A 70,973-nucleotide genomic window follows, 5' to 3' on the forward strand; every position below is an offset into this window, starting at 1 on the left:
GACAGAAGTCCAATTTTAACAGCATGGAAGGAGTTTCAGTGTATTCACTTCCCCTTGACAAAGTCATATTATCACAGTCTATCCCTTTTGGATTACATGGAAAGTGAGTCCACCAGCCTCCTTTCTTTTTAGATTCTTTAAAAGCTTAGAAAACCTGCAGATAATCCTATATTTACTCAAACAGCTTCTTTTGTCCTTTGATCTGAAGCAGAAGGAAAGAATCAAGGTGAAATTAATACAGCTATTTACAACAATGGAGTTGTAGCCAGCGAAAATGGATGTGGGGATGGGATTAAATCTAGAAAGCAGACTTCAGTATCATGAGGGTGAAAAGCTGTCAAAGATGATGATTTTCTTTATTGAGAAAAGGCCCCTGTTTTCCTTATGTTTATCATTCAACGTGCCAAGGGCAATGGACATATTGACTTTACTATGATAAAAACTAGAATGCTATAGGAGTTTCTCTTGCAGATATTTATAGATATAAGATTTACAGAAGATGAGTCCTTCCTGAGATTGTTTTGTGTCATTATACAAAATTACTTGCCCAGCATATAAAATCTGATAGGATCCTATATGATATAAAAAAATAAAGTCCACACCTCTATAAACAGGCTAATGGGGAACAAATATGCTAAAATATTATGTCCTTTCCCCCAGAGTAAAAAGTTTCTGGACTCTAAAAGCTTTTTATTTTCCAACTGGGTTGTTGTGCAGGTCTTAAGTCCCCTTTAATGGACTGCCTCAGGAAGCAACCAGGAGCCTAGGACAAGAAATAATCAGGAGACCAAAGTGAAGTTGAGGAATGAGGTGAAGCTCCATGCCAGCTGGTTGGTTTCAGAGTTAGTTTCATTCCACCCTGCAATCATCTCCACATCAAAAAGCTAACTGAAGGTGCTATTTATAATTCCAGCATTGTATCCCTAACTTAAAGCTTTTGGCTCTAAAGATCCTGCCACGCTCAGTTATCTTCTAGACAAGTCCAGAAAAAGTGAGAATGGGAAGGTCGACATCCACCTAGTGTGTACGCTTGGCTTTACCTGCATAAGTGCAAAGATAGGAGACAGTCTGGTTTTGCAAATCGGTATGTAAAGATATAAGACTGTCTGGTTCTACAAATTTGTATGTAAAGCTGGGGAAAGACCAGATGGCTCAATAGCATATGGCCTCTAGCCTAGTCACTGCTGAAAATCAGGTCTCCTAACATCTGTGTCATGTTTTATTGTGTTTTTGGTCTACAGTTGCTCTCAGCATTCATTTTAGTTTTCATGTGTTGATTTAATTAAGATTTCAAGTTTAAAAAAACAAGTGGGAAGCCAAACTGGGAATAGAGTCGACAGTGAGTTGGGAAAATGTTACTACAATCAATGCCCTCTTTTCACCTACAAGAGAGCACGGTGTCTGTTTCAAATAGCTTTTCTTGATGTCAACATTGAAACCACTCAGGATGAACATTGATTGTTAATGCAGTGACCAGTGGCAACTATTTCATTTCTGCACAGGAGAGCAACACTACAGCACCAAGATTAAGCTACAACAGCAAGAAATAAGGGCAATCTTACCGTGTTTAGATTGTGAAGGCAACTGTAATCTGTCAAGAAGATGACCATAAAAATAACTGCAGATTTGAAACAGACATAAAAGCTTTAAAATTTCTATTAAACCCCCCCCCGAAATTAAAAGATTAACTCACACATTCAGCTGTCAGTGTCAAAAAAAAGAAATTTAAAAACACACTATCAAAGTGATTAGAGATATGTCTGCTTACTGCATGTTAATAATGATAATGATTTTTTTCAATGTTGGTGACGTATTTCCACACTTAAGCATAATCAATCCAGGAGTGGGAAAGAATAGCTAGAAAATAGGAATGAATTACAAATTACAGAGAGGTATGTATTTGTCATGCAGAGACTACTATATTTTGAGCTGTGATTCAATTACTAAAAATATTATAATCCTAATTTCCACAACCTAGTTGGAGTCATCATGAGCATCTCTACTAGAAATCAAATTTCTCTGGGTCAAATTTTATGTTTATCGTACATATGCTGTTGTGCTAGTAATGCTCAAAGAGAAATTGAATCCTGCTTTTTTTTTTTTCTTTTTTCTTCCTGAGGTCAGTAATAGAAGTAATAAAAAATGTAACTTCATACCACCAAGATAAATAAATATCTTCAAATGTGCCCAGGAAAAATGTGCTCTCAAAAAGGAGTGGTAAGTGTAGAACTGCACTTTTTGGATTTATAAGTATATAATGTGCTATAATATCTATTAGAAAGTAACTAACTGTTGTGACCCTGACTTGTATCACTTAAGGCAGTTTTATGAATAGGAACATGAATCAGATTATAATATGGCTAGGTTTGCATTTGTTTCCACTTGCCTATCCAAAATGTCACATCTTGACGTAAGTGAAGCCCTGTTTTGCTTAGATTTTTTTTTGCAATAGGTCTCTCAGTCTTTCATGGCTTCACTGTCAACCAAAAATGTTAACTCGGAAAGAAACAAAATCCCAGCCGTCACCAGACAAAACTGATTGCATCACCCTTAATCTACATGTGGTCCTGATGGGTGGGGTGGGCTGCTCTCTGCTCCTGCTACAGCACTTTGAGGCAGCCAGGACCTCTCAGGCTCCACACTCACGGGACCACCTCAGGGAGCAGAACTGGGATATAAAGGCAAGAGAATTTTCTCAGGTAGTTTCTGGGGAAAAGAAAGACCCTCCTCCTTTGGTACAATATGGGTGGTACAATAATTTAATTTACTCCTGTTTTGCAGGCCCCATAAGAGTATGGCAGACAGTGTGCAGGATAGCTTATCAAGAGACAAAAGCCAGAAAGCCTGCAGTTCGGCCAACAGTGGAAATATGCTCCTGTGCCTAATTAGGTGTCCAGCCAGGGCATCAGTAGGTAGAGAAAAACCTATGAGTACATTGCTGATGAACAAGTAAGCGGAGTTTTATGCAGGGATATTTGACTTCTAGTCCATGTCCATGTCCTTTCCCACTGGTATGCCATCTCTGTTAGGTGAGGAATACAGATGGGAAGCTGCCCTCCTGTTTTGTCTGGAGCCCAAGTAAGGAGCTGCCTACATTCCTGATGTCAAGAAGACATGATTATTCATCTACCAGTGATGAACAGAATCAGAAAAAGATTAAGGTGGGAAGGGACTACTGGAGGTCTTTAGCCCCAATACATACTTACAGCAGGGTTAAAGCCAAAGCTGTATCGGGTTGTTCAAGGCCTCATTCAGGCAAATCCTGAACATCTCCAAGGGTGTTTCTCTCTGGATATGTGAGGAAGAGTGAAGGAGTGTCCCCAGCTTCTACTGGGAATGAAAACTCAGATCTACACCCTGTCTCTATCAGCTTAATTTGTTACCTTGCCCTTGTTTTTCTTCTCAGGGAAGAAAGATAACCAGCTTGACTACTTGTGCAGTCAAGTCCTCAAGTCCTTAAGCTAGGAGTGACCACTTGGTGATCAAAAGGAGTCACTTGTGCTCCTTTGTAGGAGTTTAAAATATCTGTTTAAAATGAAGTCTGAGTTTCTGAATGAAAAAAGTCCATGTACAAAACTAATTTAACAGCTTAAACCACCAGACAGTAGGAGTCTATTTTCTGCAGAAAGTCAGGCTGAAGTCACTTGTTTGAAATATTGTAAGATAATTGCTGGTGGAGAAGAGCCAGAAAACTTTCCAAGGTAAAAGTGAAAACACTAGAATATTAAACTGTGGTCATGGAGGTGAGAATAAAAGAGAGAGAGCACAAATCCTCTACAAGGAATGAAACATTGAAACATAGAGCATCCCCTATGCTCTACAGAGCTGTCATGGATTTTTCTTGGAGTTATAGAAAGAGTTGATAAAAGGAGTCAGTTAGAGGCTACAGAACAAGGGCAAGTTCCTCCTTTAGACTGAAGTGGGGCTTGTTGCAGAATGTGATTGGTGCCCCTGGGAGCCTTACGGAAAGCCAGTTCAAGTTATCAATACCAAAGGGATGCTTTGATAGCTCGGGAAGTAATATCAAGTGAGGAACTCCAGAGATTGTTTCTAGGTTCGGTTTCATTCATCATCTAGAAGGACATTTAACAATGGTGAAACTCAGCTCTTTCTAAAACGTGAGAAGCAGTGAACACAGTAAATAATTTATAAGAAACCTATGAAAGAGTTCTGTCTGAACTGCAGTTCAAAAGAAGCAGGTCCCAACTCAGTCTTGGGAGTGCCCTTTGACTGTCCCAACAGTACATCAAGACAAGACCTGGTGCATACCATTCCTCCTCACTTCCCTCACCACAAGCCCACATATCTGTAGGAGGAAAGCCCAGGTGTGTTGTATAGTGATATTTTCCAGCTAGATACCTAATCTCAGCAATACATGAAACAGGATACTGGGAAATTGAAGGAAAAAATATGCCCTGGAATTCAAAAATACTCAGAGGGACTAGAAACACAGGATGAGATTCAACCCAAAGACATGCTGAGAGTGAGTTTAAAAGACACAGTTATCTTCTTACCATCAAAAAGCATGCCAGAAATGGGAAGCTCATTGGGAAGCCACAACAGTGAAAAGGTTGTGGAGGTGTAAATCACAGAATCATAGAATACGATTGTAAAGGTAAAGATTTTTTGAAATTAAGTTGTCTCAGATTTTTTTTTTTTTTTGCACTAGACACTCAGGGGATTAGTTTTGTCCAACAGTTTACAGAGACAAAATCTGATCTTGTGATGCACAGAGAAAGGATCTTGTCAATGAAATACTCAACAGAGTTGTACAGATAATTCACATGTGGTATTCCACTGTACTGGGTACACCCTCTTTTTTCCTTTGGATCTGCATTTTGATGCAGAGGACACAAGGTGAAGCAATGCAGCAGAACTTTTACAGATATCGCTAAAGTTCCAGGCATTTGAGGATTCTACTTTTTTATGCTTCCACTTGTTTCTAGATTTGCTGCAAATCTTGATCTTGCTGTAACATTAGATCGTATTTTATTTGACTACCATTGTACCCATGCTGATTGGGTGCTACAGTAGGTGAACTCAAATCTACAAAATAACCAACAGGTACATACAATTTCTGACCACCATCATCTGGAATACCCCAATTTCTGACTTCCATCAGTGAACACAAAGAAAGGGGAGAAAAAGAAAGTAAATCCTTTTTCAGGCCATCTTCTCCAAAAAGCCCTAGTAAATCTGTTCCTGCCTGTTCCAAATAGCTTAGATCAAATGTCCTGAATATCTGCTCACTAATGAAACAGAGGCAGAGCATCCCCAAGTTCTTCACCTGAGAGCTTTGGCACTTCTGAGATTCTACAGATGCAAACTTGGGTAGCCCTGAGGAACTGAATGTAAGGCTGCAACACTGATGTTTGGGTTTTTTTTCCTCAGGAAGGATATAAGATCCTGAGCTGCCCTAGAGCCTTACCCACCAGTTGCAAATGGTTCTTTCCCATTTCATGTCTATGTAGGCCTCACCTCTGTTGTCCCGTCGCAAAGGAGAAGTTAGCTGTGGGTCTATCTGCCCCACTGCTACATCATAGACTGAAGAAGGCACAGCATTGTACAAATGAAGACTGAAATGGATACATTTCACTAGTGCAAACTCAAGGTATGGGATGTAAACAAGGAAACCTTATGGTGCTGCAATGGGCATCATTCAAACGTAGGTGAAAGGGGGACACAAAAATCTGAAACAGCACTGTAGACTAAGAAAGAGTACTCTAGATAGGATTAAACTGGAATTAATTTAAGATAAAACTACTTTGAATGACATTAACATTTGCATTATTTGTATTGGTAGTTTACTTCATGTGCTATGTAAAATCTAAACTTATTTTTTTAACCATATGTTCTCAAATTTCTCTTGCCTGTGTTCAAACTTCTTGGGATAGATTTTGGTTTTCCAAGATGTGTCGTTAGAGAATCAAAGAACTTCCTGAAAAATTTAGATGCAAGGAACCTCAGGAGGTCCGTAGTCCCAACCTCTGCCCACAGCAGGGCTGACTCAGAGGTAGGTAAGTTGCTCGCGGCTGGGTCCTGGTGAGCCTGGAACATCTCCAAGGATGGAGGACCCCCAGCTTCTCTATGTAACCTGACAAAGTTCTTTCTTTAGCCTTCCTTGGAGAGGAGGAGGAAAAGAGCAGGAAGAATACAGCCTTACAGCAAATGGAGGAATAATGCCATCTGTATTTTACAGGGAGGGGTGTAATAGCTGTGCATGGGTGGCAGTAAGAGCCTTCATGAATGGCAGAAGAGATATAATAAAAGCAAGTTCCCTCAGGAAGGAAACTAAAAGTCTCATGAGGTTTTCCTACATAGAGAGAATGCTTCTGGCTCAGTTCCTGTCCCATGATTTTTTTATTGAAAAGCAGGCACGTTCCATTGATGCTGAGGAGCTTACTAAAAGAAAAACAGTCATTCTGGCAGATAAATTGGCACAGCTATTGCTCTGTGACATGCTGTCACACAGCTTGGGGAACAAAATGGGCCACTGCCACTGCGTACAGATGGAATTCCTAAATACCTACTGCAAGGATGGCTCAGTGGTTTTAGCCCCATTATCACAGAGAGAAATTGACTGAGCGGTCTCTACTGCAGTGTCTGGGCTGTTCTCATCTCTAAAAGTTACCAGGGTGCCTCGGGGCGGGGGCGCGGGGGCCAGCCCTGGCCAGGCGCCCCGCCGAGCGCCCCCGAGGCATCCCCCAGAGAGCCGCCCGGGACCGGCGGCGGCGGAGCAATCGTGGCGAGGGCTGCCCAGGAGGTGGCAATCGGGAGCCTCTTACGGGACTGGAGCAAAGGTGGAGGGAGGCTCCCAGGAAAAAGGTGGCTGCCTTTAAGGTGGGTTTATTTGCCTGCCAGATGGGAAGTCTGTGACCAGCCCCTTTAAAACAGGTAAAGGCAGTAAGGCTTCTCCACCCACTTGCCTTGATCTTTCATCATAACTGTGGGCCAGGCAGGGAGGTTGTGCAATGTGTGCGCTCCAGTCAGGAGGCTGCGGGAGAGGTTCATGCACTATGAGCAGGAACCAAGGCTCGGAGGCCTGAGCTGGGAGAGCAGGCAGAGGCTGGGAGCCAGCCCTCCTCTCCAGCCAGCATGAAGGTGACGACCTGGAGCAGCGGGATCAAGCTGTCCCTCGGGCTCCTCTTTTGGGCTCTCATTCCCCGTGAGGTGCCTGGGAAAGAAGGTAAGCGTGGGACTCACTGGTCCCTCTGCCTGGAGGGTTGGGCTTGGGCCGGCAAGCTGAGAGGGACCTCTTTAAGGGGCAGAGAATAGGGCCTGGCCAACACGCGAGGGGCCCCAGGGACACCATAGCCTGGTCAAGGGAGCTGGAGAGGGACTAGGGTGTCTGGGGAGGGCAGGTGGGCGTGAGGGGGATGAAGGCCAGGAGCAAACCCCATCCAAATCTTGGTGCCACACTGAACGGAGCCCAGGTATGTTCTCCCCCGCTCCCCCCACCCCTTCCCAGTTAAAGCACAAATGCCTCAGCATATCGATCGATCCAGGAGAATTCTGCCTCTGTTTGCCTTAAACATAAGTGTTGCAGATAACAAGTTTAAACACAAACTCAGAAAGTTGTTGTGTGTCCCCCACCCCCCGGCCAACACCCCCGCAGTTTCCTCAAGAAGCTCTCTTGGGAGTTAACCCTTGTGAGCAAGAGAACAGTCATTTTTTCAGAAGCTTGGAAGGTGAGACAGTCACTTTCAGCTATCGTAGTTGTTGGAAGGTAGAGCTGGGCTTTACAATTTCCTCTTCTACCTCCTCTCTTAAGACTCCCTTGCTTCCCCTCTGTGTTCCACTTAGTCCCTTTTATTAAATGTAGCGATCTTTTTTTTCTTCTATCTTGGCACTTGCAACAGTGGTTATGAAACATCTAGGGAACGGGACTTTTTAATAGAGAGGTGAGGAAGAGTAAATCTCTGTTCTGTTCCCTACCTCCTGCTGCAGTTAATTCCTGTCAGAGACTTCGACTCTGTTTTGCGCAGCAAGAAGTGTTGGGGCTTTTCCATCCCAAGGACAGCCCTCTCCTTTGCTGCTCGAGGCTCTCGATCGAGAGGACTTAGCCATAACTGGCAGTTCAGCCATGGGCTCATCTCGGATTCTGTGAGTGCTAAGTGCTCTTTTAAAGTGTTCTTGACAAGAGTGTTTATATTAGGGATCCAGCTACATGGATGCAGATAGCAGACATTGTGGAGAAGGCCAGTCTAGGTGAGAAGTAATATAAGATGACCAGTAGTTGGCAGTAACACTCAGGGACTTCTTGCTAGCTTCTGCCCTATCTCAACCATCTAATTCGGGCTCTGTCTGTGATCCACTCTTCCTTAATGTGTCTATCTGGGAACAGCTCATTTCCCGGGCATCCTCTCTTATCTGGATTCTTCTTTTGGGGAGACCTCCTCCCATGCGGCTGGACAGCCATGTGAGATTCCTAGCAGTGAGGCTGTGGGCCAAAGAGGTAGTAGCAGCCCCTGAGTACTCATATTCCCTGTGCTCTTGTAGTCTTGCTGACTCATTTTTCCTTTCCTTGGAGAAGCCCTGTTGTGGGTTTTACTTTGAGAGGTACTTCTTGAGAATGGACTTCGCCCCCTCCAGTGGGCACTTGGCAGCTGAAGGAGCTGCTGCTGGCAGCACAGTGGCGTGGCACACGGGCTCTGCAAGATTCCGGTCCCAGCTGCTTCCAAGTTTCTTTTCCCTTGCTCTGCTAGAACTTGCCATGCAGCCCCTCTCACTTCCACATCACTGCTTCAGGCCTGAAGTGCATGGTATAGATATTATCTGTGTGACGGTTCTGGAAGGACAGGCTACCTCACCCTGGGAGTTTTCGGAGCAAACAAGACAAGAATAGTATCTCAAATAGAGAGACTGAGAGCAGAAGGGAAGTGAGTGAGGAGCCTTGTCTGGACAGGGAGTCTGTGGCTAAGAAGGTTTTGCCATATGACCATGTTGTGAATGCCGTGAACTTGCAGAACCTGGATTCCTGCTTTCCTTCTCCCAATCCTGAAAGTGTGTTTCAGCGGTGAGAACAGCAGTACAATCTCTCTTATCTCTGATTCTGGGCCCACAGCCTGCTTCCTCATTCCACAGGACTGTTGCTGATCTGCACTTTACACTCTATTTCTTATAGTTGGCAGGCAGTATTTGTAAAGCAGTCAGATGAGGGGGATGAAATCTGGTTATTTAAATGCCATTTAAATACACCCCACCTCCCCCCCGCCTTTCACCCCCAAATTCTTTTCTGAGATATTTAGAAATGACTCTTCTGAATACACCCACAGGGATCTAAAAGGGAATCCAAGGAATTTTTCCCGTTTCCTATGTTCCCAAGCTAGGGCTGCGATAGGTGCAACAAAAATAATAGTCTGTACTAGCAGACCCAAAAGCTGGCATGAAGCTGCACATCCAGCAGTACGACTTATTCCAGCTCCTCTCTCTTCTCCCTGTTTGCCTACGAAGTGATACATTTTTAACTTCAAATCAGATCAAGACTTGAGGGCAAAGTCTGATCACATTGTCAAATTTCCCTGAGGGCTAAAAATGAACATACCGCTGAATTTCTCCTTTGTCACATGACTCCAGGAGCCAAGGCTTAACACAGCCATGCAGGGCAGTTCCGCAAGAGGTGGAAATGCTATGCCTGGGAGCCGCTATTCTTTTGCTGTCATGGCTAAAACAGTTGCAGGGGGCGAGAAAGTGAAACGATTTCTAGGCCACCATCAGATGGATGGTGGACAGCCTGGGTCAGAGGTAGAGGGCTTAGCAGGTTGATGCATCTCATGGCTTTTGGGTACTGTGACAGTGGAAAGTCCCTTGTACAACTTCACACTGCCTCTGTACTGTCCCACTGTGTTTCAAGCACTGAATAGCACCTCTAGGCGACACTAATTGATCTTTTGTGTTAGTAATTTATCTGATTGCCTACCTCTTCATCCATTTTGTCTGCTGCCTTCCTGTTTCAAGGAAAGATGTGTTCAGCTGCTAATGCTGGGTTCCTGTTTCAAGAGGCTTCAGCCTCTGCTGCCATTTTGGGGCAGCTTTAGGAAGCGGAAAAATTTCTAAAAGGTTGCATTTTTTGGATGTGTGTGCGTGAGTATTACTTGAGAGGAGGGCGGAAGGGCAGTGGGTCTCATATATGAGGAAAACCTTTTAACTTCCAACTAGCTGCACTGTCTTGTACCTGTCTTGTATCTTCCTGTTCTTCTGCTAGCCCTACTTTTTGAGGGTAAAAGGTCACAAAGGATGCTGGGTTGAAAGAGGAAGTGCAGGCTTTGTCTTCTGTGACAAAATGTGGTTGAAGCCATTCCATGGGCCATATGACTTGGATCACTGATCTTTTTTTTCCTCTTCTTCTGGTTTTCAGTGGATCTACTTGACACAAGCACTGCCCAGGGTGAACTGGGCTGGCTTCCAGACCCTCCAGAAGTAGGGGTGAGTACACACATTCAAGGAAGGGGAGCCACTGGGAGTACTAGATGATGGGAAAGCATAGTCTGAGTTGAATTTTCACTCTACCTCCCAAAACCAGGCTTCTGCAGCTTCACCCTCTCCTGGACTTTGATTGTATGCTTCGTAAGCCTCTCTCCTTTATAGGCCCTTTACCTCTGCAGCCTCACCCACTAGCCAGCTGTTTGAGGACTGATGCTTCACTGACTTCCAGTAGCTCTCAGTGATGAAACATGTCCTTGAAATATATTGTTTCCATGAAGTAATAAAACTTAACGGAGAAAAAAGAAAAAAATAAAATCATCACCCAGTTTTTCATTCTAACATGTTGCAAATACATTTTATGTCTCTTTTTCTGCGCAAATACCCATGGCAGAAGTATTCCTGTCTCCAAGTCTCTCAAGAATTTAGAAACTTTGTCTGTTTAAGTTCTGACTTTGTTCTGTCTTTTTTCTTCTTGAGTACTAAACTGAATGATTCAGTTGCACATTTTTTGACTTAGCAACTGACTGAAGAAGTAACTGTTAACTCATGGGGCAGCAATCTGGCCTCCTGGGTGGCAAGGTTCTAGGACTTTACACCCAGCCCTAATGCTGTGTTTGGCCCATAGAGCTCATAACGAGAGAGGCATTTCCCTTTGTTTCATGACTGTAAAATTGAGTTGATGGAAGTGCTTCAAAATCTACTCCTAAAACCACTGCAAAATTGGACCCAAAAAGACAGCTGAACTCTCAGCTATTTTTATACAAGTACAGCTATTTTGTATGAAGTACAGTTGAGCAGTCCCTCTAGCGTCACAGCCTACGTTATCAAAGATGGTTTCCTTTGTAACAGCAGGACTGTGGAAGCAGTGGAAGGAAGGCACAAAGAATAAGGAATTCAGGGACTACATGGCAGTAGTTAGAAAGACATATGTGAATGAGAAGTTCCAGTTCCTCATCCATGCTCTTATCTTTTTAGCAAGGCCCAAGCTCTGCTATGGAGAAAGAGTCTTTACCCTTGCTGCTTATAAAGTAGACCTGGGTTCAACCTGTTCCTAACTCATTTTCATAACTTTCCTCTGTAATGCACTATGGCTCGCTTAAATTCACCTCAGCCTCCTCCTCCTCCTCCTGGTAGTCTTGCTAGGTGAACCAGAGCCAGACAATGAGGTTCTCCTGTAATGGCACAACTGCATTTGTTTCATTAGTACAGCTGTTTTGGTCATTATTATTATTATTATACCCTACTCAAAAAAGGTGCCCTAGTGAGACATACATGTAGATAATGTTTTGCCCATCGTTCCCTTTGTCGTCCCCATCAACTGTCTGTGTGTTGATTTTAACCCAATACTGGGCTCCAGGTATGTTCAGGATGAAGTCTGCCTCTTGAAGAGCTCGGAAAAAAACACCGAAAAGTGCATTCTAAAAATAATCTGATAGAAGACAAAACCTTTGTTACAGATTTTTGCACAGTAGGTTCACAGCAGTGCTAGGAGTTGGCATACCCTTCTGCTTGTGCTACATCTACTTTTAAAACATGTATATTTAAAATATAGTGGTTGTAACTGAGAACTGTAGAAGATGCTGGAAACCATGTTCTGAGAGCAGTCTAAACTAATGGATCAGGATATTGACGACTGATAATATAACAGAGGATGAAGAATAGATTCATTGACTTCTGATGAGCAGCTCTTTTGCAGGGATTTGTCTAATTACATCATTTCCCAATAACTCTCAGGTTGGAAGGCTGACAAATTGCCACAAGCAAAAAGGGAACAATGGGCAATTCTCTTGGAATCAGAACTTTGAACAACTGTTTCTGAAACCAGTCTTCCAAAATGAAGAAGTAAATATGTTCGAAAAAGAACTGAGATTAATTCAGAACATTTTTTGACACAAAAGAGCTAAGATTAATACTGAATAGTCTGACTAGCTTGATTAGTAACAGGCTGGAAACATTTGAGCTGTATTGCATACAGAGTCGAAAGGTATATTTCATGTAACACTGCTACTTGTACCTAACCTCAGATGCCAGAGATCTCCCATCTGTAAGCTGAATTTATGTCAATATGCTTATCACACAGAGGAGGAATTTGCTGTGAGGAATCTTCATCTTTTGTATGGACAAGGTCTCTGAAGCATAGCTCAGAAGAGGTTGGATAATTCTGTGGAGGCAGAATTACACCTTTGTTTTCTCCTCACTTTTAGCCAATGACAATGGATGAAATGGCTTGCCATGTGTGATTGTCTCATGGTCAGACTTGGTCTGTCTCCAGTATAGATAATGCTTCTGTTAACACATGCTCAGCCTAAGAACACTGAACTGTATACCAGTCAGTTTTGGATAGCATGGATCATTTTTCTGGACTTCTAGAGTACCTTAACTGGCAGCGAAATCTTGCCTAAAGCCTAAAGGCAGTGAAAGTGTCTTTAAGTGAAAGCATCTGCACTTTAAGCAAAGTGTTTGTAGAAGTTTGTTTGCTAAAACATTTGTGCTGGCTTGCTTTGTAGTAGCTGTTTAAAAGGGTTTCATTCATTTTAGGCTACTATTGGAAACTAAGCCCTTAAAAAGGCAGACTGTAGTTCCTGTAATCACTTTCTTATCTACCTTACCACACCCATACCCCCATCATCTAACAAATTTCTTGATAAATTTTTTGTCTTTGAAGTTTTGAGACAGCAATACCAGTTGGGCCTGGGGAGATGTATTACAGTACTAGTGGTAGATTCCCATCTTCTAACATACTTGAGAGCTAATGATGATCACTTTGAAGGTGTCAGGAGTCCAGAATTTACTTGCTCTGACATTTCTTTAAGGCTCCTCATGCTGCATAAACAGCCTGGCAGCTTGAACAGATTTCAAAAATCACCGAAACTGTCCAAAAAGGACTTCTCAAATCCTAGCATGGACAAATTAAGTTACTGGGCATAGTAGCGTTGCTTCTTGGCAGCTTGTAAAGTAACAATAAAAAGTTATTTATCTCTATTTTGCTTTCAGGTATAATTGCATCAGCTTTGAACAGATGTTGCTGAGGAGTCATGTTATCCTCTTGCAATTTGCTTTAATAGACAAGGCCCTGAGCAACCCAACCTGGCTTTAAAGTTAGCTGTGAGCAGGGGATTGGAGTAGAGATACAAAAGTCCCTTCCCACCTAAATCCTTCTGTGTTTACATGATAGTTTTGCATTGTTTGTTTGTTAGGATTCTGAGCTTGAATTTTTAGCCCAGGCACGAAAGGTCCTTCCAGTTTTACCTGATTTAATGTTTTGAACTCTATAATATCTATTCCTAGGGTTTTTCTGTATCAGTAGGCCTAGATACAATGTATTGGGCAATCCAGTATTTATCTTCAGTTGCTATGATTATTTCATGCCCAGCTTGTGGGCTGATCTTGAAATTTTCCTTCTGTCCACTACTTCCAATTTCCTTTTCATGTATGTGAATAGTATTTGCATAATCCAGTCATACTTTCATGAGTATGTGTCACTACTGAAGTTCCTAGCCATTTGTACTGTAGGATGCTGCACATTGGGCCTCCCAATATGACTTTCTGTCTCTATGCTGTTGAATGGATTGTAAATTAAACACTTTTTTTTTTTTTTAGCTGGTATGTTTTCTTGGGAGGCAGGTTTTCACTAGTCCTACAGATGTCTTTATTTATAAGAGAGTCCTTTTTCACAGTAACTTTGTTTTTAAATTGGATATCTGTTATTTCAGAAGCCACACGAGCTCTGCTGCTGCCACCAATTGTCAAATTGCGTCATATTTATTACATATTAAAGGTTAATGCTCAGTTCTCAACAGGTAGCTGGTTTATGGAGCTTAATTTTTCCCAAATCATATTCCTGTATGGATTATATTATTATTAAAGCTTCCAGGTGATTTTCTTAGTCTCCTTTCTAGGCTGCCATTGTTTTTAATCTCAATCTCCTATGCACAGTGAGATGGAGGGCATAATTTTTTTTTCTGCCTATTCAATGCTCTTGCTTGCTTCCACACATACCTCAAAGTGTTGCTATCAGTTTCAAACTTTCTATCAGGTCTCCCAGTGTGCATGGCACCTCATCTGCTCAACTTTTCCAAAGTCTACCTTCACACAGTTCTAAGGATGTGCATTTAATCCCAGTGACCTAATGTATTCCAGAGGCTATTCATAAATAGCCACTAACTGCAAATATTGTGGCTCCAAAAACACTAGAAAAACTTTGGAAATGATGTAATTATTGTGTAGTTCTGCACCCTGTGTTTCACAGGAGGTCTGATTATGAACATAGCAGCTGCCAAAGCTATGTGAATGCAATTTGAGTGAGCCAGTGCTCAGATTATTTTTTTTATGCTGTTATTGTCCTATTGAATCCCAGGCATAGTACAAATTCTACACTGCTCAATTATTTTCTTTAGGTAAGAGACTAGATCAAGTAGCTGTGACCTGTAAGCAACTTTTATATCACTGACCACACAATAATGTTTACATACCTTCAGGTTCTAGCAAGGCAAGTTCCACCAGACTAAGAGGTCCTAGGTATTAATAACAGCTGATGGCTGGTTTCTGTTTCTGCCAATTCTGCTCAGATAGATAGGCCTGGTCATGAAGGAAACAGTGTTGTGGGCCACACAGCCCTCAACCTGCAACTGATACCAGCAGAGCATTTCTATTTCATTAAATCTGGGCAGTTCACTTAATCAGACTTCTTGGTGTCTTACTCAGATAGTCTTACCTGGAATGAGTCTCAGCCAGTCAGCTTTTTGTAGCATCCAAAGGTGGTGTGAAAAAATAACTACTGGAAACGCTACTCTATGTGTCTCTTCCCACAACTGTTGACAATGCATGCCCTTTAAGGTCTAACTCAAAGGGATGTCATCACTTCTGAACCTGAAATAGAGTAGCAGTGAATACCTCAGGCTGCTCTCAGCTTAAGTATCAGGCGTAGGGGATTAGCTTTTCCAAGTGTACAGGATCTATACAGAAATAAGGGCCAAATGCTTGGCAAAGTCAACAACTAACTGGAAATGGGAACAGCTCTGGCTTCAGGGTCACATCCTGACATGCCCTGCTGCTGTTGATATGCAGACTGGTCGAGATACTTGTTAATGATGTTCTGTTAAGTGAAAATTAGTTATTTTGTGTGGCTTTGGGAGAGAAGGAAAAAAAATCTTATGCATATCCAGATATACTTTACTCAGAGGTGTGAGAGGGGGGAGTAAGAAAAGTGAGATGAGAGAAAGTAAGGTGTAAATTAATAGCTGTACCATAGGCCAGACTGCATGAGCCACCAACCAGGTAGCCTAGGATAAAGTCACTGCCACAGACCCAAGTAGCTATCTCAGCTAATGTATTGAGTGTTGTGACCTGAAGGACAGAAAAGACCATGTTCTAAGCCAAAATGAAGATGCTGTACAACTACGACATTCATCACCATGGCTTCTCAGGCCCTTCAGGAAGCTGATTCATCCTTTTATAGCTGTTGAATAAGTGTGGGTAAGGTTCACTGAACCTCCTCACACCAACACAAAAGCACCACAGGTCAGCTGGAGCTTTGAGATGAGTCTGCATGGTCGTCCAAGAAGACAAACAGGCTATCTAAACTAAAAAACAAAACAACTTTTATTATAATACCAATCAAAATACTGATGAGTTTGCAGGCAGGCAGGTTAGAAAGGAAAGGTTTTATATATTCTGCTGCCTGCTGTGTCCTTGCTGGATGGATCTATGCTTTAAAGTGTGATTCTTACCATCTCAGAGGCAGAGTTGCAGAAAAATCTGCCCATTCCCTCTGATTTCTTGGAAGGTTATTTCCGTTGCTTCTACAGCCTTGTTCCTGGCTTCTCTATGCTTGACCTGGAGCCTGACAGCTCCTCCCTGTGACTTTCATGCTGCCATCTCCTGCAGTTTCTTTTCTCCAGGCAGGTTTGATCATCTTAAAGAAAAGGCACAATTACCCAGTCACTGTGTGGGATGCCACACGATCCATCTTTAAAAAGAACCTATACAAACAGAGCAAGTATTGCCCATTGCCATCAGAGTAATTTCCCAGGTTCTATGTAAATACTTGAATTATACTTGACACACCATACAAAGCCGTAAGTCACACCATACAAAGCCCTTTGCCTTGGAAAGGAAAAAACCACTTCCATTTACAATGGATCCTATGCAATGTACAATGTAGTGCAAAAATAACATTAGAGCTAACATTTGCTTTGTCAGTAATATGACTTTAGCCATGAATTCTGAACTCTTAAGATGCAGCATCTGATTCTCCACTCCTGTCCTTTTTGTAGTTATTGATATTGTTAGTGGGAGTTGGCAAAACAGGTATATAGTGTTCCAAAATAGCTAGGTGAAATATTGGACTAGAGTACCATTATCCCTTGCCTGGTAGCATCTGTTGTGACCAGAACTGTTTTCATGCAAGACCTTAATGTGGCCAGACAGTTCAGAGAATGAGCAGACAGCAGAACCTGAGTTTGATAAACAGGTTCTGTAATCAATGTGCTGAAGCTCTGCTCATATTAGCACCTTATCTTCCCATAAGAACCTGAGTACAAGTTAAATTGGAAGGAGATGGGTGGGAGGGAGACCTATGTGCTAGTGCCCTAAAGGACAAGTAATTACATAATGTGGTTGCTCCTCCCTGCAAACAATCAATGGATCATTGTGGGGAAAAAATGTATGATCCCAGCCAGAAAGATACTGTAGACAAGTAAACATCATTTCTGTGTTCAGTGTGTCAAAGACTCCGTGATGATGTGATGAAATCAAACTCCCCCAATCATTGCCAAATGATCAAAGAAATAAAAGTAGCCTCTTTGCCATTCCCAGATCTAAAGTTATAGGACTCCTGAAGTTAAGTGTCTAGATGTCACACTTCTTTCATCATTGTCATCTAAACTGTCTTTCACACCAGCAAAAGAACATGCAAGAGAATTAAGAAACTTTCAGTGAATGGTCACAGAAACTTCATTCCAGAATACTGCCAAAACACCACTGTGGTGCTGCTATTTTTGACTGGCTGGTCTAGCTTTACCCACTGACAGATTTTTGTCAGATGTAGCTGAAAAGAAGCTGTTCATCATATCACGGCAGGTACCAGCAAGATGTCTCTATTGTCACAGTCTTTCCTCTGAGGCACTACACTAAGAATGTAGTACAGACAAACCTGTAATGTACAACAGCCTTCAACTCTGAATCAATTCCAAGAAGGCTTTTTTGGTCATGGTAGTATGCAAATGCTACTACACAAAAGTCAAAGAGACTTCACAGGCAAAAGTGCTGCCAGGGGAAGGAGACAGAAACTGTTCAGTGGTGTGTGTTCTGCTAGGTGGTTTCAGGCTTGGCACACCAATGATGTATTGTTGCTGAAAAAGATTGCTATTTTGGGGCCCTCAGATTTTTCTTCGGGAAGAGATTTCATGGACTAAAATGGAATTCTGTTCCAAGAGATGCACTTGCTAAGCACAGGTATGCTGTACTAATTCAGCTGCTCTTTTCATCTTAGTGAATGTTCTGTGCAATTAGTGCAATTCTAATCCAAAGTTAAACAAGTTATTGGTTTTCAGTATATGAACTCTTAACTTTTCCAGTGGAAACATGCATCTTAGTTTAGTAACTTTAAGGCTATTGGCAAGAGGCTTGCTTTGTTGTTGCCTTCTGTAAATCTCTTAAAAGTATCGCCAGGGGTCTGCAGGCTACAGACTGGAAGCCACTGTGCTAAGCTAATGTGAAAGCAAATTAAATATATGTCAGAGCAGGCAGGCTCTTTTCTGAAAGGTGACGGGACAAGTCCCTGGTGAGCTGGAGATGGAGACAGCATTACTGTTGCAAGCCACAAGCTCTTAAACTCAGCCTAAGGATTTGCAATACTGTCACAGTCTGCTGCCTCTGTCACTGGTAGCCTACCTTTTTATTAGCAACGATGAAATACGTATTTGTCATCATAAAAAAGTTTGTCGGGTTTTTTCCACATAAAAAAAGACTAAACCCAAAAGAGACACTTTATTGATGCCTGCAGAGCCTGAGACAGTAGCTCCAAGAAGACATACAAACTGTCCCAGTTTGTTTCCATCTTATACCTTATGGCAGATCCTAGGAAGAATAGCTCACAGATGGATGGAGGAATCATAGGCTGTCCCAGATAGGGTCCTTGACACAGACCTGACCTAGAGAAGGCTCATTTATAGAAAAAGCAGAGTAAGTCTTCCTTAGGATTCATAGCTTCAAACTGTGTAATCAATTCAGAGTCAATTGAGGCAGATACTAAAAGGCATGTACCTTATCTTTGGATTTTTACTCACCTGGCAGACCAAACCAATACTGTTTTCTACAAATATCTACTGGTGCCCTTCCAGATTGTCATTCAAGTCATTCTGAACTGCCTTCATAAAGACAGGTTGTCTGCATCACTGCATTCTTCATATTGAATCCAACCTAACAATAGGAGGAAAGTTCCCTTACTTTTTCCTAAACTTGCAGTGTTCTGAGGTTATTGAGATAGTACCTTTGCTTTGAGATTGTCATTCACTTAACACTAATTGCTGTGCTGGAATTATATTTCTCTGTATTATACCACCATACCAAGGCTTTCAAGAACAAATCTTTGGAACTAAGTGCCTGTGTTAGTGTATGGGTTCCTGAGAAGTGCACAACACACTTTTGTTCTCAAATCCAATGGCTACATCCTTAGACTTTTTAGAAAGTCAAACCACTAATTTATGGCACTCTTCTGAATGCATTGGCTGTTGTTTTCTTAGTACCTTTTAAGAATTCTAAAATGTTTTAGAGGTTTAAAGTCTAGTTGAAAGACAGTTTAAACTTAAACTTAAAAAATAATTTAAATTTGAAAGAGTTTAAAAGGAGTTGTTAAGAATAAAATTTCAAGAGTTTAATAACTCTTTAGCTTGCTTGGAGCACAGAATTGGACTAGATGATCTCCAAGGCTCCTTTCCAACCTAAGTTTTTCTATAATTCTGAATCTCATGAGAAAGTTTTCTGTAGCATCATAACACCACAGTTCACTCACTGCTAAAATGAGGAAGTCTGACTCACACTGTCCCCCACTTGTCCTAGAAAAATGTTTCCCATCCTATGGCCAAACTGATGACTGGAGCAAGGATACAGTGTCTGGAATGAAATGGGTAGAAAGTTATATTATCAAAGGAGGTTGATTCAGTGCCATTGGCAGACAAACTGGAAAGCCAAGTAATTAATATTGATTGAGCCAGACTACCACACATGTTTATTAAGAACATTACATTAAAAATCAGAGGCATACATTTTGATTTTGCAGCAGATTCTTTGAGCATGTGAGACAGTTGCCTAGTAACTTCTGGACTCGTCACCCTTTCATTAAGTGTTGTATGTAACAGTTTTCCTCTACTACTTTGAATTTAAAAGCTTCACTGAATAATGAAAAGTCACAAGCATATTTAACAATAGTTCTGTATTGTTAGCATAAATAATATTCCCATTTTACTTCCTTTACCCATCGGCAGTAGAGTCTACAATAACCATCTGACTCCCTTGTTAATTCTTTGCACCACACTGCATATGAAACTGTGCCATAGTCAGTGCTAAGCATCTTTGCCCAGAAGAGTTCAGTCTGAAAGAAGCTAGGCTGAGATGAGCTAAGAAATATAGGAGTTACCAGTTGGATTTTTTTCCAGCAGTAGAGTTTAAAGGAAATTTTTCTGTCAGAGTTGTCACTATTGAAGATAAAAACATTGGTCCTGTATCACTTAAGTTTTGGAAATGGTATATTCAGGACATGCATTGCAACAGCTCATGTCTTTTGGTGAGACATGCAAAAATTGCTTTCTGGTGACACTTGTCTCTGTTACTGCCTTAGGATAAACTGCTAATGGAAACTTGTCTAACTCTCAGCCTTAAAATGCCATTATGCCTTTCCCATCAGCTTGGTGGAGGCGGACACCCATGGAAAAATGCTTCTAAAAGCTAGTCCTAACATTGGCAGTATCTTATGAAAGGTACTTTGCTCTTACTCTCCTTTCTGACTTCTTGTCTTCTACTGCAATATACTTCAGGATGTGTTGTAAATTCACTTCTGTAGCATTTTCCAGAAGATTTTCAAGGAAATATTGCAAGAGGTGATTAAGTGATTGCCTCTTCTTGTTGATCAATTTGGATTGATCAGTTTGTTTCTCTCTCTTGCTATCCTAAGTCCTTTGACGTCCAATAAGTGAAATAAGTGTAAATCCTGTGTGGTGCAGGTATATGCCAGCTGGATCAGATTAAAAGGGTGGGGTAACACTGGAGATTAATTACATGGAGAAAAAGGAAACAAGAAGGAACACATAGATAGCATCTGCAGAACTTCCTGGGAGGAGACTGCTAGTATGCACTTAGGTAAGTGGCTGAAATCAGCCAGACACAAGCTTCTGCTATCAGCAGGTCTTGCCAGCTTGGAGAAAGCACTCTGATAGTTTTCAGAGTGGGGCTGCATAGGAGGTATGCTCTAAGTCACGGCATAAAAGCAGAGCCTCCTTTGGTACTCTGTGGGTCCATCTTTTGTGTTCCACTACCAGAGTGACCTGGTCTGTAGGATCGGAAGGTAGGAGAGAGGCAGCAGGGTTGTGGTGTGAGTACAGGAGGTGATGATGCTGGAGAAATGTGTGAATCTCATGCTCAGCCCAAGAGACTTGATGAGCCTAGAGTAATATAGACTGAGTCCTTGTTTGGACTGAGGTCTGTATCAGAAATAGTGTGACCAGCAGGAGCAGGGAAGTGATTCTGCCCCTGTACTCAGCACTGGTGAGACCACACATTGAGCACTGTGTCCAGTTTTGGGCGCCACAGTATAGGAAAGACTGCAGTGGGTCCGGAGAAGGGCAACGAAGCTGGTGAGGGGTCTGGAAAACATGTCTTAGGAGGAGCGCCTGAGGGAACTGGGGTTGTTCAGCACAATGAAGAGGAGGCTGAGAGGAGACCTTATTGCTCTCTACAACTGCCTAAAAGGAAGATGTTGTGAGGCCGATGTTGGTCTCTTCTCCCAAGTAACTAATGACAAGACAAGAGGTAATGGCACCAGGGAAGATTTAGATTGGATTTTAGGAAAAATTTCTTTACTGAAAGAGTGGTTAGACATTGGAACAGGCTGCCCAGGGAGGTGGTGGAGTCACCATCCCTGGAGGTGTTCAAAAGAGGTATAGATGTGGTGCTCAGGGACATGGTTTAGTGGTGGGCTTGGCAATGTTAGGATAATGGTTGGACCTGATGATCTCAAAGGTCTTTTCCAACCAAAATAATTCTATGATTCTATGATTGTTTAAATTGCATCTTAAGCTGGGGTGTGATTTAAAACCAACTGTGCGAATACCTATGTGGGCACTTGTTTCAATTTAATTTGATTAAACATTTAAAGCATAATGAGAAAGGCAGTCTTAGCATGGGGGGAAAAGGATCTAAGTTATTTTCCCTGTGGACAAAACTTTGCTTTCCAAGTTTTCAGTTCTCATGTGTGACTTACAAAATGCAAATATTAACTTTTGAGTATCTGATCTGTGGTAAGGAAACAAAACTAGAGCCACACAAAATTCAGCAACAGTGTATGTTAAAATACATATCAAACCCTATTGGATTCGCACAAATAGTATCAGTGAGGTCATATAACCAGCTGAGCCCATGTCCTCCTCTCAGCTATTATTTGCTTGGAGAAGAAGCAGAACCTAGCATGAAGTCAGGAAAATCAACTGAGTTTTAATAGTTAAATTAGGGTTTGCAAAATATTACACTTAAAGAAGTGTGAACTCCAAATTAATGAGTGCTTGCTCTAGTGTAGCCCTTCTGCAATTGACCTTCCCATTATGTTGGGCTGTCTTTTCTCTTACTCCAAAGTGCTGTGCGTTATTTTTCGGGGGCAGATAATAGTCCTGATTTGGTATGTCCTACTGTACACTTCAAACGTAAATGGTGGCAGAAAGAAGTGGCCAATACATGGGAGTAGCGGGTATTTTTCTCAAGCTAAGATAAGGCAGTGTATGAAAGAAATTAATTGGAACCAAGGTAGGATGAAGGGGATGTGCAAGGGTCCATGCATGTCATTCCCTTCAATTTGGAATAAGTCAGTATCCTCTTTGCTCCCTATGTGAAGAGTTTAGGCAGATATGAGGCTCTAGACCACATGCAGCTTTTGCTCAGTGTAAGAGACCTTTTAGCTAGCCAGGCTTTGAGCCCTGAGTGCTATATGGGAATTGATCTTCTGGGCAAGATTTTGTCATATTTTAAGCAAAACTTATTTCTCACATCTGTCTAACAACATGTATTTTCTTCTACCCTGGGAGCAGTGGAGTGAAGTGCAGCAGATGATAAATGGTACCCCAGTCTATATGTACCAGGACTGCAGTGTGCTTTCTGAGGGTGACACTGATCACTGGCTTCGCACCAACTGGATTTATCGGGGTGAGACAGCATCCCGCATTTATGTGGAGCTAAAGTTTACTGTGAGGGACTGCAAGAGCTTCAAAGGTGAAGTGGTGACCTGCAAAGAGACCTTCAATCTCTATTACATGGAGTCTGAACAAGATGTTGGGATCCAGTTCCGCCGCCCGCTGTTCACCAAGGTCTGTAGCGCTGGGGGTGAAGACTGAGTCATATCTTTCAGCTTAAACTAGTCATCTTTCAGCTTAAACTAGGTGTGACTTGCTGCCTGGGGGAGGTCAAGAGAACTAGCATCTGGGGAGGGTATGGATAGTAAGCTTTGTCCTTAGAATAAACTTTGCCTCCAGTGCCCCAGTGATGCTCAGAGCAATCTTTGCCACAGGAGGCACAGGAGTTTTCAAATCAGATCAGACCTCCATTCTTACCATGTAGGTAAGGATTCTAAAGGATTGTAACAGTGCTGGATGGTTACACCAATTTTTAGAAACAGGAAAGCAGATACCAAAGGAATTTGACTTGCCTTAAGTAATAAAGCAAGATTAGACCAAGTGAAAAACAGAATCCAGTTCAGGTCTCTCTGCTTCTGATCATTTACTCTCATCATTACAAGATATAGGGTCTTATTTTCTAAAACTGGAGGTGATGGCTTGTATAATGAAATTCTCCCTTGTGTAAAAGTATTTATCACCACTGTATTTTAACTGCCATTTTCCCCAGTGTAGTGCCCTCTTGCCAGGGAAACATTTGAATTGCAGAACAAGGAACCTCAGCTCTTTTGTAGAGGAAATTCTATAACCCATTTCTGTCCTAAAAGAAGCCACAGACCTAAATTACTTGACTGCCCTTTTTTCTGCAGTTTAAATGGCATGCGATGAAAACAAAGAACAGTAAAGGCCACCACAGGCAGAGCAAGACTCTGCTGATTCCTCTCCTTCCCCGGTGCTCCTCTACCTCCCCTGCAGCCTACCACGTGAATTTGTGCAATACCTCCACAACTCCTAAACCTCCTTTATGCTCCCACTGCCAGATGCAGCTGCTGTGCACATCCTTTCATCTGCCATCCAGCTACACAAAGCAGGTGGTGTCATGCAATGGGGAGGAGCCTGCGGTAGAGAGGATCAGTTATCAGGCTCTACCTCTGAGAAGAAAGGCCACCCCACCTGCAGTCCAGCTCTTCCATATCACATGATGTAAGAGGGGCCTTTCCCGTTTGCCCAAGCATTGAGCATCTCTCGCTCTCATCCTTTGTTTGCTGAGGCAGTAGGAATGTAACAGTGTGGGAGCATTTTTCACCCAAGTGTCTACAGTGCTGAAATATGTTGAGAGCTGCATGAGAAGCACCTTGCAGCAGATGATCTGATCTGCATCAAGTACAGCCTAGAAACAGGTGGCTGTAATTCACTGGCCAATTTAAAAACACAACTCTAAGCAGCGTTGTGATTTTACTGCACATGATTTGCAACCAAAGAAAAAATATCACAGAAGAGAGATTTTCTCCTTTATGGGTAGTTCCTAAAGACCTCTGAGATCAGAGACCCAAAATATAAGGTACTGTATAAGACCAGTGAATGACTACAAAGGAGTTGAAAGGAGGTGATGGAAAGTACGGAGGCAAGAAAGGACATGGACCCCATTGTTAACACGTCTTCCAAGTGCAAAGAAAGCATGCGGTACACTGGCATTAGAAGCAGTTGACCATACAGCTTCTAAAAGGCCTTAGTGTAAAAGAAGTTTGAGAGGCATGGGTATCTCCACTGCTGCTGCCTGCTCAGATGTTAAAGCTGTTGTCTTTTTCTCTTTCACTTAGCTGAACACTGTGGCAGCAGATCGAAGTTTCACAAGCAGAGACATCGAATCAGGCGCCATGCAGCTGAACACAGAAGTATGCCCCATTGGGAAGCTGTCTCGACGGGGCTTCTACTTGGCTTTCCAGAACTCTGGGGCTTGTGTAGCCATGGTGTCTGTCCGAGTGTATTACAAGACTTGCCCAGAGGCAGTGCGGGGCCTGGCCCATTTTCCAGAGACACTAGCAGGTTCAGAGGGGCTGACAGAAGTGCCCGGAGTCTGTGTGGAGTATGCAGCTGAAGAAGTGGGCTCTCCCCCCAGGATGCACTGCAGCACTGACGGGGAGTGGCTGGTACCAATGGGCCGATGCCTTTGTGCTGTGGGGTTTGAGGAAGTCAATGGGAGCTGCGTAGGTGAGTATGCAGACAGATACTGGCCGTAGGCCATGGGAAAGGTTCCAGGGAGTTAAGAGATCAGAGCATCTATAAGCACAAAGTGGGATCAGGGGAGTTAGTGTGGTCTACGTCTCTCTTGCCTGCCCTCTGTGCCTTCCAGGTGCATCTTATACCTTTCCTACCCTCCTCAGCTTCTCTTTTTCAATTGTGATTTTTCTCCTCATGTGTCAGGTGTAAGACCTGCACATACCTTTCCACTCCCTCTTGGGCTTCATCCAGAAGCCGTCAGCTCTGGAGCTAGTTTCTGCGAGCTGTTAACTGTGTGATTGACACTGACTCACTCAACAACTGGTTCCCAACCCTTAAATGGCAGCCTTGTTCTCTCAGGGCAGACGGGTCAGGCGCTCGGAACAGTCCATTTGTCCGGTGACTAGAAAGCTGAGAGCTGGAGGGGGGCAAGTTTCTCCTCTATGTTCCCTTCTGCTTGGACTGGGATGGCTCTTCTGCCATGGGAAACCATGTAAAGCCCATTGCATGATACTGTCAGCGACTGGCTCATTTCTAAGGAAGAGCAGTTAGCAAGCATAAGAGTCACTGAGGTACTGGAGCACAGAGTGAGCCAGGATTGTTGGAGCAAGCAGTTCAGGACTCTCCCTTTGCTACAGAGGGGACAAGATTCAGCTTCTTAGGGCAACTTTCTGTATTTGTCAGGGGAGGGATATGTGTGGTGTTTTGGGGGATATATATTACTGCAGAGGGAGGTAAAAGCACATTTCTGCTCTTGTCAGAGTTATGTGGCACAAGGCCAAGGCATATAGAAAAAGGAATCTATTCACTGCTCTCAGGGTCAGCGGGTGCCCTGTCTCTGTGCCTTATTCTACCTTTGCTCCACTACAAGGATCTGGTGCCTCTGTGAATCCCCACTGCTTGCTGCTCATTTTGCTTGGGGAGCTGGTGAAAGTTGAAGCACAAGATCCTTGCCCTCCTCCAGCAATCCCCTCTCCTCGCACAGCCCAGCCAGTTTTTCCACTTAGGTGCTACAGAGCTCTCCCCGCCCTCCTGAGAGCACTCCCCTGCGAAGGGGCAAGGAAGCTGTCATGTCTGGACAAGCCCTGACTGCTATCACAGCATAGGTTTATTCTACATCTGTGCTTTCATCCCACTCCGCCCAAGCACAGCTGCAGCCTGAAGTGTCTTTTGTAGGATCGGTAGGGACTGGGGAGGTCTCCCAGGAGAGGAAGGGAAGAGGGGGAGAACCTAGCAGGGGGAGGGAGAGGTACTTCATGCCCAGAGCAGTGTCTTACTGGAGGATCAGAAGATAAGGTGAATGTTGGTTTCCTGCTGGGGGATATCTTGGCGTTGTCTCCCTCAACAGAAAAGATCACGACTGGGAACAATCCAGGTCAGGATAAAGACTGAGGTCCCAGCTTCTGCTTTGTCCTCAGAAGCTGGAAGAACTACTCCTTCAGACATGTAAAGGGGGACAGGGCGGAGGAAGACCTTCTGGCATTGTCTTCTAGTTCTGAGTTTTGCCTTAAGTAAGAACTGAAAAAAATGAAAGCTGAACCCTTGTCTCATAACAGGGAGGAGAACCTGACCTCTGTTACAGGACAGTAGGCAACAGAAAGCCAGAGGTTGCAGTTCTTAACTTAGTTCACTCAACTTCTCAGTGAATTCCCAGCCATAGAGAGCTCTGCTGGGTACATACTGGCTCAGTCATCCCATGATCCCAGAAAAACTGTGCCTGCCAGAGCATTACATCTCAGCCTCTCATAGCGTTGCAGACTTTGCTGCAACCCAGAAGCTTCCTCATGTATGTAATTTAGCATGAACACGAAGGCTGGCTGTGCCCGGCCTGTGTTCAGGTTCCTTAATAGGCTCTGCAGGGTGGCAGGTGAGCCGAGTTCCCCGTCAGCTCGGGTCTGGTGTCTGCAAGCTGCCTAGTATTTTGCTGGCAGTCTCACGATGAATACCTGTAGGAATAAGGAATGAAGGGCCCCAGCCATCTTCTCTGCCTTCTGATGCCTGCTGAGGAGTGCTGAGTGGGCCCTTTCCCAGCTCCCTTTTTTCCATCACGTCGCCTGGAGCAGGTGCCCAAGGGCCGAGGAAACCAGGTGCCAGGGGCCAGACGGCAGCCGGGACTGCTGGCTGTGCACCTCCCCCGCCGGACGCGCTTCTGGCGGAGCCAAGGGCACCCTCCCATTTGCTGCCGCCCAGGGAGCCCAAGGCCTCCAGGGAAGGGAGGCAGGAAGCGACGGGAGCCGGGCTCCCCCGCCTACCACCCGCCGGGTAGCGCCTCCTCATCCCCTCATGCAGCAGGCCCGGGCCGCGGCCCGCCGGCGCCTGCTGCCCCCGCCCCCGGACCCACCGAGCGCTCCGGGTGAGGCTTCGCACCGCCTCCGGGGCGGGGCTGGGCACCGCGGCCCCGGCGGGCGCTGCCGCCTGCCCGCCCGGCCAGGGCCCGCAGCTGCGGTGCGAGTCGCCGGTGCTGTGCAGCCACCTGCCGGCCGCTGCAGGCACGGCGGGTGCGTGGGTCCTGGCTGCCGCGGCGGCGGAGCCGAGGCGCCGGCCGCCACCACCGCAACGCCTCGTGCGGTCAGGCGGCGGCCGCGACCGGGTGGCGGCGGGGCGGGGCGGGGCGGCCGGGGCCGGGGGCTCCGCCCTGAGGCGCCAGGGCCGCTCCCTCTCGGGCCCTGGGGGCTCTCCCTGGCTGCGGGGCTGGTCGGGGCTGGCCTGGGCCTGTGTGGGCCGCCGGGCCGAGACTGGACGGCCTCGTGCCTGCTGCCCGCGGGAGGGGACCCCGCGCTGCCCCCTGTCCCTCCCAGCGTGCCCGGACCCGGGGCTGGGGCCGTACTGGCAGTGCCTCCGCACCTGCCTGCATCTCCTGCCACCCCCTTTAGTTTACTGATCTAGACAGCCTCAGGTGATGTGACCCGATCCGGCCGTCTGGTGCCTGCCCGGTTATCTCCTGGGTTTGTCCGTTCGCCGCGGTGTCCCCCGGGCAGTTCCCTCTCTGCAGTCGCCTGCGAGGCGTTCTGTCTCCCTGTAAGGCAGCTCTCCTGCTGCCAGGGTCTCAGCACCAACGGTACGTAAAACAGATGTGGACTGTGGGCTGGAGAGGCACCAGAGCTTAGGCCTGGAGGAATAGAGGCCGAACAGAAGCTCTCTTGGGGTCAGCTCTAACTGTTCTTACAAAGGTCCCCAGCCCCAAATTTCCCTAATTTACTTGCTGACTGTCTCAGCCTGATAATAAGAGGGTGTGTATGTTGTCACATATTTATGGATTTTATTTATCCATATTATGGATAGTACTATCCAGGAAACATCAGAACCTGTGTGTTGTACAAGTCTGTGGCCCCATGCTTTGTTTGTCTTTCACATTGCTGTCAAAGCTGTCCTGACCCAAACTGATTCAGTGTCAGGAATTTTGAAATCTTAAACTGAGCAAAGTGGCAGGAAGCCACAAAGTTTTCATCTTCACTCCGGCATATAGAAGCATTCTCAGTTGCGAGCAGCCTAGACGTCAAAGTAACTTTTCTTCTTGCCTATCTCTCAATGAGGTTATTTGATCTGGAACATAAACGGAACCTCTTTGGGCTGGTTCAGTGCTTGAACCTTTTAATTCTTTCAGCAGTCTTTGCTATGATTGACCACATAGTTGCATGATTGTAGCTCAGAATGATAGACTTTCCTGAGTGTTTCTGTTATTTCCCAGAATCAGAAGGTGCTGGTTGTGCCTGCTTCTTGTGGTTATTTCTTCTTTCTGTGCTCTTTTTAGCCTTCACTGCTGCAAATCCTTTTGGCTACTGTCAGAGTATCCTCAAATGGTTGTGTGATGGTATTACTATGCAACTGGTAGGCCAGTTGTCAGTGTTAATGGGACAGTCTGCTTGCCATCCCAGGGCAAGAAGGAGGACCAATAGGAATGAGATGAAGACACTTCTCTGATGACAATCTAGAGAGAGATCTCAACATACAGTGAGAATAATGACTCTTCCTGAGACTGATAGTGAGTAGTCTTTTTTGGCCTTTGTCAGTGGAAATTTTTTTAGGTCCCTCGGGTGTTTCTCTGTGCCACATAGTAGGAATGGCTAGATTGTTTTTTGTCTTCTGGACAAAGGATCATTTACTATACTATGCTCCACCGCACTAAGCCATTTGTGATAGGCTCCTGAGCAGATGGCTTTCCCCGTTGGGATCTCCCGAGGGATTACACAGGACATCATTGCATTTATAGTGCAATATGAAAAGGGTCATTCCCTCAATAATCATGTTAAATGCAAAGTGATAGCCGTGGCAGAAAATTAGTGCATGCATTCCTCAACCATATGATAGGTTGTTTGTTTCTTTAGTTTAAGAATATCTAATAGATTCATTTAGCATAGGCTGGTAAACCATTAAATTCACAGGTTACTTCAACCTATCTCCCTCATTTTCTCCTTGCTACACACCTATAGAGGTGAAACATTGACCTTGAGATAACTGATAGACAATCAAGTACTTCTGTAGATCAAGCTAATAGCAATGCAGCAAAACCAGTGTCAGATGTTATACTTAGAGAAAGATATGGCTCCTTGTTTTTGTAGGACTAGAAATAGACAGCATGTGGCACCTGTTCTCTTGCAGTCTGTGTTGGCTTCATAGCCAGTTACACTCAATGCTGTTTGTTAGGGCAACTGATAGTTATTTAGATATTTCCCAGGGCCCTGCTAGGTGATGCTCTGGTACAACAGTTCAGAAAAGATGCTTCTGCTAAAAAGCCCGCTGGCTAACCTGTATGAAGTCAGCAACCAGAGGACTCCAAGGAGTACAAGGACTTGGAGCTAGTATTTACAGCTCTTATTTATGGTGTGGAAAGCTTGAAGGGCAAGGTGGGGATCAGTCTGGGTTTATGTTGAAAGAAGTCTCTGAGGCTGACCAGCTTCTGTTTTCATACAGCATCCATGAGGAATGAGATCCCCCTTCTTCAGTCTACAAGTCCTATCGTAACATTGATCCTACCCTGAGTTTGCATCTTCTCTCTATCTGCTCTGAGGTGACCTCCAGGGGTCCCTTCCAACCTAAATGTTTCTGTGAGCTAAGAAGATGGGAGAAAAGCAAGCAGATAAAGGAGTGTTCAAGAAGCTGAACAGCACTTGCAGGTGGTTTCTTGTTGATCTTGGTTTATTGTTCATCTTATGTTGACTTGTTTGTCTCTTCACAGCCTGCCAGCGAGGATTCTACCGTCACTCCCTGGAGACTAAACGCTGCCTGAAGTGCCCCCCCCACAGCTTGTCCAATGAGTCAGGGGCTACATCTTGTTCCTGCAATGCAGGCTTCTACCGAGCGCCTTTGGAGGGCCAGAACATTGCTTGCACCCGTGAGTCACAGATAGAAAGAATAATATCTGTACAGACTGGGGGACAAACTTACTGAGAGCAGCCCTGCAGAGAAGAACTTAGGGATACTGGTTGGCAGGAAATTGGACATGAGCTGGCCATGTGCACTTGCAGCCCTGGGCTGCATAAAAAGAAGTATGGCGAGCACATCAAGGGAGGGGATCCTCTGCCTCTACTCTGCTCTCATGAGACCCTGCTTGGAGTGCTGCATCCAGTTCTGGGGTCCCAGTACAAAAGAGACATGGACCTGTTAAATTGAGTCCAGAAGAGGGCCACAAAAATGATCAAAGGGCTGGAACACTTCTCCTCGTGAAGAAAGGTTGAGAGAGATGGAGTTGTTCAGCCTGGAGAAGAGAAGGCTCTGGGGCTTATAGCAGCCTTCCAGTACTTAAAGGGGCCTACAGGAAAAATAGAGGTTTTACCAGGGTCTGTAGTGGCAGGACAAGGGACAATGGTTTTAAACTGAAAGAGGATAGGTGGGACATATGGAAGAAATTTTTTATAGCGGGGTTTGTGAGACAGCGGAGCAGGTTGCCCAGAGAAGTTGTGAATGTCCCATCATTGGAAGTGTTCAAGGTCAGGTTGGATGGGGCTTTGAGCAACCCGATGTAGTGAAATATGTCTCTGCTTATGGCAGGGGTGTTGGACCAGACGATTTTTAAAGGTCCTTTCCAACCCAAATCATTCTGTGATTCTATGGACAAGGAGACGAGAAGAAACAAAACATTGGGAAATGGGGATGAGAGATCAGATCGGGAGAGGCTGGGGAGACAGAGGGCTCCATTTGAAATGCATCAGCAGATGGGAATCTGCCACAGTACTTTGGGTATTAACAGCTGGATCTAATACTTTCTTTCATGCTTCTTATAGGCCCTCCCTCAGCTCCTCGCAATGTCAGCTTCTCCCTTATTGGCACGCAGTTGAGTCTGTGGTGGCAGCCACCCAGCGACCATGGTGGGCGAAAGGACCTGACTTACTCAGTCTTCTGTCAGCGCTGCCATCTCCTGTCATGTGAGCCATGTGAGGCTGGCGTGGTATTCTCCCCCAGTGCTTCTGGTCTCACTAAACCTGCTGTGAACGTGGACGGCCTAGAAGCTTACACCAACTACACATTTGCTGTGGAAGCCCATAATGGTGTCTCAGGAATGGGACCTGCTCCACAGAGAACTGCTCCAGCTGTCTGGGTCGCAGTTGGACATGCAGGTTAGCAGAAATAGAGAGAAGTTCTTCCTGCTCATCAGGAAAAGGAAGAGGAATCTCTGCGAATGTTTAAGCTTTCTCCATCTTCTCCTTCTGTCTGCCACATGTGTTGGTATGATATGATAAGGACTCTAAGGTACCTCTGCCTCTGTCATGTAAAGTCCATCAGTCCTATTCCTTGCAAGTCAAAGCAGCAGTAATCATTACCCACCAAGTGCTATGAAACCACCAAGGACTTAACAGAGGTGAGGAGGATAAAGCCCTCCCTGTCATACACTAGTGTAGTCCAGCCTAAGTACTGAAGTATTGTTAGCTGTGTGACAGGAAGAATAGGGACTGTGGCGTGAAATATTTCCCATGACTCAGATATTGCAAAAAGTCCAACTGAATCCAACAGAAACCCTGCTGTAACTGGGGAAAAAAAAAAAAAAAAAAAAAAAAAGCTTTGAAAGGATGGAGAAATGAGGATGTTAAAACCATGCAAGTTCCTGACACATTTCTGAAGTTCAGCTTCAAGCTGGCTGGTTTGGCTGTCCTGTGAATACTTTCCAAAGTGCTGTGAAACGTGGTTATAGAAAAGTGACATCGCAGCGCTCAACAGCCCTTGGTGCTTTACGCAAGTTGTGATTTAGTGACAAAATACAATTTTTCTTCCTGACACTATGCAGGGGCAGCACAACTCTGAGCTAGAAAAGCAGAGCTACTTTTGGCTTGCCTCATCACTTCCTGGTGATGACGAAGGACAAGAGAAGCAGGCTTGACTCTTCAGTGCTTGCAGACTGTTGAGAATTATCTTTCTATTCATGAACAGCATGCATTTGCAGTCAGCTGAGAGATTTTGAGCATGGAATTTCACCATTCACTTATGAAATGGAGCTGCATGCATAAATCACATAGGATAGTGGTGTTACTGCTGCTGTAAGAGCATAAAATCCTAACACTTTTATTCAAATAGAACACTTTCAGTGCAGCGCTGGATTAAATGTAGTTTCTTGGAACACTGATTTTGGTTTGAGGGCCAAACAAAGTTATGCTTCCGCTGTTGGAGTAGAAATATACTATTCATGGAAAGCAATTAATTACAATCAGAGACCTCATTTCCCTTCTACCACAGAAAAGAAAGATGAGGGAGTGGCAGAGGCAATGAGAGTCAGTTCCAGTTGCATGGTATGACCAGAGGAGGAAAGAGAAAGCTTCTGGTGGAGAGAGGGCCTAGTTTGCATTGTTTATGTTTCTTCCTGATGTTCTCTGTTCTCTTCCCTGCAGCTCCAGTGACAGTATCCCAGTTTATCCTGACACAAAGAGATGACAGTAGTCTTTCTGTTTCTTGGCTTGCCCCACGGCAGCGCAGCCGGACCTCAGTGGAGTATGAGGTCATGTTCTTTGAGAAGGTGAAGCCTGCCTTATTTGTTCTTCCACCTTTCACCCGAAGGGGTGGAAGTGTCCTCTTTGTTCAATATGTGTTTGTTCCTTGACCCTGTTTGATTTCTGCAGGGAGAGGAGGCACGTTACACAGTGAAGCACCTTCTTGAGCCAAATGTCACTCTGAGAGATCTACAGCCAGACACAGCCTACCTGCTTCGTGTGAGATCCATCACGCCACTTGGACCTGGGCCCTACTCCCCTGAGCAGGAATTCCGCACCCTTCCTCCAGGTAAAGGATAACCACTGGTATCTCATTTGGGAGAAACTCACTTCTCCGTCAGATTATATATTCACATGGTACACAGATGTCTTTTGTGTTCTGCTAGCTGTAAGGCACAGACACCGCACTTCTGAGTTCCTTGTCACCAGGGCCAAGCCTGTTGCTCTGTAAAAATGTAAAACAAGGAGACATTTATTATGTTTCCTTGCTCTCATATAAAATCCACTTGTACTTTCCCACTCAGAACTGATCAGTCTCAGGTTTGTGTGTTGTACTGGCAAGTTACTTGACTGGCTTTTCATCTAGTTCTCCTGAAAGGCATTTTGATTCTGAAGAATATTTCTAAGTTTGAATGTTAGCAAAATGTTTACCATATCCTGTAGCGGTAGGGACCGACACCGACAAAAAAATATATATAAGAAGGCAGACTCTATTAAGTTACAAAAGCCAAGATGGCCGAGATGGAGCAGCAGAAAAAGCATACCCTTTTATAACCTTTCTTATCTCTCCATCGATTCATGCGCTAAGGCTGCTAAAATGATTCGCTCAATAGCTCTGTCCATTCACCTCTATTCACATACTGATTGGCTGGAGCTCCTACTGTACTTCCCACTTCATCTACTGTTCTCTTGCCAAATTTCTGCTCTGTGGTATTCACTTGTTTAGTCTCTCCTTGCTCAGTCTCTTATCACCTCCTCAAACCTGTTTACAACATTCTTCATCCACTTCTTTCATCTTCTCACGGGTATACTGGGATGCTGTCGAGGCCAATTTCTTCTTCCTCAGTCAGGCTATCCCTGACAATATGCCTCCTTTTGTTTGAAAGTTAACAGTGAAAAGGAGAACTCAAAGGACCTCACCACTACTTTTTTCCAGCTTTATAATTTCCACTGTATTCTCCTGAATGTAACTCTGCCCAAAAGATGGTATATGCCATTGAACACTGTTCTCCACCAAAGCATGAAGTGTAGAAGGTCAAGTTGTTGAGGCCACAGGACCGCCTTTCTCCTATGTCAAATATTATCTCATACAGGCCTCACATCCAACCGCCTCTTTCTCTGGGTTACCCAGAGACTTCCCCTTTATCTAAAGTTTTCTGTAATGGAGTTTGCGCTCTCTTCATTCTACATATTCACAGGTCCTCCTATGGATAATTTTAGAAATACATTCATTGAAATGATGCCTTTGAAAGGCTAGTTTTATTGTAATGAAATAAGGACATGGAAGAAAGCAAAGGCATACCTTAATGTAACTGAATAGTTACATTAACTGTGTAAAAGCTGGTAAGGAGTTGTGATACCATGATTGAAATATAATTTAAAGATTGGGCTTTCGTGTCACCACGAGCTTTTGGTAAAATTTTAATGAAGCCCAAGTGCCAAATGATGATGACATGAATGATCTTTAACCAACAGAATAATGTACCACAAAAGTTCTGTGAAAAATATGTGAGTTAACATGTACATTAGATGGTTTTCATTATAAAAGAACATGTTAGAAAATACTTTCATCAAGATTATGCTTTTCTTTAAAATAAAAGTTGATCACCTCATCATGCCAAGACAAAGGTATTTTGAATATGAAGGGATGAAAAAGAAGTGCCAGTAAGGTTTCATTTGGTGGGAGTTCTTTGATAATACTAGAAGCAATGTTTGTCTGTAATGGTCTAGAGATATTAGTGGAACAAGATTTGCAGGGAGAGGCAATTTTTTTAATCTGAATTTGAGAATTTAGATCCCTTAATTTCCTGCAGGAGTGCTATGTACCTAGAAGCTTGTCCGTTTTATTAATAAAGGTACTATTTCACCTTCTAAATCTTGCCTTTTTGATTTTAACAAAGAAGAACATTAGCTCTGCCTCTTGATTTCTGCTTAACTAAGCTGGTGTTTTTTAATAATTTCAGTAGGATAAGTCAGCATCAAATTGAGCAAGAATAACAAGTGTTAATTAGGCTTTACGGATGCTGACCATTGGACTGGATGTTAGGAAACACTTCCAGACACAGTTGTCTGTGTCACACAAGCTGTTCCTTGTTTTAAAATCTGCTCATTTATTGAAACAATTTCTTTAGGAATTTTCTTTCCTCCGGATGTTTTCCTAAATCTCTTTAAGGAAAATATTAAAAAATGTAGATTCTCATTAGATATGGACATGAACACTTTTCATTAATATATTTATAAGTTTTTAAAATAGTTTTTTAAGTTAGAGAAATAAGGTTTAAAAACGCATACTTCACCAACAGGTCATTTAGCATTTCCTCTGATGAATTCAAATATACTGAATGGAAATGGATGGCTTTAGCTTGTGAATCTAAATGGAAGAAGACAACCTATATTATGTGAACACTATCTGAATGCTATCCAGTCACAAAATGAAACGACCAGGCACTTAGTTTTGAGAAAGCAGGAATATGATGTTAGACTGCAAGTTTGTAAGTCAGTACTTGCTTGTTTCAAAAGTCCTAAGCAAACAGTGGCTTCTGTCAAGGTAATTAGGCAAAGGACCAACCCCAGATATTGATGGAAGGGGAGGGGGAAATTAATTTAATAAACAAGAAGAGAGTCAAGTTAGACTGCTAGGGAAAATCCTGTCTTTGCTGTGCCATAGTCTAAATCAGCTATTGAGCAGCAAGAAAGGTCTGATCTGAAAGAGTAGCTGGAGAGGAGTGGGACGGAAGGAATGGCTGTTTTTTGTTTTTGAAAGTGTCGTGGAATTTATGTGGAAAATCAGGCATAGGGATAAATTACTGTAGTAGAAGACCAAGGCTATAGATAAGAGTCAACCAGATACCCACCAGAAGGTGCTCCATGTACATGAAAAACAGTACAGTAGGACTCAAATCTGGTGGCTCTGCTGCCTGGAAGACAAATGGCCATAGCTTACCTAATACCATTGGCTGGTAGAAGCTGGTTTTGCAGCTACATTGCAGACAAATAGTTCTTGATCTTCTAAATGATATGGCCTTTCTTTTTGTTTCTGCAGACACGGGAGCTCTGTCTGGTGGAGTCATAGTCTCTATTATCTTCGGAGTTCTGCTATTTATTGGGTTGCTTCTGGGACTTCTCATCTTTCGGCGAAAGTGAGTGTTGATTTTTGGTATTGAAAAAGGTATAGATGTAGTAATAGCTGAGCCATGGGAGCTTGAGAAAGGGAGGGAAGCCTGATTTCTCACAGGATATTGGATAGGTAGAGGTTAGTTAGAGAAGAAAGAGTAAGACCAGTGTGCTGTGGCAAGATGCAATGAGTCTCAGTAATTTCGATTAGCAGGATTGGAGGGATTGATATGTCTGTAAGATAATGCTTGCTGCTGAGGACGAGCAGAATGTGGTGATTTCTCAGTTTTGCTATAATCCAGCACTATCATACTGTTATTATGACAGATGAATAAAAATATTGTTATGGTACAATCCTTTCTGTAGCTCCTGGTGAATTAAGTGGGCAATACATGTATCCAGCAATTTCAAACCATTTTCCATATACCATTACTTTAGTCGTCCTCTACCCAGATAAAAAATTCTGTTTCCTTTCTAAATGTCTGTAAGGCTGATACTGTTTGGTTTTAAGAAGATCAGGTATTGTACAGAAAGTGTACAGAAAACGTAAAATAAATAGAAATTAATCTGTAATTCAGCAAGCAGAAAGACAAACAAAACTACCTGCATGGAAACAAAGCTCCATTTCTAAATGTAAATGAAGCATCACGTTTTCTTGCTAGCTATACTTTACCAAGTAGGTGCAGTGTCTGGTTCCACTTTGCACCACCCTGAATTCTGTCCCTGACCAACTAGGGCAGACACCCTGGAAGTCTTGCTTTTCTCTTTGCTATCTGCTGACCCATTTTATTTTCATGACTGCTTCTTGTGTTCCAGGCAGGCTCATCGGAGACAAGCACGGCCAGATTATAATACTTCAGGCTTTGATCGAGGTGAGCTTCAAAGGGGTAGCAGAACCAGGGAGAAGCCTGGAATGGGTTGGAAGGAATGAAAAGAAACAGTAGTTTCAAACCAGACACTGGCATGGATTTTCTGATGTAATTTGGCTCTTCCCATAACAGCTCTAGTCTTCAATGTATGTTTGGTAGATTTGTTTACTGCCGTTGTCCAAATCCCATGGATTCACCTCTGCTTCTGTAGCTTTGCCCTACAAAGCTTGTCCAAAGGCAGGTTAATTTGCTCTTTTGTTTCCCTTTACCATAGAGAAGGTCTGGTTGAAGCCCTATGTAGACCTGCAACCATATGATGACCCCAGCAGAGGGGTACTGGAATTCACTAAGGAACTGGACGTCTCTTGTGTCACTATGGAGAATGTGATTGGAGAGGGTGAGTTACTTGTTGCTTTCCCCATCTTTCAGTTTCCCCATGCTGTTATTTTGCTGACTGGTCCTGAGTTCATCTGTGACCTTTTGCCTTTGGTTGTACTCAGGGGAGTTTGGGGAGGTCTATCGTGGGTCCCTGCGGCTCCCAGGGAAAGAATGTATTGTGGTTGCCATCAAGACCCTGAAGTCAACATATTCAGACTCACAGTGGTGGAACTTCCTGCGTGAGGCAACAATTATGGGGCAATTCAATCACCCAAACATTGTCCGTCTGGAAGGAGTTGTCACCAAAAGTAAGAGTGTGTGGGAGAAAGTCCTGTAATGAGAGCAGAAACTGGCACATTTCTCGGGCCTTTCTTAGAGAGGATGCTCTCAGAGCAGCTGTACTGGGAGAAGACAGGCATTGTCATGTTAGCCTAACAGCAGAGAATGAAGAAGGGAGGAGAGGTATGGATTTCCAACAGAATCACGAGGCAGTGTTAGGAGAGGTTTTCTGGGGTTCGTGAGTGGATGAGAAGTTGGGATAGTGTAAGGGATGCTGTAAGGTTATATGTGTGACACAAGGAGGAATACAAAATCATTGGGGGAGAAGGGTCAGCCAGCTGTGCTAGTGGTGTGCGGATGTTGGCTGGGGTTGGATGTGGCTCTCTGTGTTGGCAATGTGGAGAGCATTGAAAGGCAAGAGTAGGAGAATTGCAAAAAGGCTGACAGCTTCTTGTCTTCCTCAAGGGAGGCCAATGATGATCATCACTGAGTATATGGAGAATGGAGCGCTGGATACCTTCCTCCGGGTGAGAGACTCCATCTGTAATAGGCTTATGTACTGCTGGAACTCACACTTGACCTGGATTTAGGACCCTAAAAGAAGACTAGAAATAAGATCCAAACATCTTTCTTACTTTCTGCTCGCTAACATTTCCAGTCTCAGCAGTTGAAGCTTGATGCCGTCCAGTTTGCTCAGTGTCCAGAGTGCTGTCTTTGGTAGTTGAAGTGCAGGTGCCTCATGACGACTCTGGAGACCACCACCAGTCCCTTAGTGAGAACCTGTTGGGTCCTTTGGGCTGCAGCAGTGCCTTTTTGCTTGTTCACCAATGCCCACTTTTGCAACTTGATAAGGCTAGTAACTAGAAACCAAGCAGGTTGATGTCACTTGACCAGGATCTTCTCTCACTTCTTCTTCCATGCAGGAGAATGAGGCAAAATTTAGCCCTGTGCAGCTTGTGAGCATGCTGCAGGGAATAGCCTCTGGCATGACCTACCTTTCAGAACACAACTATGTGCACCGGGATCTGGCCGCTCGCAACATCCTGGTAACACACAGTCTTCAATGCAAGGTGTCTGACTTTGGTCTCTCCCGAATATTGGAAAATGATGCAGAGGGAACCTATGAAACCAAGGTAATGCAAAAGCGATCTCTCAGTCTTGTGAATGAACTGTAGTCTCAGAGGGATTTGGATTCTGCCAGGTAAGAATGGCAGAATTTCTTCCCAATAGGAAACACCAGGCTGGAGGAAGATTTGGATGGAAACCCATAGTAAAACTGCAAGTCACAGTGTGGATGATTCAGAAGGTGGTACTTTTCTGTCTGGAGTCAGTGTTGATTTTGTTTGCTATGAGATTCAGAGGGACTGTGGTTTTGAAATAAGGAGCAGAATAAGAAGTCCAATCTTTTGGACTCAATTAACTAAATCTAGCTTTGAAGATAGCACTGCTGTGATTAGGGGTTTGGACTGGAGACATCTAAAGGGCACTTTCAATGAGAGTTCCAGTGATTCTAATGTCTGGTGTCGTTCAAAGTAGGGCTGTGACTCCTGTCAAGCTCTTACTCCCACAGCAGTGCTTTTGTGTAGCATTTAACTGAGCAGGTGGCTTAAACTCATTCGCATTCCACAAATGTTTCTGTCCTTTTGAGAAATTTCTCCAGGAGTGGTTACACATCACTTCAAGTGAAGCGGGCCCAGTCTTTGAACCACTTTGTAAGCTCCTTGTTTGAAACCATTGGAGAAATACAACTCCATGATACATGCTGGATACACTATGTCTCTGCTCTTTCACAGGGTGGTAAGATTCCCATTCGATGGACAGCCCCAGAGGCCATTGCTCATCGGATTTTCACATCAGCCAGTGATGTCTGGAGCTTTGGAATTGTCATGTGGGAGGTGCTGTCATTTGGTGACAAGCCATATGGGAACATGACCAATCAAGAGGTAACAGACACTAAGCTCAAGTGCTGATTTAAAAAAATAAACAAGGCATGTAGGGCCAACTTTTGTAGATCTCCCTCAGCCTGCAGTCTTGACATTCTTTTGAACTCATAACTACTCTGTCTCCCTCCCTGCTAAAAATCAATGCAACCAAGTCAAGAGCAGTAAGTGTTCGGGCCTGTGAGTCATGTTCAGGTGTCAACAGCAATGAGCCAAATTAAAGACAGGTTAAATCAGCCATGGCCTTTGGGTCTGGAGATGTCCTCTGTTGGTTTCTTTCTCTCCTTCCTCTGGCTCTGGAGTATTATGACTGGCCTCATCCTAGGTTCAGCACATCTGTGAGGTTAGCACATGCTGTTGAAATTATTCCTCAGAGTCTGGTACCCCTGGTCTCACCGGGCCTGTGCTGGGATCATTTGGTTCTCACTTCTCATGAACACGTCCTGAATGGCAAATGGGAGCTAAGCGAGTAAAGGATTGAAAGTACCTGCATATGCCACTTTACTTTTTGACACCCCTTAAGTGTCCTGATCCTTTGCTGTGCTGCCCAAACCCTACTTCATACACGTGTAATGTGCTTCAACCCCTCCCTGACTGCACACTGTGCAAAATGGTGAACTGCCTGCTCCCAGCTCCACAGAAGTCTCTGGCTTCTCTTTTGCACTCTCTGCTCTCAGCCAGATTTCTCTCTGTCATCTGTGCAGGTGATGAAAAGCTTAGAGGATGGGTACCGGCTCCCCCCACCTGTGGACTGCCCATCTATCCTCTATGAGCTCATGAAGAGCTGTTGGTCACACGATCGGATAAGGCGGCCTCATTTTCAGGAAATCCGGGCACAGCTGCAACATTTCATCTCAAGTCCCCAGCTCCTCCGGCCTGTTGCAGACTTTGATCCCAGGTATGCAGGCTGTCACTGGAGGAGGAGAGGTTATCTGGGAGATTTTCACCTCCCTGTCTCCAGCAGGAGGAGAGGTAGTGCTAGCAATGCAGGGTGGCAAAAGGCACTTTGAATGCTTTGTGTGCAGAAGATAGTAGTCGTCTCTCTCTCGTGGTGCCAGAGGGCATAGCCATTGGCCAGGCCAGTCTGAACCCCTCTGTGCAGACAGCAGATAAGTTGGCCTAGCCCTGGCAGCCCTTCAGCTACTATCTCATAGCACTGGCCATGAAAGGTGGTTGCCTGGCTAATGAGGGTTTTATCTGTTTTCAGGGTAACACTCCGGCTCCCCAGCTGCAGTGGATCTGATGGGATCCCCTATCGATCCATCCCTGAGTGGCTGGAATCCATTCGCATGAAGCGCTACATCTCCAACTTCCGTACTGCTGGCCTGGACACCATGGAGTCCATTCTGGAGCTCACTGCTGAGTAAGGGCAGACTAAGCTCCCATGAGGCACCCCAGGCTATGCTACAAATAGCTATGTCTGTCCCTGTGCTATCTAAACAGGCACCTCATATTTACTTGGAAGGCTTCTCTCCATCTTATATAGTTAAATGGAGGTGGACTGGCTTCTTGCCCTAAAAGGGAAGAATCAGCCCAGAAGAACTGGGATCAGCCCAAACTGTGAGACTAATTCCCTAACTGTCCATGCTTGAGACTCTTCAGGGGCCTGAGCTGCTCTGAATTCGCATCAGACACAAACAGCAAGGGGAAACAATAGATGACAGACAGTTCTCTAACCTGACCATCTCCCCATCCTTGTAGGACTTTTTATAAGATAATTTTCTTGCCTTGAACTCCACTTGGGCTAGTGATATTCCCCACAACATCAGCCAGGCACTGTTCTATCATACAGCAAAGTCCGTCTGGGCTCCTTAGAAGGACTCAGGTCAGACACTTTGCCAACACAGCCATGTTCTGTTGTAGGGTCAGGGATGTCAGCCAGCTCCAACCAGGGCAGTTATATGAAACAAATGAACAGGCACAGGGCAGGGACAACCTGCGAAAGGGTTGAGACATGGCCCACATCACAAGCTGACATGGGCATAGTCCTGATTTAATGGGAGCACAGGCCTAGTCATGAGGTGGGAGAAGCCAGTTGACTAGGTGGGTAGAGGTAGCCAGGGAAGGGTAGGAACATCTAAAAGTTTCCTCCCACCAGAGAAAAGGTAGGCATAGTAGGAGGCACTGAGGGAAGGAAAGCTTTCTGAACTAATGCTTGGTAACTATTTCTGCCTTTACCGACATCACAGTCCCCAAGGAACAAGACCAGCAATTCATTTTTTCCTTTCTTTTCCTTCAGGGACTTGAAACAGATGGGAGTGTCACTTCCAGGCCACCAGAAGAGGATCCTGTGTAGCATCCAAGGCTTTAAGGAGTGATCAGTTATTGCTCTCTTAAGCTTGCTAAATGCCCATTCTTACCAGATATCACTTGGAATCATTCCTATGGCAATTGCTTCCAAATGAGTGACTGGGACAAGCAAAGCAAAACAACCAGAACTGAAAAGGCTCATGAGGCAGCACCACCTGCTTTCATTTCTGTTCCCCTTTGGTTTAGCTCTACAGCAGCCATACGTTTCAGAGCACTGATCCTAGAAACTGGTTTCAAGCCTGTCTTCTGTAGTCCGTTCTGTGCAGCACTAAGTAATCCCTGAAGTCCACATACTGGAGTTTCAGACCCCCAGTATATCACATGGAAACATAAGGATGCATGCAAAGCAGGTTGGGGGCGGTGGCTAATGTTTTAAGATTGGAGAGGAGAGTTCAGATAGACTGGGACATTCAGGGAATATGCACAAGGACACAGACATGTAGAGATTGGGTGCATTCACTCCCTGGCATACATCCCTTCTCACTTCAGCAGCCTTCTGACTTCCTTATTTCACAACAGGAACAAACTATTCAGTCTTTCACAAGGGTGCTGGTAAGGGACATATTTTTTAATTCAGCTGTTCTTGCCTTAAACACCAACTCACCATGTACTTCTTTCTTTGGAGGAGAAGTTGGGAGTAGCAGCACACGCTGGTGTAACTTGTGTGATCACATAACCTCAGCATGTTGCCATTTTGCACATGCACACTTCATCAGGGAGATTTACATTTCTCCAACCTGCTTAATACCTTTACTTGTGCCATGGAGAGAAAACCCTTTAGGTACTCATTTTTCTCTGCCCTTTTTTAAAACAAAGGATAGTCTTGTTTGGCTGCCTAGGGTATTTATAACAGAAAAACGTGTAGGTGGTCTGTCTTATTCCTTCTCTGTGGAGGAACTGTTATTATTTATCAGAGCTCAAGGCAGTTACAGATTGTAAATAATATTTTGTAAATAAACCTGTGGCAGAGCAGGCTGTGTTGGGAGTTCTTTGGTTCATTTCAAATATGACAAATTCCAGCAGGGTCCTTATATCCATGTTTAGTTGTTTCAGCCAATGGTCTTTGTCCATTTAACTGCAGATTTAATGTGGAAATGCAGTTGTGTTAAGATTAAAGGACACGGATGTAGTTGGTCACTTCAGACTTTTTTCTCTAAACCTATTTACAGCTGTATCCATCCATTAGCCAAGTCCCTCTTTTTACAGCTCCTGTGTTTATTCCTAAACCATGAGAAGTATTAGAAGCTACTGCTGTAGTCTGATGAACTACATGTGAGTAGTACTTCCTTCCTCTGCAGAGCAGGCTCTGTGGGCGGGGGGCAGGGAATTTCACTCTGATGTTCCTAAGACTTTCTCCTACCTGGAAAGAGTGGTCGCCTCAAGATTTATTTTTCAGTGCTTGAGCTAAGTCTATGTTGTTGGAAAAGGTGAGTGCTAGCCATTCAGCCATCAGTTACTTGCTGTAGATAGCATCAGTGTTTCTGTAATTGTATAATAATCCAAATTCTTAAGGCTATAAATTAATACTCTTGTTCCTGGAAAGGTCTTGCTTAACCATAAATGACAGAAGGGTTAAGAAGCGGAGGGCTAAAGAACTGCAATTTAAAGCAAGGCTGGTTTCTATTTAACATAAGCAGCAGAGTATACACAAGGAACCATAGCATACACATGCCTCAGCTATTCAAGTCACTGCAACTGTAGTAAGAGATACAGCCAACAAGATGAACTCTTACTGTGAGTCTTGTCAGTATATCAGTAAGTTCAGTCTTAGTAATAAGTGCCTTTAACATATAGGTAATAAAGCTGCTACATGACATATACAGGCTAGACGATAAGCCCTGATGAGGCCGACACAAGATTATGAGCTTGTGTCATGCATATGTGAACTGTAGCCTGTCCTTGTAGATGACAGAAAATGGGTAGTGATTGATACATCAGATCTTTGTGCTGCCATTCAGAGGGCCCTCAAGAGATGGGAGAAATGGGAAGAGAGGAGACTCATGAAGTTACACAAATGGAAATGCAGAGCCCTGCAATGGGAGGAATAGCCCCACGCACCAGTACGTGCTGGGGACTGAGTGGTAAGCAGCTTTTCAGGAAAGGACTTGCAGGTCATAGTGAACAGCAAGTTGCACCTGAGCCAGTAATGTGCTCTTGTAGCAAAGGAAGCCAACAGTGTCTGGGCTGCATTAGCCAATGCATCACCAGTTGCTGGAGGGAGATGATTCTTCACCTCCTTTCAGCATTGGCCAGACACCTGGAACGTAGTGTTAAACTTTGTTGTACTGGACTCCCCCGTACAAAGAAGGACACAGATTTACTAGAGCAAGTCCAGTGAAAGGCCACTATGATTTTGAAGTGATTAGAGCATCTGACATATGAGGAGAGGCTGAGAGAGCTGTGACAATTCAGGCTCGCGATGAGAAGGTTCAGGTGGCTCTTATCATTGTGTATGAATACCTGATGGGAAGGAGTAAAGAAGAGGGAGCCACTTACCTCAGTGGTATCCACTGAAAGGAGCATCAGTGGAAACACATCAAAATACAGTAAATTCCATCTGAAGGTAAGAAAAAACTTACTGTGAGAGTTGTTAAACACGGCAACAGGTTACCCAGGGAGGCTGTGGAGTTCCCATCCTTGGAGGTATTAAAAAACCTAACAGGGTACATTCCTGAGCAACCTGCTCTGGTTGACTCTGCTCTGAGCAGGGAAGACCCTTCCAACTTCAACTGTTAGGAGCTGCTGAATCAGCTGGCCTGACAGAGAAGAGGCTGCTCAGTTCTGTGTCCTCAGGTATATAGCCAGTAGCAACCCTGAGCATGTATTTCTAATAGGCACTCATCCACACAAAATATACATGTATATAGTATGTGCATGTATATACATGCACAGACATTGTACATGACTGGCCTAGGGCAGAAAACACAGCAGTCATGCAAGCACAGCACAAACGGCCTGATCCTACTCTGGCTGATCAGGATGAACCTGTTAAGGGGAAATACATAGTATGGATCCCTCTAGTGTCTAAGCTGTCCAGTAGCTTGGCTCCATGATCTGGAGCTGGAGCTTGAGCTGGTCTCCTCAATTGCTGGCACTAGGACATGAGTCCTCAAGGCCTGCAGCCCCACTCCAGTGGTGGGCACTCAGACCCCTCATGTGCATGCACACACACACACACACACACACACGAGCCCTCCAGTAGTTAGCCTTAGACATTGTCTCCACCTCGCTAACCCCAGGAGTCCCTGGTCTCTGTCACCTCACACGCAGATGCAAACTGTTCTCTGGTAGTTGGTCTAGGCTTACCAGTAGCCAGCTTCCAGACCTGAGAGTAGCTGGCTTGGACCTCCTGGGAACTCTAGCAAGTGACTCGCAGACTGGTCTTTCCAGCACCCGGCCAGACTCACAGCCATGCTTACTCATGACTCGACTCTCAAGTCTCTTACCCTACTCTCTCACCAGCTATTCTGACTCGATTTTCACTAATGATTACATATGGACATACACACCCACACAAATGCATGCACTCCAGTATTTCCAGTTGCTGGCACATATCTCCACATGCACTGAACAGAGTCCCTTCACACAGCAGTGCGGGGGAAGGGGAAAATTTAGTAAGAAGACAGGACAGACAGAGCTGAGGACACACAGTGCATGGCCAGACAAATGTACTGTGTATATGCAGCCAGCCCCTTCTGTGCCCTTCTCCCCTGTCTTCTGATACTGCTTCCTCTCCTTAATCACTCCCCCTTTGATCCTGCTCCTACATATCCCGTAACAAGTGCCATACAGTCCCCAAATGCTCTTCCCCTGCAACCCATGCCCCTCAGAGGGGCTAACCTCCCCTTAATCTGAAAAGTGATCCAGAGCCCTTTCCACCGACTCTGTTGGACAGGTTTCATACCCAGACACCCAGGCTATAGTCCTCCGATAGCTCTGGTAGGAGCTAGGTTAAGAGTGCTTCTCTCCTCTGTGCTCCTTGGTGTCTGTGGGCAGGAGCTTCTAATCACATAATCTAGAAACAACCACCCAAAACAACACCTAAAAACCACTAAGAAAAGAAAAAGAAAGCAAATGTACAATTTGCTTATTCTTTGCTCACTCTATAGGAAACCTCAAAGAATGTACTGGATCAGTTTGCAAGGACTCAAAGATTCCCCCCAAACTGACAAGAGAACAAGAGCAGGTTTCATGTCCTTGAAGTGTAGAAGCATTGATGCTTACCACAAAGAGGAGTTTCACGTGCAAGTGGCCAAGACAGTACCATGCTTAAAACCATACACATGAAGCACAATCACTTCCCAAGTAGCAATAGTTAAGGTAGAGCATGCAAATTGACTTTATTCCAGTTTGACACAAGTGGGTTGTAATAACTCACCTCCCAGTGACACATCAAGTGGACTATAATCTTGCTGTACTGAAATTCTGTCTTCCACTGCTTTAAGTGACAGCTACTCTTAGGCACAGAAAAATAGGAAACTAAACAGTTTGAAAAGGTGACCAAGAAGGGGAGAGAGAAAGGCCATTTTCAGACTCATCTCTGGAGGCTAGCTAGAATAGCAACTATACATTCTCTACTGCTTAAGACAGCAATTCTCAAGGGTAGCTGAACAAATGCAGCAGGCACATGTTAATGGAAAAAACCCACGTTTTATTGAATGCAAACAGTGGTTGGGCAGTGTAGTTATTCAAAGGGTTTGTTCAGTTTGACAGTTTCTAGTCCTGGAAACAGGGCTCAGCACAGCAATGCTTAGAGCCAGATAGTACATTGCAATTACACAGCAGCTGAACCCCTACTGGAAGACGGAGACATTCCTCAGTTTGCTGAATCCTCATCCACACACTGGGACGCCTCCTCACCATGTGCTGCCCATCCTTATGACAGTCTTTAGTTGTAAACATGCATTCTTTAGACTGCTTTGCTACTCTGGTATCCAGCCTGGCAGTCCAGAAACCACACTGGGAAACAATTCAATCTGGGCAGGGAAAAAGATTTTATTTTTTTTTTTTTAAAAAAACCCAACTTTCCAAACTCAGGAACAGAGTAGGATTCCAAACATCAACAGTTTAATCTGGCTAAGGAAAAAAATAAGTGACAAGACAGTTAGCCAGTAAAATTCAGTAGAGACAGAAAAGCTAGAGTAGGTTAGCTTTTTCCAGCAACAGTAACAGAGATTCCCAATATGTTCTGCCTCCACACTCTAACCCAGGAGTGAGGGAGAGGGAAGAGGAGGACATCCTGATAATGAGGTGGCACAAGAAAAAAAAAAGAAATCAAAGACAGAAGTGGTGCAGAGATGGAGGCTTCCATCTTCTAAGGTCAAATCATCATTCTTGGCTCCACGGAACAGAAGAACGCTCAGCCCTTCCCAGCACCTGCCACCAGGTCGTTCTTGCTACTTCCACCAGGCAGTGGTGGAGATCTGGTCTTTCTCCTCCAGAGTCTGGAGGGAACAGAGATTATGCACTCACCTTGATCATAACCCCCACCCTGGAATCCACTGTGGCCAGGAAGTGGCAACAGGAGAAGGGGTCCTTTCTTGGTAGGTGTGCAGAGTGAAGTCTAGGAGCAGTGAATCCTACATGAGTAAAGAACTGTGCTGGCATAGTCTCCATTAGTAGCAATCTGCCTTTGGCAGAGGGACAGGACAACGTCAGGGAGGGGAAGAGTATTGAGTGCAGGGGTCTTAAGGGTATGCCCACTCCAAGCTCCTCAGTGTGCCGTTTTGGCACGAACCGTGTGACATTTGATACACAGCACATGCCCATCCAGTGGAAAGCATCCATTCTCATCGGCTTCAATGGACAAGGGCTTCCCACAGTCCTAAACAGGGAAAGAAAAGAGGGAGGGAGCTCAATGACAGCCAACCACAGGGTAAATGCATTCAAGGATGTAAGAACAGCCCCAGTGGATCAGGATAATGGCTCACAGCCACTGCTCTGTCTCTGATGGTGCTAATGGGAGATATTATTTTGCGGGAAAAGCAAGTCCCTTCTGTGATCCCAGCACATTCCCTTGGTATACACAGCTGCTGCATTAGGGATGTTGGAGACTACAACCCTGCACAGTCCTTGTTCATGGACCTCTGGTCTGTGAATGTCTGATCTTTTTCTGAACCTGCTTCAAAAATGCTCCTAATTAATCCAAAACAATCTTAGTATTTGGTCAGGATAGACAACAAAGGTGCCCAGTTGCTGGTGATGGGAATGGGAGAGATGGGAGGAGCGTGGCCACCAGGTTTACCTCACATTTGTAACATTTCATGTGGAAATTTTTCTCCAATGCCACCACACGCACTGTCTCATCCTTTCCAGGCTCTGGCATGATAGGCTCACTACAGACTGAGCAGCGTGGAGCATACTTCCTGTAACACACAAAAATATGGAGGAGATCATGACCACCGTGGTGACATTCAATGCAAGTTTCTCACTGCCGTACAATAGTATTAGCAGCAGAGGCATGATAAATCACAAAGAAGTTTAGGTGGGAAGAGACCTTAATTGCTACAGGGTATATTGCTGACTCATTTTTAACTTCATGTCCAACAGATCACATGGGCAACCCAACCCCATACTGCTGCAAAATTTAACGAGCTTGAGACAATCTGCCTTCTTTCAGACACCACATGCATGGGCTCTCTCCATACCTGTGATAGTCATCCACACAGTGAGGCTGGTTGGCCTGGTCCACAATAAAAGAGGTCCCCTCAAGACGGGTATGGCACATTACGCAGGTGAAGCACTGGGGATGGTACGAGTTACCAGTGGCCTTGAGCATCCGGTCTGTTATGGTCTGTTTGCAGACACTGCACTTTTCCAAGGTCCCCTGTACCCAAAGGAAACAAGTAAGACACATTAATCCAATTCCCCACCCCTGGGGGGCTACACCACAGACAGGCAAGATGAAGAGAGGAAGGGAAGGCAAGAGAGAGCAACCACAGCAAGCTCCGCTTTCTCCGGCAGCTTTCACCACAGTGACTCACAGCATAGCAGTCCTCACAGAAGGGCTTCTCATCCACATTGTAGAACTGCTGCCCCTGCAGCTGCTTCTCACATTTGAAGCAAGTGAAGCATTCCACATGGAAGAGGCAGTCCAGGGCCCTCACAGCTGGCTGGGTTCGTGATAGAGGCTTCCGGCAGAAGCCACAGAGCTCTGTCAACAGAAGAAGAAAGGGATTAGGAGAGACGAAAACCCACTACAGTCTTGGTCCTACTGCTGTCCACTGAGGGAACGCACCAGAAGTAACAGCCTCTGCTGGGGGCGGATGCTCCATATCCTTCATTAGTTTCTGGGTCAACATCTCCAGCTCTTCTACCTCCTTCATGGTCAGACAGGAATTTCCCCTAGGCAGATCTGCACTGGAGCCTGTGGGTCTATGCTGCAGGAAGAGGAAACATTGAATCCCAAAGGACACATATAGACAAGACTCTTTCCCACCCTGTCCCTAATAAACCTACTTGTCTCACCTTTACTTCTCCTGTCTGTCTCTCTCTAGGGAACAATCTGCCATCCACTGTGCTTGCTTCTTTCCACCTTTACATGAAGTCTTATCCCTCTCCACCACTGTCTTTAGTTTTATCTGTCTTTCAGATGGGTAACAGCTTCCCCTAGCATGCGACAGACCCTCCCTCCTCATCCTCCAACTTCACTCCCAGTGACGCTTTGCCTGTCCAGAGACACCGGTCCCATGGCTCTATCCCTTACCATGTCTTTTGCAGCAGCAGCTTGTTCTGTGGAACGTGGCTTCTCCTGCACTTGGGGTCTTTCTCTTTGCTGGGCATAGGTGAAATTGGGAGGCTGTGGCCGAGAGGAGGGACCTGAAGGTGAAGGGGCTGTGAAGTGAGTCTGAATGGAGGTAGGATATCTTGTAGAGTTTGAGGGAGTCATGGGAACATTGCCACCTGATTTGGCCCCAGACTTAGGAGAGCCAGCAACAGGGGGTGGGGTGAATTTAGGGGTAGGCTGAGCAGGAGGGAGAGAGGGGGGTGGAGGGACTGGTACTAGGGGCTCCTTGCGTTGTTGTGGGGCTGCCCAAGGGGTTGGGGCAGGAGTCGAATCCTGTCCAGGGGGCTTGAAAGGTAAGCTTCCACTTGGCTTTGGAGTGAACTTGGAAGGAAAGGTATGAGGTGCAGATGGTATTTCCACATGGGCTTTTGGGGCTGATGGTTTCTCTGGAGAATCTGTGGATCCTGGAAATATCTGTAAAGAGAAGCAGAAAAGAGAAACAGGCAGTTATCAGCAAGGTGGAAGAGAAAATATGCTGTCTATAGCAGTTAAGTTAGCAGCTACCCCAGACCTACAATGCTGAGTTTCCACACTGTTACATATTTAACAGTCCTGACCAGTTGCAAGACCTATGCTTTCTGTTCCTTCATGTACACTTTTGTGCTATGGTTTACCCAGAAATTTTAAACTTCTGTAGCAACCTTCTCAATACCTCCATTCAGCAAACCTGTCATCTCTGCTTCCACCTGCGACATTTTGGAGAGCTCACCCGAGATTTGAAGGGGTCATTCTTCTCCATGTCATCCAACATTGTGGACAGTGAGTCAATCTCAAGATCAATGTTGCTCATCTTGCCACGTACCTATACCACCATCCATGAGGAAAGAGGGAGCAGAGCACATTACAGGAACAGCCAGAGAACTGGGTGTGTCCCCTTACAATAGCAGATTTTGACACTTGGGGCAGTGGTACAGATCTGCTCTTTGCTTTGCGTGGGTAGCAAATTGGTGAAGATGAACAGCGCAGTCTCCAAGGTCTACAAACAGTGGGAAAATACACAGCCCAAAGAAACTCACAGATTTAGGTGGGAAAAGACATCTGCATGTCTCTAGTCAAACACCCTGCTCACAGCAGGGCTAACTCCCACGCTAGACCAGGTTGCTCAGGGCCTTGTCCAGGGGATTTCTGAACATCCCCAAGGACACCGATTCCCCAGCCTCTCTGAGCACCTGTGCCAGTGTTGAGCCACCCTTGAAGGGGAACAGATTTTTCCTCTGTCCAACAGGAATCTCCCCTGCGACAACTTGTGTCCATTGTCTCTTGTTCTTGTTGTGTCCCAGTAAGAAGAATCTGTCTTCTTCCCAGCCCTCCTTTAGGTACTGCTGACTGCAGTTAGATCCCTTCCTTGGCCTCCTCTTCTGAAGGCTGAACAAACCCAGCTCTCGCATCACATGCTCCAGTCCCAACAACTGCTATGACCCTTTGCTGGATTGCATCTAGTTCACTGTTTCTCTAGGGTTATTATACTGCGGAGCCCAACTGGAGAAACTGTCCTCCAAGATGCAACCTCGCTAGCACTGAAGAGAGGAATAATCACTGGGCTTGTCCTGCCTACTACACTCTCATGAACGCAGCCCAGCATGTGGTTGGCATTTATTGCCACAAGGGTGCATTGCTGCCTCACATTCAATGCACTGTCCACCAGGACCCCAGGTCCTTCATCTGCAGAGCTGTAGCCCGGCCAGTTGACCCTAACCTATGCTGGTCCATGGGGTAGTAGCATTTTCTGCTTTCCCAGATCTCAGGGCTTCCCGCTGCTGAGTTCAGAGAATAGTGAGAAGCTGTCCCAACTCACAGAGCACCACAAGAAACTGTACTTCCCCTTGACCTCACTCACCTGTGGGGCAGGTACCTTGCTCACAGGCTCTTCATCAAACATTGGCGGAGGAGGAGAAGGAAAAACTTCTTCTGGGGCTGGTGGAAAAGGCTCTTCAAAGGGTGGTGGGGGTGGAGGAAAAGCACAGTTTGAGGAGAAACTTGCCTCCTCTCCAGGTGGGGGAGGAGGTGGCAGCGGCAGCTCTATGGGGAAGAATGAGAATAAAAGCAAGTTTGGATCATTTCTTACTCTTAGCCAGCACAAACCTCAGGAAGGGTCTTGAAGGTATTACAGCAAGTAGTTCCCCAGTACTCAGGGGACCCCAACACCCATTAAGGACAACTGAACCCTACAGGCTGGCTTTCACCTTGTCCAAAGCTATCTGCCATCACAAACTTTCCTCAGCAGCTATTGCAATTAGTCACTGGGAATAGTTATTTATAATTGGGAAACATGTCTTACATGCCCTTTCCCACTCCTCCTCTCATTCTTTGGTCCCTAGCACATGCTTTTCTTGCCAGTAACTGGCTTAGATTGCTGAATACAGAGCAGAATTAGAAGGAATGCCACTGGACAACCCAGGACCCTAAAGAGCCTGCATTATTACAGGAAAATAAACAGGCACTTCACAGCTGGCTAGTAAGCACTACAAGAAACAAGTGGGAGAAAAAAAGTGGCCAGCTGGACCAACTACCTCTCATGCATACGAAGGTCTTTGAAATTGCTTTATTTTCCTGGGAGATGAAAACAGCTTTCCTTTAGGAAGCTAAAATGTCCCCATAGCAGATACAAATTAGGACTTGAGAAATTTTCCAGCACCCTTTTACGCAGGCTGAAAAGCACCAGAGTGCCTCAATCTCCTAGAAAGAAAACCCCATTGCTTCCACCCATTCTTAATTGCCAAAGATGTGGAACGGGCAAAGAGGTATTTTCTACTACAACACAGTCAAATAAATGCAAATCCTCTTCACCATGTATGGGAGAAGTTGTCCTCTTATCAACCAAGCAGGTTATCTTCCTAGCAAGCCCCCACCAGCAGCAGGGTTAAAGATCATGTTTTTCAGTCCTGCCACTCCATATACAGCTTTTAATTCAATTACTGCTAATCAAATAGTCTCATCTTTATATCCAGCTGTTGTTGACAGACTTTATAAGGACTTCTCATCTGAAACCTAAGGGAGATGATACTGCCATTTCAGAAAAGTAAAGCAGAAATCTTTACCAGCTAGTGGAATGCATGAATTGCACTGGTACGCAGCACCTCTTTTAAGCCTTCTTGTGCCACAGAAATTCTGCTTGAAGGGAGAAGTAATACTAGGCTAGTATTTTTTCTTTGAAACTGCAGTTTGGCATCAAGTTTGTATAGACTTGCCTTTTGGTTTATTGAAGTGATAAAGAATATTGCAGAAACAAAGTCCTGATCTGCTGTCACATTGTTTCAGATGCACTAAAAGCCTGTTTTATGAATTATTCATACAAACAAAAGAGTTCCCCACAAAGTTACTACACCAGCTTTATAGAACGATCAATACATTCTACATATTCTACAGATATAACATTCCTACAGCAGTACTAATTTAGCCATCCTGTCATTTAAGACAAAGAGACCAATTGCTATGGCTTTAAGTTATACTACTGTTTGTTTGGGGAGTGTACGAGAAAGGGAGAGAAGAACTGAAGAGATGCATCAGAGAAGGATTAAATCAGATGCATGTCTCTTATGACTGAGTTTTGGTGGTTCATCTGTACTTCAGATGTCTTGCTCACAGCCCTCACCCGATGGTCACACAGCAGCTTAAGTCAAATGGTTCTTTTGCTTATCTTTCTGCCCAGTTAGATCCTCCATAATAAGCTTTATAAGGAAGGAAGAAGCAGAGCAAACACACCTCCATCCTTTACTCGCACTGTATATTGAAAAACAATTTTTAACATCCACCTGTCTACTTTTGTACTTCAGGGAATGTATTTGTGTCTTCCAACAGACATATCCCTAATCCACAGAACTATAGCAGAAAATCATAAAGCCTGAGGTGGGAACTTGGATTATAGACACAACATTCCAGCCAACAACGTATGAGAAAAAAGGTCACTGCAGTTAGCTGGTACAATTCCAGGAGACAGAAGCACCAATGTACTGAGACCCTTGTGATTCGAGAAATGGAATAAACGGCTTAATAATTTGTCTCCTCTGAGCACAGGACCAGCTTTCCTACCATCAAGTCAGCTGCCCACTAACTTAACATGCTAACCCAGAAAATATCACTGTTACCCAGTCTATGCTAGATAGTGAAAGGGAAGAAATTTCAAACAGCATTTAGCATTATCTGAACACACATGTCTTGACTGAGGTGCACCCTGATACAGTTTTGGGGTAATACGCAGCACCAAGCGTTAGCAAGAGGTCCCTATGGAAACTCCTAGTGGCCCCATCCTGATCAATTCCCACTAGAGAGCCATACAACCAGGAACTTTCTACTTCTTAGAAGACACCAAACCAACGAACCAAAAAAACACCCCCCCACCACAGGAAATTAAAAAAAAAAATCATTAAAAAAAGAAAACCACACTAAAGCAAGAAGTCACTCTACATAGGAAAACACACCCAACCCAAACCACTAGGAAAAGGTATAAAACTCTACAAGCCATACAATCTCTAAGTCTCACTTCCTGTTTATGATAGCTTCCAGCATTTTTTCATGCAATTATCTCTTCCTCCCCATCTCCAGTAGCAAAGATGGCAATTAGGGTCCACGAGAAGGATCTCTACAGTCAGAGACAACCAACTTGAGCTGAGATGAATCAACGAGAATAGCATGATTCATCACCATCAGGGTCAACTTCCCTGCAACATATTTGCTCTCAGACACACTGGACAGAAACTGGCTGCAATTACACAATTATGCACTCAGGGAATACTAAAAAAATCCATTGCATTCCTCCAGCACCAGTGCAATGCAGGATTGCCTTCCCGCCTTCTTTCCTAATGGAGATACTATATACTTAGAACAATTGTAAAAGGACTTCAATCTCATTCTGGAAACTGCCAGCCTCGACAGCAGTATCTGTCACTCATGGCAGTTATGCCCCTGTTCTCATGTTCAGCCCAGTAACAGATCTCACACCCTGAGAATTTAGAAACACATTCACATCTGCCATGCCAGCCCTCACGTACCTTCTACCAGCAGGGACATGGACGCTGATGGAAACTCCCCCACCTTTCCTATCTGAGCACGCTGGGCACCAGCTCCAGGAGGCAGGGGCAGTGATGACTCTGACGCACCCCCAGCCTTGAAGGGGTTCACCTTGGGTTTAGGGGCGACCACAGGTGCAAACTTCTTCTGTGGGTTGTAGAAGGAAGGGGTAGAAATGTTGATACTGACTGTGGATGTCATGCGGGTCCCTGAGGCACCTGGGGAGGCCATTTTCTCATCACCTGACAGAAGAGAAGAGAGAGGAAACCCATATGAAGTCAGCCTTGGGCCAGAGTGGAAATTAATAGAGAGGAATATGTGAGACAGAGCGATATAGAAGTTTAAGTCTGGCCAGAGGCTGAGGTGCCTGAGCAGAGCACAGGAAAAGGGAAGAACAGAAACTGCAGACAGCCTGAATGAGCCAGCACACTTCACCATTTCAACTCAGTACAGTATTAACTGCAAAGGCGTTCTTGCCATGGAGAAAGCCAAGCTCTTTGCCGCACGCAAACCCTGCATGCACACATGCTGGAAAGGACAGCAGCAGGCCACTAGAATGGGCGTTATCTGCCACGCACCCCAAGCCCCACGCACCCCAAGGAGGGCGCCCCCATACGTGCTCTCCCAGAACCGGAACTAGCATTTCCTCTCCCCCACTTACCCGATAACGCCAGCCGGTTCCTCTTGACCTCAGCCTGTGACAGCCCCAGTAATGTCCCCCTTCGCTCCCCCAACCCTGGCACACCCCCTGCATCTTCCATCCTTTACCTCCAGGCCCCTGCATGCCGGAGGAGCACAGGCAGCTACGGCAGAGGCAGAACAACAGGGCGGGCGAGGAGCTCGCTGGTGTCGCACCCCCGGGCAGAGCCCCCCGCTCTCCGGATCCCCGCCTGCGCTGTCTCTCCTTCCTGCCCACGGCGAGGCTGAGAGCGGCTCCCACCGCCCCCCGCCAGCTGCGCCGGCGCTCGCCCCGCCCCCGCCAGGAAGCGCTCGCTCCTCGGATGCCGGCTACCGGCCGCCGCCCCCCGCCGCTCCGCCCCCGGCGGCCCTACGCCCGTGCCTTTGGGCTGCCCGGGCCGCCAGCCAGCACCGCTGCAGCTGCGGCTCCCGTCCTCCAGGCAGTGCAGCCGCGGTCCTGCGCTGCGCAAGGAGAGCCTGGGGGGTGTGTGTGTGGGGGGCAAGCACCCCGCTCGCAGCATGCGGGCATACAAACCCTCTCCATTCCTTTCCACAACCAGACTCGCACAGCCAGAGGACAGCCCCGCCAAATCTGCTTCAGGAACCGCAGGTCTCATGACGACGGACACCTTTCTAGGATTCCCTCAGTGCTGCAATCCAGGCCAGAAATCTCATCCGTGATAGAAATCTCCATAAAGCCAGATGATTTGATGTAAAGCCTGGCATGCCTATAGTCGTCCTAACTGCCCAGCACAATAGTGCTTCTGCCAGCACAGGGACTCTGTGCCAGCATTTCAAGTTGGCACGTTCAAATCAGTGCCCCTCCACACTGCTGGCCTCTCTCACAAGGACAATAACAGCTGCTGGGAGAGGCAGCCCTGGTGCCACAAACATCCGCCCACCGCTAATTCACCCGTGGCTGCTGCTAAGACTTGCATGCCCCATTCTAACCGTTCCCACGATTCAGTGCAGACTGGCAAGATGTAGTCACCTGTAACAGCTTTGCCAGCTCACAAGAGTGTGACAACACAGACAAGTGTTAAGTCCATGCTGCTGCACTTGTGTTCCCTTTGTGCAGGGCTGATGAGTTGCGTGCACTTCGACAAACTTTTGGGCTTTTTAAACAGAGGATGAGGCTGCAACAGTAAGCAGCAGACAAAAAGCTATGCTGAGCATCTCCTACGTGATCCAGCAAGGTATAAGAGTAATTAGCAAGGTCTGTCCTCAATCCCTCAGGCTTTTAGGGGTCAACAGACCTGCCAGTGAAAAGGCACTAACCAACTCCCTTCAGTCTGCAGTTTCCCACCAAGCCACAAAAGTTATTAAAAAGACCTCCAGCCTTTAGAGACTTCTCCCTCATGCTCCAATGTTTCACTATGGTGTAATGAACCACTTGGTTCTACCAGAACTGATGGCATTATGAACAGAACACCACAGTGACAACATCACTTCTGATCATGATCCACACCAGAGTTAGTCAACACAGAGACAATCTCGGGACATCAGCTGCTTCACAAAAAAAGTGCTGGCAGCTGCCATCTGCCTTAACCCAAAGCAGCCCATTTCCCTGTGTGCTATGTTACACTTAAGGCCCTGTCTGCTCAGAGCTGTCTCCATCCAGCAGCTGCCCCTGCTCATCCTCACTTCTGTTTATTGGTCCACCCCCACACAGACCAAACAGGCTGAGAAAAAATGGCCTTGGAGAGAGTCACACCCCCAGCCCCGTAGTATGGCAAATACCACCTAGCCTTACCAGAAACACAGCTTATGAGAGTCCTGTGGCACTGTTTGTAAAAGATATTGGAGAGGGAGTGTCACACCAGCAGACCTAATCTCAAATCCTTCTCTTCCTTACAATTTCCCTGAGGGAAGAGATTTTTCTGCCTGCTATAACAACACTTAAGATTACCCAAGTGGAGCTATGAGGAAAGATGTACCCAAAGGACAGTCAGGATACTTAGTTGCCTCATACACTGTCTCCAACAGAGAACAAGGAGAAGTAGGAGGACAGAACCAAGTGACACCTCCCTCAGCAGCAGGGTCAGCTCCCAGAAGGTCCCATGGCAGGTCTGCCACCTCTTATATACCCAGACAGCTTTCAGGTCTTTGACTCAAAGACGCCACTTTCAAAACCTCAGCAACTTTCCTGGGGTAGCAAAAGGAGGAGGAACCTGATGAAGCTGAGAGCTGAGTGTTATCTTTCACCTCTGTTGGTAGAAAGCAATTTGCCTCCAGTCACACAGGTTGCTCCTGTAGAAGCTAGCCCAGCACTGTGGTCTGACACACTGTATCTGTACTTCCCCTATTTGCCAACTTCCTCCCAACCGAGGGAGGTCAGAAGAACTATAGCAAAAAAAATAGAATATAACGTGACCAGATTATACAGATTTAGGAGTTATGCTTATTTTCAACCTCTTATACAGACTTATTCCAGAAAGTTCTCCCAGCCTGGCCCAAAGTTACAATGCTTCAAAAAGAGCAAAGTCCTATCAGTTATAAAAGCTGCAAGGTAGAGCCTTAAAACAACCGGACGAGGGGAGCATTCAGAGCTACAAACTTCTCCCACATATGCTAGGCTTGCCTCCTCCTTGTGCAGGGGAGGAAAAGAGGCGAAAAAAAAAAAAAAAAGAGGAAAAACTCCAAAAAGCTATGCAAACATATTTAAAACGTTAGGAAGTTCTACGACTTTGCAAGTACTTGCGTCTTCACTTTCTCCAGGCACTCCCAGAGAGACAGAACTCATAAATTACTCAAATTTCATGCATAAAGAGCCCCAGATTCTTCTCTCTCCAGCACATCTGGAAAAAGGCTCCATAGGTGTCTCACTCATCCGTAGGCGCACAAAAGAGAGCTTGTCCCGAGTAAAACCAGGCAACACACCCTCCCTCTTCCCCATTGCTGGAGCTGTTGAGGAGCGTTTAGCTGCCTCCATTTCACCGGGAGGGATGAAAACCTCATCAGATCCATACACACGCGAACCCCTCTTCTGCGGAAGGGCAAAAAACCCCACGATCCGCGACCGTAAGTCAACCCCCAAAAGACCGAGAGACTTTGTACGAGGAGGCAAGCCACCCTCCTGGCGGGAGCGGCGAGAAACCCGCACCACTAGCCCCAAGACTGCAGACAAAACCTTTTTCGCTAAGCCAAGTGAAGAGACTCACCTCTGGGGACGGGGCTCGGGGGAGCAGGGCGGGGGAAATGCCGACCGTGGGGCTACAGATCGCGGAGCTGGGCTCCTCTGCTCCCCGTACAGCAGGCTATCTCGGCCCGCCTGCCTGCCGGGAAAAGCAGCAGCAATGAAAGGTGGGGGAGCTGCTGAGCCCAAGCGCTTCCTACCGACTCGCGAAAAAAGCCTCGCCCAGGCAAAGTTGTTTGACCATAAAAGGAGAGAGGCTGCGCGAACAGCTGAGCTCACTCACTGGGGAATGTGGCAATGAGGTAAGGGGGGGGCGGTGGCGGCGGCGGCGGCGGCGGCGCGCACCGCCGGCGGATGGGGCTTGCTGGGGCAGCGGCGGGAGCCCCGGGCGCCCCGGGCAGCGGTCCCTTGCGCGCCCCCTCCGGCTTCGCTGGGAAAGGAGGGGTTATCTCTGGGCCTGTTTGTTGGGGTTTTTCCCCGGGTCCTCTCTCGCCGCCGTGCCGCTGCTTCGCAGCGTCGTCCGTCGCCCAGCGGCCCTCCCGTCCCCCGGCCTGGGCTCCTTGCCTTCCACGTTCGTAGATCCTTGCTCGTTCTGCCTTCCCCAACTGCAGAGCTGCCCCCAGCCTGTGGTTTCACTTCCAGTGGCTGAGCTGGACTTCAGGAAGAGATTTAGCAGCCATGGTGAGTCAGGGTCCCTGCTGGCCTCTTCCTTGCAGGAACCAGCTGCGAGAGCATACGAGTTGCGCTCCTGCAGTCTTCCAGAAGTTAAAGCAAACATTGGATGACCGTGCTGAAAAGCGACTTGTTCGCCTTATACCGGCTGCAAGGCAAACACTAAACTGTTTTATGTCAAACACTAGCCACTTGAATTGCTTTGTGGGATTGCCTGTGCTGCACGTTGGTTTTTATCCTAGTCCTGGCTGGAGGTTCAGCCGTGCTCTAGACCAGGGACAGCCTGACCCAGCACAACAAAGCATGCAACTTTCAACCTCTTCTTCTGCTTGCTTCAAAGCCTCTCAGGGAGGAGGGATACCAATAAAGACACAATCCCTGTGCTTTGTGCAATCATTGTACTTTGGAATTTGGCCTAAATATTGGGGTTAATACCCCTACTGGTGCAAATTCCCTGGGGAATTACTGTATTTGGTAAGCTCAGGAGATCTGGGACTTGTCTGCTTCTCAGACTTGCCTATCAACATAGGTGCTTTCAGTGCTGGTAATTTACTCACAGGTGAGTGAGACTCCCAGTGTGCACTACTGCAAAATGTTTACGTTGGAGAGCTATGCAAAGCGTTCATCAAGGCTTAAGAAATCCTGTGTAAACAAATCTTTAATTTTATAAGCAACATTTGTACAAATAGATAATATCTCTTATTTAACCAGCTGATACAGTCTGAAAAATTTGGCTCTCTGTGAGGTTTTTCATTTTTACGTACCGCATGAAAATGTCACCCACAGCAATGCGTAGCACTGAGCATCTCGCTCCTTACATAGCTACAACCATTGATCTATAGCTATGAATTGCTTATCGATATATAGCTCTTATATGGGTGCTAAAGGGAGGAGGCTGGGTCTTCTAAGACTGTCACTTTTCTAGTGCAGACAATCTTTTTCCCTCTTGTTCAGGCAAAGATGTCAGTGCAGACCTAAAAGATTTCATAGTGGAATTGCTAACCAAATTCTGGAACATGATTGCACACCTTACACAATCAGTCTGACCTCAGAGTACTCTGCCACTGTTCCCTGGACTAGCCCTGACTCCAGAGAAAACAAAGAATGTCTCAGACTGAGATTAAAAAAGTGCTGAGAGAATATGAAAAAAATTTGCACTCTCATACTTTCTGTTCACATCCCCCTAAATCCACATACTTGCATGTTTGATTGTCCCACCAACATGTTGATGTTAAAAGCGCATGAAGGCAGATCAAGCAAAGTGGGAATAAGAAAAAGAAAAGCAGACCCTCTTAGACATTCAGTATGAACTCCTCACCATGAGGAAACAAATATGAAATGGAGAAGTGTTTAGCAGGCTGGACATGTGAAAGCTAGAATTCTCAAATCGGAATACATCAGAATACACAGCGGGAAACTTTAATCTGATTTCATGCTTGCCATATAGTGTATTTAAAGTTTGTGCTTTTGTGATTGGAAAGGAAGATTAACTAACTTCCCTGTGTTAGTTCTGGTTCCTTCAGAAAGAAAATCAAATCTCCTTATGCTAGCAACCTTCCTTCATGCAATTTTTTTGTTTGGAAGAGTAGGCACTTTCCTGCTGCAAACTGAAATTAGTGCCTTGAGATGTACACAGTGGTAGTCAATCTCTTTACGTGAAGAAAAATATTAGTCCTAAATAGGCGTTTAGCTATCTGAGTACAGAGATGGATCAGCAGGTATACTCAGGTTGTTGCACCAGACCTTGTCATTTCTGGAATTATCAGCAGTCCTTTGCATAAATCACTTTGGCTGTCCCACGTTATGAAAAAAGTGATCTGGTATTTTGGAGTATATTGTGGTGTGAATGCTACTCTGCACCATGGGTGAAATGACAGCCCGCTACAAAACAGATGTTGTAGGAATTTAGAATATGCAATTCTAGCTGGGTGCCTCTTTGAAATGAGTGACAGGAAGTAAAGCCCAGTACTGTCTGTCAGATCAAAGCTTAGAAATTCTTAGAGTTCAAGGAACCCACCTCAGAGAGACTTAAGTTTTCATGGAGACACATATAAAGAATATTCACTGGTAATTCAGCCATGTAATGCAATGAGTAAATAAAGAATAATGCCATACAGAAGTGATGTGTCAAATTCATATACTGCACTGAGATGAGGAGTAGGCTAGCAGTGGTTAGGTGCCTATTAAAATGAAAAAAAATATGTCCTTGAATGCAAAAGGAAGGATTATTTGCAAGAACACTAACAGGGAATTAAACTTGTCAGGCAGAAAATCTTACCTAGATTCAAGAGGGTTCAGGTAGCTGTAGATGGGAATCTTTGTGTTAACAATAGGTTTAAGGTCAGAGGAACGCAATCTGGATGGTGGACAGGATGCTTTAGTTGTTGATAATGTAAAACGTTTGCATGTGTATAATTTCCATCCACATCAACAGATCAATTAGTGCCATTTTATCTCAGTGTTAGTTAATTAGTGATGCCACACAGGAGTCCATGTTTTTGCTAACCAATGAAAAGTTCTGGCTCATACCTGTGTTGCATCTCTGATTATTTCTTTACTCATATAACTTGTGTTTACTCTAACCACATTTAATTGATTAATGCTAAGCTGCTATTCATAAGCTTTCCCTGTGCTTTATTAAATGCTATGTCTGCACCTACTGGAAGAGTTGGGAATATATAATAGGTACACTTTGGTCCCCAGGCCAAGAGGTACAGATGAAGTTGGGCCCACACTGTCCAGGGGAAGGCCACCTGCAGCAAATTGTCTGCATCTGTATGGTCCAATGGATGTAATGCACCTTGGTAAGAGCTCTCCTAAGATCTGTTGTGCTCCTACAGCACAGCCCTCCTGCACTCCCTTGCTCATGCAAGGTGTTCTCCATGTGAAAGGTTACATCTGGCATAGGTTGACACCTGCCATGGCTGCTGCTCCCACTCTTTGTGGAGGCTGTGACTTACACAGGGCTGGCTTTCTCCTGACCAAATGGCAGTTTCAAGTTGGAGTGCCTCAGTCCCATTGCAGGATGCGTGTCGACAGCTGAGTGCCAAACACAGAGAGCAGCTGTACTGAGTATGGCAGAGCTTCCAGTCCTTATGAGCCTAGTCATCCTCCTGCATGTGTGAAACTGGCACATAGTCAGGAATGCTATTTGCCATGGTCGTGAATCCTCTTGGAGAGGTCCCTGAACAAAGAGCTACCCAGGAAGATAACTAGTGTCTCTCTGCTGCTTCCCTTCAAAACTGAGTTTGCTGTGCAAAGCACGCTTTGGAAGTGTCCCTCCTGAAGAAGGGGAGCTGTTTAGCAGCTACAGAGAGCCTCCACAATCTCTGAAAACTGTCACTGCAGGTCTTCAAATCCCACTAGGAAAGTATTGCATGGCACACATATGCACATACTTCAAAAGGCCATTCTAGCCATACACACACAATTAGATTACCCTGACTAAACCACTAGAATAGGCTGTAAGCTGTAAACAAAAAAAAACCAAACCCTTGCTGTGCCAGGAAACACTTTTTAGTGAGGCAAATCAGCCATATACAAATAAGAGGGAGCAAGGTATCTCTGTGGTATGACCTTGGTTATGCCAGCATGTGACAGGCCATCAGAGTGGCCAGAGAGCCAGAGGAGCAGGGGTCTGTTTGCAGAAGAAGCTCCATTTCCAGCAGGCCTGACAGCTCTTTCCTAGACAGAGCCATGGCAGGAAGTCCTGGGCAGGAGTTGCAGCTCTCAGATGAGTTACCACTGCTGTTTCCTTGTCTCCTGCCACCAAGATTTCCTGCTGAGCTGCTGCCTCCAACTAGTTCTCAGCAGGGTGGCAGGCCTGCACTTCATGGCTCCTGGGTCTTGGTCACTGGCACGCTTCTTCACCCTCATACCGCTCTCCCACAGCTCCTGCTCACTGCTGCTGGGCTGTGTGCCTGAGGGACAAGGGAAGCAAGCAGACTGTCCTGGTGGATGTCTCTTCCCCCAGGTGGAGTATGAGCTGTTCTGCAACTCTGGAAAACTGTGAGCAATCACCCAAGGCCTGGAGAAGTCAGTGGGATGCAGCTGAAGCATGGATGGGTGACTGGGGCATGCCCATGTACGTGGCTGAGTATGGATGGCTGCGAGAGCCCATTCTGCTTGGAAAGTAGCCATTTCCACGTTCCAAAGTACCCTTGCTATTTCCTTAACTGTATGCCCCGCCCCTTGCCACTAGCAAGACAAGTGGTGACATATTTGCCTGTTCTGTGGCAAATACTGCTTGTCAGAACTGACTGTCAAAGAAACAGATCTGTCAGCCTGCTAATTAGAGAGTTCTTGTGTCTGGTGCAAGCCTGTTTCCACCTCTGAGTGCCATGCTATGTTTGTAGACGGCTCCTTTCTTCATTATGTAGAGTAGTCTTGTAAGCATGGCACAAAAAAGCCATGCTCCTTCCTGCAAATGAATGTAATCAAATACTCAACAGAGCTGTGTGCACACCTTGTGGCATCCTGGAGGATTTTGACAAAAAGTTCCAGGAATAATTTCAGTGTGTATATGTGTTGGGGAGAGTGTGTCGTGTCCTTGGAAAAGGGTTCTTCCCCCACATCCTCCCCATGACAAAGCTGAGAGGCAAAAGCAGGTTCTCAACTCTCTTGGTCTTGTACTGAGCCTCCTCCTATGTCATATAATAGGAGAAGTTCTGTGGTGGCTTCTCAGAGCAGCATCTGGTGCAGCTGCTTAGTACTGGAGGGACAGAGATGCTGAGCTACCATCTCAGTAATGTTAACCTGAGGCAGGATCCTGGTTACTCCAGTCTCCATGTGACCCCTTTCCATCCCAGTGCTATTATTTCCTTGTATAAGAAGTGAGACAGCCAAATAAGTAGGGATGGGCTTTGGAGACTGCTAATTCTCTTTTTTGTAGCGTGCCTACAAAGATGTGCCATGCATATGCCAGGGCATGTTGGACTTGTGAGTACATTAGGAATACATAAGAAGATTGTTCTGGTCAGAAAGAATGAAGCCTGATGTAGCCCACACCTGCATTATCTATAGGGTGTGGATCCTGAAGCAAACTACTCTCTATTTTGAGCCTCACAAAACGAAACAATTGGTTAACGTCAGATTGGAGTCCTGGCAAAACCTAATATGTACACAGTGTAGATGATCAAGGAACCAAGGCCCTGGAGCAAAACAACAAACAAAATGAAGCAGACAATATAGGCATATGGTTCAACAGTCTGCTTGGAAAAAATACTAGGCCAAATATTATCTACAAACTGCACAGTAAACCATAATTTGAGTACAGCTTTAAGAGGTGCAGCCCCTAAAGCCCTTGCTTTCCAAAAGCAAGAGGTGTGGAGCTATATGAAGTTTTCTGCAGTTCCCAGGTTTAACATGTTTGCTAGTTAATTTACTGCTAGTATGAATAAGAGGATGACTACAGACCAGACAAAAATCTTTGACTGTTTCATGGGGTTGTCAGGATAATTAGCAGGGCCTTGCAGCGGAGCCATTGTCCTTTCAGTGGCAGCTAGGAGTTGTAACAAGTGACAACTTATGGGAGAGAGCTGGTCTTCAAGCAGAGCATGATTTTCAGTAAGTTGAAAATATAAGGGTGTGACAGGCTGGCCTGGTTTGGCTGCGATAGAATCATAGCCAGCCATTAGCGGTTTCAGGCCAGCCAGGGCAGCTGTCCTGAGTTAGCTGCAGGTGTAGCCCATACCATAATGTCATGGTCATTATAAAGGAGGAGGTTTACTGAGGAAAGGGAGCTCCTGGGAGGTTATTCCTGTTGGGGTTACTCTTCTGCTGAGGACTACTCTGCAGTACAGCCTGATGAGAGCATATTCATTTGGCTGAGTATTTTCTGTTTGTACTTTTTATTGAACAGTGGTGTTTTCATTAAACCTGTTATACTTTTACCTATGGGTCTTCTCTCCTTTTCCCCCAATTCTCTTTCCTGGTTGGTGAGGGTTCACTGGGTAATAGAGCGACTGTTACAGTTTAGCCCTGGTACAGGCTAAATGTAGACACAGGCCTTACCGGAGGTTTGTGCTGAGTTCATTCTATATCTAGCAAAGTGATCAAGCACTATATGAAAGCCCCTGACTGTGGAGGATAGGGTAGTAGCAGTTACAGGCCACCATTGCCAGCATTTTGTAGCTACTCTAAGTGATACTGAGAGATTGTTAGCCACAGCTATTGTTCAAAATGGAGGAGAGGTGCTCAGAAAGTGTTCCATCTCGTATTACCAGGTCATTGACAATTTGCACATTGCGTTCTCCGGAGGTGTGCTAGATGAAAGAGGCATAGTGTAATTTCTGGATCAGCTGATTACAACCACTTCACACCAACGTAAAGGGCTTTTCTTCTCTTAACTGAGAACCACCCCTGCCTGTCAGGAGTAGATACTTGAGCAAAGGCTCAAGTCATAGCATTAAAGAACTCAGCTGTGTATATACATTTCTGGAGATGCCTTTCCTTAAACCAAGGCATTCTCCTGTTTCCTTGATGAAGGTCAATACGATGACCATGTCTCCTAGGTACTTGGCAAACCTCCTAACCCTTTGCTTCCATGGCTCATGAAAAGTGTTACTTGTAACCTTTAACCTTATCCAGAATACTTCAAGTTTTGTGTAAACAACTTTAGGTATGCATTTGGCCCGTTGAAATCTACATGAAGGTCATCTGTGTTCAGGCTTCATATGGAAATATGCTACTTTCCTGGGATTCTTGAGTCCCAGGTAATGTCTATGATGGTGCTGGCTAAAAGTTGGGAGCAGCAGGTAGTGAAAGATGCCTGGAAACTAAGCTACCAGAATCTCATCAGGGTGCTAATGAAAATAGGGTGGGTCAGGTTATGAGGATAAGCCCTATCAAACCATTTACTGCAAAGTGACTGATGGTTTCACTGACAGTGTTAGACCTGCTGCTACCAAAAGAAAGAAATGGGATATTTAAAAAGCTATTTCTCCAGTTCAGTGTTGCTTTTCCTGGGCCTCCCAGCAACAGCTCTCTTCCCAATACCTTGGTACGTAGTCATGAAAAGAATTGCTGTCCTACCAGCAATAATCCTTTTGCTTCCTGTTTATTTGGCCTTTACAGCCATGGTCTCCAAAACTCTGTCCTCCCAAGGTGGTCATCAAGCCTCTATCTTAAGAATATAAAACAAAAATTAGATCTGATAAGAAAGAAAGGCTATATTTATATGGAAAACATGTTTTTGAAAACAGAAAATATTGTGGATTTGTGCAAGGGTGTGGTAAATTTGAAACAGTGCCAAGAGCCATGTATTATATCCAAACAATGTATAGGCAAGCAGTTCAAGATAACATAACCACAGCAACCTCAGATGTAATGCTCTGAAAGGGAAGGAGCCACCTTAGTTCCAGTTGTCCACTTAGGGACACGCTGGACAGCCTGCATTTCTCCAGTGCAGTAAAATGTCTCCAATTTTTTCCTGATCCAAGAAAGAGGAAATCTGCATAGAGGTCCAAATTTGAATGTACATATGGGATTCTGTCTGTACCCATTCCCTCCCAAGTTTTGAAAGGAGGCATTCCACAGGGGCTAGACTACACACTGTGAATGAGGAAGGGGACAGAGATGGGTAGAGGGTACAGTTCAGTACTGAGAGGAATGCTTTGAAGAACATGGATGAAGGTCTGGTCTGGTTGATGCTGTTCATTGCCTCTAACTCCTCAGACTTGATATCACTGCAGACAGATATCAGCCCTTTGGTGCCAAAAGCCTAAATTCAACTTAATGACCTCAGCTTGTGGTCAAGATTAGAGGGACAATAAATTGTAGACTCTTTTTGGCTCTTCCATGTTCCATATTTTCAGGATCCTGTCTTGGTTTTGCAGCTGGAATGACTTGCTCATTAGACTCAGAATTCATTTTGTCTTTCAGCCTACACTGATGAGAGGCCTACAGTATGCTGCATCCTATCTGATTTGCTCTCTTACCAGATTCTACTAGAGTCTGAGTGTCTCCATTTGTGTTTACTTTCGACTAAAAAATTTTGTTCTCCAAATTCCTTGCATCTCCAAGCAAGGAATGGAGTTTCAAGTTATGTAGTTGGTGCCTGAAGGATTCCACTCTCCTAAATATAGCAAGTATTTATGTGATTTGATGGACCATGAGATCAGAACTCTTCTCATCTACAATTGTTTCAAGTCTTTCTCCCAGCTGACAGTAATATTTACTGAAGTAGTAAATACGAAAGTATGATAAATGTTCCATTACCTACTGCAGATTAAAACCAACTTTGGGGAGATAGAAAGAAGAACAGCCTTCTGTGAAAGCAGAGAAAAGCTAAGATTCCCCAAAATGCAGAAGATATAGTCTTGCATTAACTGCACTTTATGTTTCAGGGCCTTACTATATAAGAATGGGCCTACTACACGTGAGAGCGTGAGAAGTGGGAAACTTTTTGAAACATCCTGATTGCAGATTATAGTATTATACTATGAAAAAACACTGTATATTGGATCAATGTAGCCTTGATTCCATTTAAATTTGCTTTTCCCTCAAAAACATGGATAGAACAGAGTTGGCTGAAGATTAAAGATGCTGGGTAAGGACAAGCCACTGCCCTTCAGGTCAGACAGAGCTTTGAACAATCTGATCTAGTGAAAGATATCCCAACCCATGGCAGGGGGGTGTTGGACTGGGTGATCTTTAAAGGTTCCTTCCAACCCAAACAATTCTATGAAAAAGTACATGCAGGCATTAAAAACACTAGTGATTCATGGCAGGGGTACCCAGCTGCAGTTGCTGGCCAGGCACCAACTCAACCAGGTTTAAGAAAAAACAGCACAACTGTCTTCCAGCACAAAAGCACAGCAGTGTTAAAGAAGGCCCTCCTCAGCAGTGACCAGCAGGCATTCTCACCGAATGGTTACTTTGTTCCAAGGCAGCAGTGCTCCTTCATAAGCATGGGAAGTGTCAGGGTTACCAGTTGCTGGACATAATGCTGTCCAGACTGGTAGCTGTTGTCTTTCCTGTACATGGACTTCATGGCCTTTGCCTTAGCCCAGTATCAATACATATGCCTCCGTATACTGTGCGGTGCAACAAAAAACATTATTATCCCAAGAGGTTCTAGTGGCTATCTCTTGAATTGCATTGGTGCCACAAACCCCAGGAAGTCAGGGGGTTTCTTTCAGCGTTCAGCTATGATCACAATAGATTTGAGAACAGGATGCTCTTTCCTGGTCTGCTTCTCGTCGGGCATGCCTTCTAGCCAGAAGCACATAAGGGTACCATCAGGATGTCAAGGGTTGCAAGACAATAAGAAGCAGCGACGCAGCCTCTTCTGAGATCCCATTCCTCAGATTTTAGTAGAGAACACAGAAAGAAGCAAGGCTCAAATGTGCTTAGTAGGGTGGTTGTCAGCAGGTGAAAACATTTGACCTCAGAAGACTTGTAAACACAGGTGGGAGTGGAAAGGTCACCTCCAAATAAGCACTGAGGCAAGCATTCTAGATCTCACCATATTCCTTATGCAGTGCAGCACAGCAGAGCAGGTAGATGTATTCACTTCCTCCAGAAACAGCAGCAGGCCTGACTTGATTCCAAAAATAGTTTGAGTCAATGTTGGTTTGCCAGAGCCTACTCAATGGCAGCTATGTGCTCTACGTTATATGGCGGGGTACTTTCTGGAGACTTTTTAAATATGAGGGCCATTCTGTCAGTGCATAAATGAACAGTTTCAGTTGATATTTTGCTTCTGGATACATTATACTATCATTATTCCAGACATAAGAATTCTGCAGTGATGACAGAATCACTAGTTTTTTTAAATAAGAAGTACTTTCTTTGTTCAGACTTGATTTTAAGGTTTTAGGTATTTTCATATATTTTAATTAAGATTTGTATCACTCCAAAACCACATTTCCGAACCCCCCCCTTATTTTTAAAAGAGTTAGTATCTACAGTTTCTGTGAGCTTCTAGTCCCCCATCTCCAGTATATCAAAGGAAGAGAGTGAGGAGATGACAACTGATATTTTGTAAGGCTAAAAATATTTTGCCTTTTTACATAACACCAGGAATTTAAAAAGCACATTAACTGCTTGCAGATTATTTTTAAAAATGCAGTTTGAGCAACACCACTAGTATAGATTTAGCTGACATTTAGAGACACAGCTGCTGTACGTTTCACTGTTTGGAAATGAGACATTCAGTAGAGAATGAAGTAAATGTTCTAAAAAAGGCAAAATAAGACTCAGACTGCATCAAAGATATCTGCACCCTAATATACACCTCACATTTATGTCATTGGTGGTGTCTGTCTTCCTAGTGCATACCATATACCCTTTTGACCCTCCAAAGCTACCTCCTCAGATTTCCCCTCTTGGCAACACCTACCTGATGGTGAGGAACCTGCCACGCTCTCAGTGTGACAGCCAGAGATTCACCAAATTCCCTTTCTCTTATACTCCTGGAATTTCCTTTCTTTTTTCCTCCTCATTTGTTAGCATCTGCTGAGCCCTTCCTGGTAGGCACGGAGTGGGAAAGAGTGTTTTATCTGTGAGCTCACTCATCTTCCCATTTCATATGCCAGTACAAAAGCCCCAGGCCGTGGCAGAAGAAACTGGAATTTCAGAGCATGGCTCAGCCTACCTCCAGTCTTATTCTGTGTTAGCAGGCATTTAACTGGTTCAGACACAAAGTAAGGACATACAAGGATGCAGAACAGATTTATGAAAGTTACTTGCCAAATGGTGTTGCTGAGTCGGTGAAGTTTGTGACAGATGAAGCAGGCTAGACTTGCAAATTCTTTGATACTGAGCTGCAGTTCCAGAGACGATGGTTCTCCATGCTCAAATGGAAGGTGATGCATGATCCCATGCAGTAGGTCAGTGTGCTACAAAGGCATCAGTGAAATGCTAACAGAACAAACCACACCACCACAGTTCCAGACAGTGAATTCCTTTTCTATGTCTTCTGTAAAGTCTAGAAATGGGAACTGTAAGAAAGATGAGATCTTAATATATTTAGGACAGAACATGACACTTCTGCATGACTGGGTAAAAATCAAACATGGATGAAGATGCTGAGAGAATATTAAACTTGCTAAAAATCTGCAAAACAGCAATGTTCTGAAAAACCATGAAGCTACAAATCCTTAAGAAAAACTAATGGAAGGCAAATATCAAGATAAGGTGAGAAAAGAATGGCAAACACTGAGCACTGAACATTTAGGTAAGCGCGTACCAATATGCCAGACCTATTTGTTAAAAAGAAAGGCGATTGTATTTTAATACTGCCAAATACGCAAGGTCACAGAACAGGGATCTTGCAGCAAAGCAGGTATGGGAGTCTAACAACTGCCTGTTGTTAGATTACAGCTAGCCTACTGCTTGCCTGCTCTTTGTGTGTTGGGATGACATACCTCTCCAATGTAGAAATTCTTAAAATTTGTTTCAGAAATATATTTTTTAAAACAATTCAACCTGCATGGAAATGAGTGTGTTTTTTAAGGTATCTGGCTAACATCAAAACATTTAATTCCTCCGAGTATGATTGTCCTTAATTTGGGACACTCCGTCGATGTTCAGTTTCCAGTAGATGATACCAGGATATCCAAAGCGTGTCTCTGCTTCAGCAGCATAGGCCAATTTGAGAACTCACCATGCAGGGGAAAAGGAAAAATAATGTTTTGATGTTCACTAT

At 45.0% G+C, this 70,973-nt stretch overlaps 2 protein-coding genes across 3 annotated transcripts; one reads left to right on the forward strand and one right to left on the reverse strand.

The window, feature by feature from the left end:
* Positions 1-7,095: 7,095 nt before the first annotated feature.
* On the forward strand, positions 7,096-42,052 carry EPHA1 (EPH receptor A1). Its single transcript, XM_086464917.1, has 18 exons — positions 7,096-7,186; positions 10,358-10,425; positions 22,719-22,994; positions 24,620-25,010; positions 30,196-30,351; positions 31,241-31,573; positions 32,837-32,961; positions 33,065-33,224; positions 36,198-36,294; positions 37,085-37,140; positions 37,412-37,534; positions 37,638-37,823; positions 38,260-38,321; positions 38,718-38,927; positions 39,588-39,737; positions 40,439-40,632; positions 40,942-41,097; positions 41,974-42,052. Exons 1-18 carry the CDS (start codon positions 7,096-7,098, stop codon positions 42,050-42,052), a joined length of 2,913 nt encoding a protein of 970 aa, XP_086321043.1.
* Positions 42,053-47,028: 4,976 nt separating this feature from the next.
* ZYX (zyxin) lies at positions 47,029-58,707 on the reverse strand. 2 transcript variants are annotated; one of them, XM_086464929.1, is made up of 10 exons: positions 58,677-58,707; positions 54,819-55,079; positions 51,668-51,849; positions 50,540-50,632; positions 49,750-50,244; positions 49,282-49,423; positions 49,028-49,197; positions 48,692-48,870; positions 48,289-48,409; positions 47,029-47,868 (listed from the first exon to the last, which is right to left on the reverse strand). In XM_086464929.1, the coding sequence occupies exons 2-10, from the start codon at positions 55,066-55,068 to the stop codon at positions 47,758-47,760; spliced, it is 1,743 nt and encodes a 580-aa protein (XP_086321055.1). In that variant the 5' UTR covers positions 55,069-55,079; positions 58,677-58,707; the 3' UTR covers positions 47,029-47,757. The 2 variants fall into 2 exon arrangements, with proteins under 2 accessions (XP_086321055.1, XP_086321056.1); XM_086464930.1 differs by lacking the exon at positions 50,540-50,632.
* Positions 58,708-70,973: the final 12,266 nt, after the last annotated feature.

This window comes from Leptosomus discolor, chromosome 1, assembly GCF_034619465.1.
Source record: "Leptosomus discolor isolate bLepDis1 chromosome 1, bLepDis1.hap2, whole genome shotgun sequence".
NCBI lineage: Eukaryota > Metazoa > Chordata > Aves > Leptosomiformes > Leptosomidae > Leptosomus > Leptosomus discolor.

Bases quoted from the DNA above. Each gene is read 5' to 3' on its own strand.
- EPHA1 (XM_086464917.1), top strand. From the start codon at position 7,096: ATGAAGGTGACGACCTGGAGCAGCGGGATCAAGCTGTCCCTCGGGCTC. The intron at 37,824-38,259 runs GTAAGAGTGTGT...GTCTTCCTCAAG, and splicing joins GGAAGGAGTTGTCACCAAAA to GGAGGCCAATGATGATCATC. The intron at 40,633-40,941 runs GTATGCAGGCTG...ATCTGTTTTCAG, and splicing joins GTTGCAGACTTTGATCCCAG to GGTAACACTCCGGCTCCCCA.
- ZYX (XM_086464929.1), bottom strand. From the start codon at position 55,068: ATGGCCTCCCCAGGTGCCTCAGGGACCCGCATGACATCCACAGTCAGT. The intron at 51,850-54,818 runs GTACGTGAGGGC...TCTTCCCCATAG, and splicing joins CATGTCCCTGCTGGTAGAAG to AGCTGCCGCTGCCACCTCCT. The intron at 49,198-49,281 runs GTGCGTTCCCTC...TTCTGTTGACAG, and splicing joins AGCAGAGGCTGTTACTTCTG to AGCTCTGTGGCTTCTGCCGG.